The sequence below is a fragment of the Oreochromis aureus genome, linkage group 10 (genome assembly GCF_013358895.1).
Source record: "Oreochromis aureus strain Israel breed Guangdong linkage group 10, ZZ_aureus, whole genome shotgun sequence".
Taxonomy (NCBI): Eukaryota; Metazoa; Chordata; class Actinopteri; order Cichliformes; family Cichlidae; genus Oreochromis; species Oreochromis aureus.
In genome coordinates this window covers 32087532-32139032 of record NC_052951.1, presented here as the reverse complement: position 1 = coordinate 32139032, position 51501 = coordinate 32087532, and the positions used below count along the sequence as shown (strand labels likewise).

Below are 51501 nucleotides of genomic sequence, written 5' to 3'. Positions count from 1 at the left end.
ACCTTCCCAAAGGAAAAAGTACTATAGCTTACTAGGGTATATTAGACTTAACAGTTACTATATACAGTAATGGACTTCTATATATTTTACATCAGATTAAAACTTTGGGTGTAAGATTCAGATAATTATTTATTAAAAACTAGACATTTTAAATGAGAATAAGAAAGAAAAGTATGTCTTTGTACCCCTTTTCCCCGCTCATGCCCTATCGGGCCCCTGGCTAAACTTTGCTAGATCCGCCCCTGCACAGTTACCAGCCGTCAGCTACGTGAAAAGGATCCTGGTGTAGAAAGTAATATTAAATACATTCTAACAACAGCTTATCAAGCTTAAACGTGCTGCTGTTGTTCAGCCGCTGGTTTCCTCTTTCTGGTGCAAAGTGGGCCAAAAACAAAGAAGAGAGACGGACTCATGGCAGAAAAGCCGATCAGCTGATCATTAAGCAGTTTCATGAAGTAGCGGCAGGAGAGGGAGGGAGAGAGAGGCAGTCTCTCCATATATCGGTTGTTAAGCTTAACGCAGGAATGCTTTACAAATATTCAGAGATGAACTTACACACTTGCTTTACTTCTCTCTGGGATAACTTCTTCGGAGATGAAATGCTGGTTTGGTAGCCAGGGTACAAATACACACAGCCACTCTATCACATGACGCACACTGTTCCGACATGCTAAGGTTATGAGCCGAGTTACGCGGTGTCGCAAGTTTTGTGAGGTTTTTTTTTTTTTTATATTTAATGGATCGGATTACATTTTTAATTTCTCACCGATATCCGATCCAGTAATTTAGGTCAGTATCGGACCGATACTGATACGTAATATCGGATCGGTCCATCTCTAGTAATAACCAGAGGTCACAGTAGACTGGAACTACCCCAGTATTACTGTGTAATAACCAGAGGTCACAGTAGACTGGAACTACCCCAGTATGACCGTTTCATAACCAGGGGTTACAATGGACAGGAACTACCCCAGTATTACTGTGTAATAACCAGGGGTCACAGTAGACTGGAACTACCCCAGTATTACTGTGTAATAACCAGGGGTCACAGTAGACTGGAACTACCCCAGTATTACTGTGTAATAACCAGAGGTCACAGTAGACTGGAACTACCCCAGTATTACCGTGTAATAACCAGGGGTCACAGTAGACTGGAACTACCCCAGTATTACTGTGTAATAACCAGAGGTCACAGTAGACTGGAACTACCCCAGTATGACCGTTTCATAACCAGGGGTTACAATGGACAGGAACTACCCCAGTATTACTGTGTAATAACCAGAGGTCACAGTAGACTGGAACTACCCCAGTATTACCGTGTAATAACCAGGGGTCACAGTAGACTGGAACTACCCCAGTATTACCGTGTAATAACCAGGGGTCACAGTAGACTGGAACTACCCCAGTATTACCGTATAATAACCAGGGGTCACAGTAGACTGGAACTACCCCAGTATTACCGTGTAATAACCAGGGGTCACAGTAGACTGGAACTACCCCAGTATTACCGTGTAATAACCAGAGGTCACAGTAGACTGGAACTACCCCAGTATTACCGTGTAATAACCAGAGGTCACAGTAGACAGGAACTACCCCAGTATTACCGTGTAATAACCAGGGGTCACAGTAGACTGGAACTACCCCAGTATTACTGTGTAATAACCAGAGGTCACAGTAGACTGGAACTACCCCAGTATTACTGTGTAATAACCAGAGGTCACAGTAGACTGGAACTACCCCAGTATGACCGTTTCATAACCAGGGGTTACAATGGACAGGAACTACCCCAGTATTACTGTGTAATAACCAGAGGTCACAGTAGACTGGAACTACCCCAGTATTACCGTGTAATAACCAGGGGTCACAGTAGACTGGAACTACCCCAGTATTACTGTGTAATAACCAGAGGTCACAGTAGACTGGAACTACCCCAGTATTACTGTGTAATAACCAGAGGTCACAGTAGACTGGAACTACCCCAGTATGACCGTTTCATAACCAGGGGTTACAATGGACAGGAACTACCCCAGTATTACTGTGTAATAACCAGGGGTCACAGTAGACTGGAACTACCCCAGTATTACCGTGTAATAACCAGGGGTCACAGTAGACTGGAACTACCCCAGTATTACCGTGTAATAACCAGGGGTCACAGTAGACTGGAACTACCCCAGTATTACTGTGTAATAACTAGAGATGGCACGATACCACTTTTTTATGTCCGATACCGATACCGATATCATAAATTTGGATATCTGCCGATACCGATATGAATCCGATATAGTGTTTTTTAATCAATAAAACTGTTTTTTAATATCTTGCTGCATTTTGTATAAGTTCATCCTCAAGTTTAAATAAACAACAACACTAAAGCTATTCTGTTATACCTGTATGTAAAAAAAATACACTGCAGCCAAAATATTTCATAGTTCAGCAACACTGATCAATCTAATAAACTTAAACCTACTCCATCCTCCCTATTCTGGTATTTTAAAAAGTACTTAGCAGAAATATTAAGCAACCTAACTAATAGGGTTGCAAACTCCCAGCAAAAATAAATAGGGAACCACCCCCCACCCTCCACCTCATGATGCTTAATCGACGTAACCAACTTTAATTTGATGCAGGGTGAAAAAAAATGCACAGAATTAAATTATTTTTCAAGAATAATTAAATAGATTCAACATCTTTCTTCTACAGAATTGCAGACTGCACAGATGGTACCTTCCCAAAGGAAAAAGTACTATAGCTTACTAGGGTATATTAGACTTAACAGTTACTATATACAGTAATGGACTTCTATATATTTTACATCAGATTAAAACTTTGGGTGTAAGATTCAGATAATTATTTATTAAAAACTAGACATTTTAAATGAGAATAAGAAAGAAAAGTATGTCTTTGTACCCCCTTTTCCCCGTTCATGCCCTATCGGGCCCCCTGGCTAAACTTTGCTAGATCCGCCCCTGCACAGTTACCAGCCGTCAGCTACGTAGAAAAGGATCCTGGTGTAGAAAGTAATATTAAATACATTCTAACAACAGCTTATCAAGGTTAAACGTGCTGCTGTTGTTCAGCCGCTGGTTTCCTCTTTCTGGTGCAAAGTGGGCCAAAAACAAAGAAGAGAGACGGACTCATGGCAGAAAAGCCGATCAGCTGATCATTAAGCAGTTTCATGAAGTAGCGGCAGGAGAGGGAGGGAGAGAGAGAGGCAGTCTCTCCATATATCGGTTGTTAAGCTTAACGCAGGAATGCTTTACAAATATTCAGAGATGAACTTACACACTTGCTTTACTTCTCTCTGGGATAACTTCTTCGGAGATGAAATGCTGGTTTGGTAGCCAGGGTACAAATACACACAGCCACTCTATCACATGACGCACACTGTTCCGACATGCTAAGGTTATGAGCCGAGTTACGCGGTGTCGCAAGTTTTGTGAGGTTTTTTTTTTTATATATTTAATGGATCGGATTACATTTTTAATTTCTCACCGATATCCGATCCAGTAATTTAGGTCAGTATCGGACCGATACTGATACGTAATATCGGATCGGTCCATCTCTAGTAATAACCAGAGGTCACAGTAGACTGGAACTACCCCAGTATTACTGTGTAATAACCAGAGGTCACAGTAGACTGGAACTACCCCAGTATGACCGTTTCATAACCAGGGGTTACAATGGACAGGAACTACCCCAGTATTACTGTGTCATAACCAGAGGTCACAGTAGACTGGAACTACCCCAGTATTACCGTGTAATAACCAGGGGTCACAGTAGACTGGAACTACCCCAGTATTACTGTGTAATAACCAGAGGTCACAGTAGACTGGAACTACCCCAGTATTACTGTGTAATAACCAGGGGTCACAGTAGACTGGAACTACCCCAGTATGACCGTGTAATAACCAGGGGTCACAGTAGACTGGAACTACCCCAGTATTACCGTGTAATAACCAGGGGTCACAGTAGACTGGAACTACCCCAGTATTACCGTGTAATAACCAGGGGTCACAGTAGACTGGAACTACCCCAGTATTACCGTATAATAACCAGGGGTCACAGTAGACTGGAACTACCCCAGTATTACCGTATAATAACCAGGGGTCACAGTAGACTGGAACTACCCCAGTATTACCGTGTAATAACCAGGGGTCACAGTAGACTGGAACTACCCCAGTATTACCGTATAATAACCAGAGGTCACAGTAGACTGGAACTACCCCAGTATTACCGTGTAATAACCAGAGGTCACAGTAGACAGGAACTACCCCAGTATTACCGTGTAATAACCAGGGGTCACAGTAGACAGGAACTACCCCAGTATTACTGTGTAATAACCAGGGGTTACAATGGGCAGAACTATACTACACACAATACTGCAGAGTGACTTTGGCTCAGTAATAAGAAGGTAATGATATGTCATGCCCGCTTACACCTCAAACACATCCCTTATTCCTGTGTTGCATTCATGGTGTAGACATGAAAGTTAGAACTTTGCACCACTATGCTATACAGTATCGCTGCCAGGGTTTGATTCCTCGATGGGGAGTGAGAGCTGGCTGCTGTTGTCTTTAGTTTTGTCAGGTGGCTGTGCCTCAGGAGGGGGAGGAAGGTTGGTGGTTTGATATTGGGCAGTTTTAGTTTGATGCCAAAGTATCCTTGGGCAAGATGGTCTAAATTGGTCCTGATGCATTCATTAGTATGTGAATGTTAGACAGAAAGCTCTAAAACATACAAACAAATCCTGCTCCTCACATACCATCAGGCCCCATCCTATCTTAATGACCCCAAAAACTTATGTAGCTCTGGTGATTTCAGATTCAGATCAAACTGGTTCTGCTCGGGTTGTCATGCATTGTTTCTGGGAAGCTAAATGTACAGTTGCTATATTTATGCCCAGGGTGACACTCACTTAGATGAAGAGAGAAACATGGGACACTGTTTTTAAAGTTAAGGCCTTTTGCTCTGATTTGTAATCTCCTAATTTATGTTAGTATAAAAGAAAATCAGATATTAGACGTATGATGGACATGTTGATGAAGTTGTTTTTTTCATGTTGTTGAAAATGTTTTGTGCTATTCAAAGATTGCAGGTTAACTTTCTGATGGGAGCTTCACAGCTTTGTTTTACATAAACAGAACATTTTTGGGGGGCGATTTTGTCCTGCCATAGGCCATGTCTTGAAAAACTAATAATTTCTCTTTAGAAACTTGTGATTTTGTGCCAGGCTTGTGGAGACCAGAAGTATTCTGGTGCCAACTATAGATGACATCTCCCCGACACCTTTTGCAGTCATGCTGTTCCATATCATCACACCTTCACCTCCGTGTTTCAGCGTCAGGTCTATGAATCCACTGCGGTCCCCCCCGGCAGACGTGCTGGACCTCCATCTGGAGCTCATCTGACCACAGAGACACTTTGACATATTCGTCAGGCTTTTTTCATGTTCTTCTGCAAACTTTAATCTTGCACTTTTATGCCAAACTGACAAAGCAAGGTCTTTTTTCCCCTTGGATGCTCTCTGCTGTATAAAGGTTATGTAATGTCCTTTGGGCTGTCTGAGCTGTCACTGAAGCTCCGATTTCCTTTAATACTCCCTGCATCAAGTCTGAAGCACTCTCTCAGAGACAGGGAGTACGTGGTGTCTCCTAAGAGTCAAATTAATGACATTATGTTGAGTTTTATAGCTCTGATTTCTGCTGCAGCTTCAACAATCCCTCTCCATCTCTAGAAATTTTCTGTCAGAGTTCAACTGAAATGCTTTTGTCGTGTGTCAACAGCACTGCTGGGGTTGAGTTTTGCTTTCAGACAGATTTTACGTGAGTGCGATTGAGTCTGCACTGTCTGTCCTCAGTATCCTTCGACAGCTTAACACAGCACTGAACTGAGGCCTGCCTCTGTGATGCATTAGTGAGAACATGCTGTAAACAGCCAGGTGTCATGTGTAACTTTAACAGACAGCTGCAGTAATTTGCTTTTTTTGCTCAAAGTTAAATGACTGGTGATGTTAATAAATGTTGTTTGTGAGGGCAGCTCATGAAGTGGTCACGACTATGACACTGAATCGTGTTTCCAGACACAAATTTTCTGCCTTTTGTGTCCCTGAACAGAAACGTTCGTCTCTTTTACACAGAATCTTGTAAATCACCGGTCTCGAACTCCAGTCCTCGAGGGCCAGGGTCTTCAAGTTTTTCCATCTGTTGCAACACACCTGAATCAAATTAGTAGGTCATTAGCAAGACTATAGAACTTGACTGCATTCTGAGGTGGCAACCCCTAACCCTAATCAAGTAAATTTAAGTAAATGTAAGTGTTTGGAAAAGTGTACTTCTAACAGTACTTTTATTGTACCATGTTCATTCAGTCATGAGCTGCTGTAACATGAACCAAATGGCTGAATTGCCACCTCAGCATGCAGTCTACTTCTATAGTATTGCTAATGATCTGCTAACTGTATTCAGGTGTGTTGCAGCACGCACACATGGAAAAGTTTCAGGACAGCGACCCCCGAGGACTGGAGTTCAAGACCCCTGTTGTAAATGCATGAATACTTTCCCCTTTAAAGACTACATACAGATGTAGGCATTAAAAACTGCTGTTAAGTTAAAGTAAGGCTCAAGCTGCGCAGGTGTTTGGTGATCACCTGGTAATCATTGATGGTTGCTGGAGGTTCACTGTTGTTCAATTCAATTTTATTTATCTAGCATCAAATTACAACAGCAGTCGCTTCAAGATGCTTTATATTTAAGGTAAAATTCAAGTAACTTATACATCTGCTGCCTGATGGTTGGTCGGATGGGAGAACTAAACACAAACAAACCTCCATAATTTCATTGTACATGTACCATGACAATAAAGGGCTATTCAGTTCTATATCCATGAATTAAACTCCCTCTTATATGAAGCTACACTATTGTTTAAAAGTCCTAATGGTGATCTCCTCCGTCCAGTGTTGGCCATCATGTGAAAGTGCTGTTTGTGTGTGAGGTAGTTATAGTAACGTTGTGAGAGAATAAGAGCAACACATATCTCCGTGTTAGGGAGGAAGGACCTCAGACCACTGTCATGGCTGATAAACAGACATCATGTCTGCATCCTGATCTTTGATATTAAGAGCCAAAGACAGAGCCATGAGTCCGGTCGCCTTACACATCGGAGCATTTTCATAAAAACGACTCAGAGGAAGCTGCTGGCCTGGGTGTCGATGTTATCGTAGAGTTTAGATTTGAAACACCCAAAAGACATAACGAATGTGCCAACCTGGATTCTCCAGTCCTGTAACTTTCTGTTCTTTCACACTCTTGAGTCTGGAATTTTGTTTCTATACCACCAAAAGAAGAAGAAAAGGGGAAAACTGAAGACTCCTCATCTTCCAAATCTGGATGCACCTCCACCACCTCTCATTAAGATAATCTCACAAGTTGGTATTTTTATCTTCTTGGTCTCTTCTTTGATTTTGTTCCTTTTTGGGTTCTTCTGGATGTTTTGTCTGATCTTAACATGTTTAAAAACAAACAAACAAAACACTATATTAAACTTCAGCCACCAGTCCCAACCATTTCATCATTTATTCTGACATTTTTATTGAGACTCTTTACCTCAATGAAAGCCGGAGCTGGAAACGATTATAATTGCTTAAAAGCATCATTAACATTATTTTGTGGCAGCAGGGAATCAGAAGTGCTCAGAAAAGATGACATTTAAACAAATTGCTCCATTTGTCCCTCTCTGGCTGAGGCTCTTTAATCAAATGAGCCTTTGTGGTTTAATAAGCATCATTCATAATTGATATTCCTTCTTTGAAAAGAGGCTAAACCAACAAAGGATCAGGGATACACACCTGAACCAAAACACCTTACAGGGCCTCTGCAGGCAACTCTCTACAAACCTTACCTGCAGGCCTTTTTCAAATCAAAGTCAGGGTTCTGGTTTGTCTTATAATGCTAACGTTAGCTGGTGTCTGATGTTAGCTTGATAGAATTGCTGTTTTACCTTGAAACATCCTTATAGTGCCAAAATCTGTGCTCCCAGAATTGGTATTTTTGCAGTCCTATAACATTACCTGGATCAAGAAGCGTCCATCCATCTTCTTCCTGTTGTCCAGGTCAGGATCACCGGAGTGGTGGAGCCTACCCCGGCTGTCATGAGGTGAGAAGCGTCCCGGACAGATGAGCAGTCTGTTGCAGTCGTCGCTAAAAAAATAAAAGTCTACAATTCTAAAAATAGATTTGTAGAAAGATCTGTATTCACTTGTGAGTTTGGATTCTTGGTCGTTTGGCCTGATGGTCTATTTTTTTACATGACTTCCATTTTGTCGCTCTGTCACACTCGATTCTGCTGTCATCACTTTGGTCCAATCATTTTCCTGCCTTCTGTTAACCACCCGATCTCTGCTCACCTTGATGCTCAAACATCTTTACCTTTGGCGCAGCTGCAGGGAAGGCAGACACACCTGAGCGGCATGAGCAATCACGCCTCACCCGCTTAAAAGAAGAAAGAACTGGGTCCTGAATGTTGTTGTTGCTGATGTGTGAGGCTGCGAGCTGCAAAGCTGCAGCCGAGTATTGTTGAAAAACCAACCGTAAGAATAAAGTATGATGAAAAGCATGAAACCATGGTCGGGTCTGCTGTGGAGTTATTACACCTCCGTATCCTGATGAGTGAGAGGTCCACCAGTGTTTAGACTGCTTCCACTGTTAGCACCACTCTACTCTGTGGCTTCCTCAAAGTCTACAAAGAGTTTATTACTCAAACAGTTCACTAATCTACTGTTGATTACTCATTAGAAACTTTACAGCTGCTGCTTCACAGAAGGTTGTGACCGGCTGACACTGGGATTAGCGTTTTCCTGAATATGCGCTTTAGCCAAACGTACACGGGGGTTTCTACTTCTGTATTTAAGTGTTTTCAGTGTGCACACCGTACAGTGTATAGATGTTGACCTCAACATTTGGACCACAAAGTCATGTGTTTGTGTCACGTGTGGTACTAATAAATAAATACAATACAATACATACAGCTTTAAAACATGGAGCAGAAGTCTTTATATTTCATGAAAATTGGAAATGGGTGACTTGTGTGAAAATAAAATGCATAATAAATGTATTAGACCACCATCCAGTGTAAGGTCGGTGCCAAAGCAGCTCTAAATTAACAGTACTGGTAATTACCAAAGTGGGTGTTTTAAATTTCTATTATGTTTAATCGACCAGTGAGTGCAAACTCCTTAATGAAAACCATACTTTTAATTTTTAAATAGAATTATTTTAGATATCCACACATTTTCTAATTTCATTTTCGAGAAAAAGCTGAAAAAACTGTGAAGCACATTATTAGTTTTTGATTAAGAAATTACAGTTATTTACTTGCATTCCTGAAAAGTAGCTTTAGTGGTTCAATCTTATACTTGTGCTCAAATTTGGGTATACAAAAGGTGAATTCAGTTTGTTATGTGGCTAATAAATAACAGCGTAAAAAAATATTTTAAAAGTTTAAAAACTTTTTTTTTTTTTTATGAAAGCTGGTCTAATAAATGTGTTAAGCACTCCACTGGCTGTAGCCTTGAACCATGACACACCTCCACCTGTGTTACAGCTGGCTTCATCTCTCTCCTGACCTGCTCGGTACATGTTGACGAAGATTTGAGCCAAAAATGTCTCATTTGGATTCATCGCTCGTATCATCAGACCTGCTGCCACTCATTCCTGTCCACTCTTCTGTAGTTTGGCAAACCTCAGCCTGTCCTCCCAGTTTCCCTTCCACTGAAACCATTCCTGACGAGGCTTCAGTGACCAGTACACGGATCAGCTGAAGGTCCAGATGTATCACTCAGGTCTTGCATCCTCTGATTGTTAAAGACGTGACTTTCAGATACCAATAATCTGCTGAAGATTTTTGACTTTTACAGGTTCCTTGATTTTTGATGATGAATCTGTTCTTTGGGAACAGAAATCCTGTTGTATGCTTGAAACTTTAATCTGACTAAACTTTACTGATCAAACGGCCGCAGTTCTACAATCTCAGATCTTTGACCTTCAGACTTCCAGCTGCTGGACTTCAGGTCCAAACACATACAAATACAGTAGTTCAATCAGCACTAAACGGTACATCTAGATCTTCTGACAGCTGTTAGGTCGGTCAGTTTTCATTAAATGTGTGATTACTGGCAGGAAGTAGTGTTTGTGCCCTGGAGCTGTTAAAATTGTTAGCCAACAGCACCAACTGACAACTTAATGGCAGAGTAATTATGTTTAGTCTTAACAGGCTTTTATTTTACATTTGCCAGCGATACAAACTTCATATTAGCAGCACGTCTACAAACAGCACGAATGTTTTGAGCCTAAACGACTCTTTGAATTTTCACTAAACATCAGCGGCGAGCTGCGTTTCCTGAGGCTTTGATATATAAAAAGCCACCAATGACACACTGTGAAACTTCACCTACCACCAAATCTGTCACAGCCAAAGGCTCCTCTGTGAGTCTTTTAAGTAGCAGCTCTTGGTAATTTTACACATAGTAGTTGAAGAATCAGAGAACATCTGACTTTTTTTAATCACAAATATTTCATAGAAACTCATCTCTGCTGCACAAGGCTGAGGTGAGGAGATGAAACAGACTCGCTGTGAGCTCGTAAAGAAAAGAGAAGATGTGAGGCTGAGATGATGGATTTGTCATTACAGCAGATTTCATTTCCACATCTCTCACTTCGTCTGACACCCCAAGAAATAAGAATATTCGGATGAGGACACGTGTTCAGCCGGGATGTCGAGGTAGAAGAGAAGGGTGGAGAAAGGAAGAAGGAATATTATTAAACAGAAAAGGAGTTTCACAGGCTCTGAGGGAGCAGCACAGGGAGATCTTTGAGTTTTGATGGAGATGCATGGAAAAGGTCAGAGTCCTCTGTGTGAATACAAAACACATTTTTCAACTGATTTCATTTATTAAAGGGAAAAACCAAACCTACCTGCCCTGTGTGGAAAAAGTAAAACCTAATAACTGATCGGAGTCAAGCATTTGTAATGACTTTCACTGTGGAGGACCTTTTCTGCAGGATTGTTTGAATTCGGACACATCGAGGATTTTTGAGCATAAACGGTGTGTTTAAGGTCACGACAAAGCATCTCGGTCGGATTTAAGTCCCGACTTTGACTCGACCAAACCGACTCGGCCATCTGAAGGGATGTTTTTCCATCCCTTCAGATGGATGTGCTGGTGTGCTTTGGATCATCGTCCTGCTGCCAAACCTGAGTGCTCTTGTCCTATTATTGTCCTGCAAGATTTTCTGGTAGAGAGCAGAATTCATGTTTCCATCAGTTAAGTGAGTCGTCCAGAAGCAGCAAAACACCTCAGACCATCATGACCTCCATGTTTCACTCTTGGTGTGATGATCTTTTTATGAAATGCTGTTAGTTTGATTCCAGATGTAATGCGACTCAAACCTTCTGAAAAGTTCAGCATCTGTCTCGTCGCTCGTCAGAGTATTTTCCTAAAACTCTCGGGAATCATCAAGTTGTAATTTGACAAATGTGAGACGAGCCATCGTGATGGTTTTCTCCCTGAACTCTTTGTTTTTGTCGACTCAGTAGGAGGGACACATGGGTTTGAAGTGGGGGTGGGATTACATCAGGAATCTGAGCCCCTTGTTTGCAGGGGTGATGGACAGGTGAGGGGTCACTGTCCGGACAACATCATGATCTGCAGTGAGAGTGGGGAGCAGGTGGAGGGCAGCCTGGAGAGGTGGCGGTATGCTTCCGAGAGAATGTAAATCAGTAGAAGTAAGACAGAACACAGGTGTGAGAGTTTGACAGGTGCAACAGTGAAGATACGAGGAGCAGAGGTGGGACCAGTTTAAATACCTCAGGGTAAACTTCAGGTAAAGACTCTTGTATAAAGCTTTTTCTGTTCTGTGATATTATTACAGTTTAATTTGGTTACACTGTTACACTCATTGTACCTACTAGTGAGTCTCCCGAGTTTTCTTTGAGGTTTTTTCTTCCTTTCCTCCATTTTCTCACTTTCAGCTGTACCTTGGTTCCCTCATGTGTCCATTTAGCCCTCAGGGTGTATACATTTGTAGTCCCATCCCTCTCAGTCTGTTTTCCAGTTGTGGATTTTATTTGGTCAGCCTCTGACCTGGAGAAAAGGTTCACTTCTGTTTGTTTAAGCCCTGCCTCAGTAATCCTTTCATCTGCACCATATTAACCTGTTGTTCACTTTGTTCCACCTGACTATTACCTGCAATCATAAATATCAGGCAGGAAATGTGAAGAAATTCACTGTGAACGTTTATGTTTTGGATTTTTTCACAAAGCACAGGAAGACGCGTCACAGATGAAGATGTTTTTATTTCACAAGGCATTTGTCACAAAGTTTAAAAGAATGATTGGAAGTTTGTACATGGAAAAATCTTTTCTTTTTCATATCAGAGACCCAGCTGACGTCAGCCGGTGACCATCAAAAGGGCTGTGCCAGCAGTTTGCGGTAAAGACGACACTGAAAACAACAAAACAGCAAAACGAATCCAAGCGTGCTCGTCTCTGTGGCTTTCTTGTACTCTGCACAGTGGAATCCAAACAACTCTGAAGGTAAACTGACCTTCAGCATTTCGACTGTAATATCACGGACGTGCTGGCCGAAGGTCACCGTGTGCTCTTTTGTAAGCGTTAATGCTCACAGTCCTCGAGGTGGAGGCAAGCTGTGAACAGTCTTCCTAAAAATCAGCACGGATAAAAGAAGAGAGGTCGTCGTGGGCTACAGACGGTTTCCCGGAGCCATGGCAACAGCAGCCTCGTACAATAGGTTGTTCGAGTGCAGTGAGAGGAGGAGAGATCGCGGATGAATGAAAGTGCACCATGAGAGAGGGTAGTTAGGGGTGGAAATGAAGGCGATAGTAAGTCTGCATGAAAGGTAGTGCAGCCGCTGTGCTTACTGCTCGTTTTGATTCTCGTCCTCTGCCTCCTTTCCTTTCCTCCTGGTGTTGACTCAATTAGCTCCAATGTGACAGCAGAATACCTCTGACTTGACAACAGTGCTTTGAAACAGTGTGTAATACACCTACACAGCTGAAAGCCTCAGTCCTGGCAGAGTTAAGTGGCAGCTTTTGCCCACAGAGCTACAAGGGGGAACATAACTCCTAACGCCTCTCCAGCCCTAAAACCCTCTTTGGGCAATTAAATCTCTACTTGTAGCAGCGTTATGATACCAAATGTCCAGCTTTTTAGTTGTTTATCCTTCTGACAGAATTCGGGCCTAAACAGCAGTGCTCCGGCCCAGCAAGGGGAAGGCTGTTGGCATGCCACAGCTGGGCTCCAACCCCCTGAGTCCATGGACCCCCTGAAGCCCTTGCAACCCTCCTTGGAACCCCTGAATCCCTCCTTGAAGTCCCTGTATTCCACCTCTGAGTCCGTCATTATGAGTCCTTGGCTCTCTGCGGGGCATGGTAGCGATCGCGGCTGTAGCCTGAAGGGATCGGGTTGCAGGTGGGGTGAGGTTATTGTGGTTCAGATCCATGTTGGACAGGAGGTGACCCAAAGAGTCCCAGCGCTGAGACGAAGGCAGGCGTATCAGGGAGGAGTAGCCTCGGTTGGGGAACACGGTAGCCGCAGGAGGCTTGCTGGTCTCGGATGTGAACACCGGGGCGCGATCGTGAGGTTCCCTTAAAGACGACGGGGCGGCTCGGAGAGGGGCGGGCTTCAGGTACGTCCCCCCCCGCGGGTCGGCCAAGACCTCGCAGTAAGGTGGAGGAGGATCATCCATCAGAACTGCTTCCTCGTAACAAGGCGGCTTCCCAAACACATCAGTGTCTGCAAGAACGAGAAAATGGGAGTTAGCATTATGGACCGATAAGCTATAAACTGCAATTCCCCTAATGGCCACTGGAGGCAGTTTCCAAAAATGAGTCAATCCCTATAGACTCCCATTTTAAAATGTCCAACCTCAAGCCAGAGCTGTTTAAATATATCAACAGTAAAGTTACAATTATTTTATTCAGCAACGTTTTGGATTATTTAACATGATTCTTAATCTAAGAATTACTTAATCAAAGCTCTGTTCAGCTCCATTCCTCTTGGCTGGAGCTGAACTAAACAGCAGGTAATGGAGTATTAGTATTAGTAGTAGTCTTTGTTGTCCAACTGAATCATTTAATCAAAACCCAGAGGCTACGTCAGTCTATGATCATAACAGTCCAGATTTTTCAGCATTAAGCATTAAGTTAGCACCTTGAGGGACTGTTGTTGTAATTCGGCAGAGTATAAATAAAATTTTATGTTAAAAAAAAAAAAAAAAAAAAAAAAAAAAGTAGCTTCTGGGATGCCAAACGACGACGTGGTATTTTGAACATGCATTCTATTTAATGGCCACCAGAGGGCGCCTCTTGCTTTACAACAAGGGGAAACAGCCCTTGGCTTTGACGCTTTTCCGATCAGTTTATCGGCTCAGTCACTCATTTCAACTCATACTGAATAAAACATGCTCATTGGCTAACACCATGCCAATCACAGTTCATTATCTCAGAGCCACAGTTAGAGCCCCCCCTCCCCCCAACACTCATCGCATTCTTTGATAACCGATGTTTAACATCACTGTGGCTGTGTCCATGTTTTATGCTCTTTTTATACAGAAGCAAGACTGCATCAAAGATCACAGTGGGCACGAATGGAGAAGCTCTAGTGGAGGTGGGTTGAAAAGTGGCTTGCAGTGCAATAGCACCTGTCGTAAAAGGGAATCAGCTGCCTGAACTAACACTGTGTTCAAACTGAAGTAAAAGGAGGAAACTTTTAGATCACAGCTATTAATTAACACCATTGTGATGAGCTCAGTTATTTTGTGTTGTGTGTTTGTGTTGTCATCCCAAAGTAAAGTCTGTAGGACCAGGAAGCAAAACACTAATGAGCTTCTTCCCTGAAGCAGACCGGGGGGAAACCTCAGCTTTCACTGCAACACAGCATCCATTTATCATAATACATGCCTGATGCAGTGTGATACACTGGAATAAAGCCAATGTGCAGCGCACACACACACTTCATTTTCAGGTCACAACCCAAACAGCTTGTAATTACTGCACGCCCGCTGTGATACCTGTGACTGTGCTCGACCGCAGGAACAAAAGCCATCACAGGACTTCTGCTCCGAGTTTGTGCTTCCTCTCTGTCATCCTTCTTGTTTTACCAAATCTCTTTCTGTGTCTCTTACATCACTCACTCCTATTTCAGGCCCGCTTGTTCTCCAGCTTTCCGCCTCCCTCTCAAGACTTCATCAGTTCGAGCGGAGAAACTGCATTGCAGCACGTTGTGCAACAAGACAAACACAAGCCGATGGTTCACAGAGAAAGAAGAGGTGACGATTCTCCAGCCTGGTGTCAATGGTCTGAAGTTTGTATACATTAAGATTTAAAACCACTCTCTCTTTGATAAATCACAGTGCACTCAGATATTCCCCCAATGCAACAAAATGCCAAAAAACTCACAACAAACCAGTCACAAAACACAAACGTCAGAGATGAGGAAAGCAGCAATGATTCATCCGTCTGAGATTTCAATTTACTATTTACTACAGAGGAAATACTGCGTGTCGCTTATGTACACTTGGCAGTGCTGAGTGAGGGAAACATGGAGCCATTTCAGTTCATCTGTGGAAAACTGAGTTAAAGTTTCTCATTCAGCCCAGAGCGAGCTCGGAGTAGAGCCTATTCAGCATGGGCGGCCCTGATGTAGACCCAGAAGTCGCTGGAAAGATTATATATCACCAACACAGAGGCGCATTTGTCAGATGCCTCCTGTTTTGCCGTTACATCATGCGAGGTGTCCTTCAGTGTTCCTGCAGTTTCAGATGTGCAACGTCTGAGATCCTTCCCAGACACCTGCTCACATCCTGGGCCTGACCTCAGTAAATCACACCTGAAACCTTGGCTGATTGTGACCTACACCCGTTTTCACAAGTAGAGGATCAGTAGGGGGTCCATGACCCTCTCGGAGACACTCCCATAGAGCTTGGGACTCTCCACCAGTTGCTCTTAGAACTGAAGAAGCTTCTTGGATGAAACATCTATAACAAACATAAACAAGTCCATACGCTTCTGTTTCCGTGCTCTTAGACTACGATGACCTGGATGACTTGAAACCTTCACAGACGATGTGCAGCGTCCTGAAAAAGAGGTTGGAGGCCGGCGGCTGTACAGATTCCTGGATTAACAGTCAGGAAATTACATTTCAATACATCAAAGTTATCTGCAAGTCGAGCAGATTGAAAAGAAAAAAATAAGTGTAAACAGAGTAAGCCAACGTGCAATCACTCAGAAAAACAGCAGCGCAGTGGTCATTAAGTCCAACTGATGTGAAAAGTTCGTGCTTCCAACACAATGTTTTGTTGTTTTACAGTTTAAACAAACTAAGGGGAGTTACTTGTTCCTAGAGCGTCACTTTGACCATTACAGGCATCAAAACTGATTCTGGTTCCTGCACTGAATATATTTATTTAAGGTTTAAAAGTCCGCAAACTGAAGTAATCACGAGGCTGTACTTTGAAACATGTCTGACACTCATCTGAGGCTGCAGAGATCTAATCACTGAGGATGAGAAGCTCCCCGTGGAGATGATTGTAATTTAGTGAAATTGTCTGAAATACCTTAATTTGCTATTCTCTTCCTGATTTCCTTTCTTGCAGGATGCACTCTGATTATGCTTCACAACAGGAAAGCGAGCTTTTAGATGAAGTTGAGAACGTTTCTGTCAGTTATGCAGCAACAGGTTGGTTTTTTTCCATTGTTCTCTCTCCTAATTGGCTCGCTCACACCTGCTACTAATTGCACTGATGGACTCGTCTGTTTTACATTTGCAAGAATCTCAAATCTCTGCAGTGAAATGTTGACATGCATGTTCAGCAGAAGCACCTGCGCAGGTTTCTGAGCTGCTGTGCTGCTTTCAGGGAGCGCTGGGACATTAATCACGGTCAACACTCAGCTGAATTCGTGCTGAATGGATTTTAGCTGACGTGTGAGATAAGTGAAGGGAGCAGCTGTGTCTGCAGTGCGGCTGAAACAACAGAAAACAAAGTGCTGAACTGTTGTGGCTTTTAAGCGGTGTGTCTGCTACCTGACACAGATTACTTTGACATTTTCTGACATTTGAGAAAGAAAGCAACTGGAGGTGGTTGTGCTGCAGAGAGCACAGCAAAGGGTAAGATTCAGGAAAACCTGACCGGCAGCCGATGAGAGCAGAGTTTATATTTCAGTGTATCGTCAGGAATAATTTAACCCTCAGGCTGCAAACACACATCAGTCGAACTGCAGATTTCTGGAGCTGAAAGACATTTTTATATCCAGGCTGATGAATGTGCCCAGATCGTGATCAATATCTGTCGAATGTTGCACAAGCTGCCGTCCTCCTTTTTCAAACACCGAAGACAACTCGGCTCTTCAGACTGCTGCACGAGCTCTGTTTAAAGCAACTGTGCGACTTCTTTAGCCAAGCAATCAACTATATTTATATACACACACTCATACAGGTTTTATGTTTCTAAAATGACTGATGGGATCTCTCCTCAGTTTCTGTAGAGCTGTGAAAAGACTGGCTCTAAGGATATTCAAGGACAGTTTGCCTGCAGCTCAGCCTGTTTAGTCATGTAGACATGATCAAGATGAGTTGAAGTTCAAACGGAAACATCAAAATCAAAAAAGGTGATTTAATTGACTTTGTCAGACGAGCTGGTCTGAGTCTGTAAGGTTTTTTAGAGAATGGCGGCAGTTCTTCAGGTGAAAATACATTGTTGATGGCAGGGGTCAGAGAAGAATGGCAAGATTGCAACAGTAACTTTGACAATCACTGGTTCATCCAACATTCAGATGGCATTGTCAGAATTTGGTGTAAACATGAAAGCATGGAGGTATCCTGACTTGTATCAGCTGTTTAGGCTGCTGCTGGTGTAACGGTGTGGGGGGGATTTCCTTCACACATTTTCGACCCCTCAGTGCTGAGCATCGTTTAAGCACCACAGCTTAGCTGACCACGTCCATCTTCTGATGGGTGCTTCAGCTAGGATAACACACAGTGTTGTTTAAATCATCTCATATTAGAGCAACAGAGGGGGAAAAATAATAAACTTTTCAGGGGTGAATTTGAAGTTCATGAAGTTAAAAAGATATTTTCTGTGAAACTGACTCAATCTTTAAGCCAGTGACAAATCATGACATGAAAAGTGACTAAAATAGGAATGATTAATTGTTTTGTTTTTTTTGTCACAATCTAACAGCCAGGGGTCAAAACACATCCAATTATTTTTCCACAAGACGTGACAAGAAATGCTGCCATAAATACACTAATCAGAGAAAGGAAGAGAGGAGGAGGCAGAGCCAGAAAAAGCTGACGAAGGCTCTGAGAGAACCGCTTCAGCTGGAAAAAGTCCTCCAACATCTTCCATCCATGTGTGAAGCAGCGCCTCCATGAGTGTTTTACTGCGATTACTGACGAGTGTACCGCTAATTTGGGTTTGTAGGTGTCACCCCGAGAGGTAAAAGCAGCTGTATGCAAGATAATGATGGATGGCGGTAAGAACATATTATCCATTAACACTTTTTCACAGGTATGCTGTAGTGCCTGAAAAATGACCCACGCCCACACCCATCAGCAGCAGCAACCCACATACCAACCAACAGCCTGTTTACAGCCACCACAGCAAACAGCAGCGCTGGAAACCTTCAGCTGTTTGGTGAACTGTTGCCATGAAACGGGCCTTACTGATCAATGCAAATGTGTTTGTTTATACCTGGCCAGAGTCCATCAAACATGGCTCACAGATACCTGCAAGATCAGGTTACTATTGTTTCTCAGCTCTGCACTAACTCCCCTATCAACACGTCAGCTGTAAACAGGACCAGCAGCTGTCAGGACGGCTTTAAATACCCAGCAAACGCTCAGCAGGGACGTCAGCAGAAACACGCGGGCTGATGTTTCCACCGGAGGGTCGGACGGGTCCGAAGCTGAAACCACTCACAGGATTAAGCTAATGGGAACCACGGTCGCATCCATTAGATAAAACTTGACCCAGTTTAGCTGCTGTGCCTAAACCATCAAAGCTAACAATAAGAACCTTCGACTGCAGGCCAGCCGTGCCCAAGTTTGAATGTGAAACTCTTCCTGTGATCATTAAGGAGAGGATTAAAATTATCTCTCTTAATAGTTTCATTTCTGATCATTTCTGGTTTATTTTAACGGAAAAACCTTTTTGATTTTTGCAACTAATCCTGTAAATTCATGAGAGTTTAACAAAAATTATCATTTGGTTCATTCAATTCAATTCAACTCAACTCAACTCAGTTTTATTTATACAGCACCAAATCACAACAACAGTCACCTCAGTGCACTTTTTATTGTAAGGTAGACCCTACAATAATACATACAGAGAAAAACCCAACAATCATATGACCCCCTATGAGCAAGCACTTTGGTGACAGTGAGAAAGAAAAACTCCCTTTTAACAGGAAGAAACCTCCGGCAGAACCAGGCTCAGGGAGGGGCGGGGCCATCTGCTGCGACCGGTTGGGGTGGGAGAAGGAAGACGTCCCATCATGCTGTAAGTTTATCAGGATTAAGCCTGATGAAAGTCTGAAGGACAACTTTTATCATTTGAAATACTGCTAATTAATTTTATGCACAGAATAACCCAATAAAACAAATATATTGATTTATCTACATCATTACTATGATGACAACCACAGAAAGCTTAACTGTCGCCATCAATGAATGAACTGACAAATTTACAAGACCAAAACTAGAACTTGCTAAATTTATGAACCAAAACTTAAAAGGAAAATAACATTTTCAAAAGGGGAAAAAAAAATGAATTTTAGATGAAAAAAAAAAAAACCTAGCAAATTTAAAAAAAAATCTGGAGAAAATGTAAGAAGAAAAAAAAACTAGTAAATGTGAAAATCCTAGGTGATTTTCAGAAAATTTGACCTCTGACCTTGAAGCTATTGGGATTCGAAGTCATCTGAGATTTTTAGTAGATGCACCTATGGTATCAATTTAAAAATCCTGCATGACCTTGTTCTTCAGTTATCATATTCACAAACTGCTCACACCGCCCGCCCGCCTGGGTGACAACAGAACCCCATCAGCCTTTTACGGGTGATGGGAAACAACAAACCTTTAAAAGGGGGAAAAAAAGAAAAAGCAAAATTTATGATGGGGAAAAAACAACAACAACAACAACAACAACAACAACAACAACAACAAAAAGGTACTCTAAAATTTATAGTCAAATACTGCAAAATTTACAAGGAAATATGTGATAAATTTAAGAAGAAAAACCACAAAGTTATGATGGAAAAATTTAAAGGGATAATATAGTAAATTCATAAAGGATCATCCAGCTAAATTGAAGGATGAATAAACGCAATCTTAAAGGGAAAACAAATTGGTAAATTTGCAAGACAAACACTGGGGGAGTTAAAAGAACTTAGAAGATCTAAAAATCCAAGATGAAAGTGCTTATTTTATGAGGGAAAACTGAAATCCAAGAGGAGAAACAGTGCATTTAAAAGGAAAACGCTGGAGATTGAGAGGAAACCTGCCAAATGCAAGAGGAAAAAGGCCAAATTTTTATTAACAAAACTGAAAGTCAGGGAGTGATGTTTCTTTGAAGGCTGTTACTAGAAGATCATAAGCACCTCTTTCTGCTCGTATTTTAAATCCAGTAAATAAACTCTTAACTGGTTTTCATTATGAGTCTCCTCCACCTGGACAAACACAGATTAATAACAGCTAATATTAAGAAAACCATCTGTATCTGCCGCACGTTTTGCTGTGAAATAGTCTCATCTTCTGTGTTTTTAGCAGATACCCAGTAAAGCTATCAGCGGCTGCTTCACACAGTGCTGCAAATGGACCAAAACTGTTTGCTGAAAGAGGCTAAAAATGCTTCTTTCCACTTTGCTGTAAAACCTCCAGGTGTTTTTACCACCTCCTCTGCTGGTGAAGTGGACTGAAACAGCTCCTCTCAGGTCTCGGCTGCCGAGCACCTGCTTCGCTTTCAGCTCTGCTGCTGCCTGGATACTAAACCTCTTCATCAGTCTGCTTTGTGGCCGAGACTCCAGCAATCTTTTGTTTCATCCTGTACTGTCTGTCTCCGCTCATTAATCGTCTTTGAGAGCAGCTGATGCTCTTTTACCTCTTTCCCTTTAACTCCTTTAATTCCTCTTCTTTTTTAGATCTGTACAGATATTTAAAAGCTTGTTCGTTTTGTTCCTCCGTCATAAAACAAGCTGCTCCTTACGCGCATTGTTTTCACTCTATAGATCATTTAGATTTTCCTGCTTCACATTTTTATATTTGTTTAGAAAAAAAACCCAAGAACTGAAATGGGAGTATTCTCACACAACTATGACACCAAAATGTCAACAAAAATATTTAATTTGAAAAATATTCAATTTAACTGGAAGTTAAATTCACATCTCAGAGAGAAAACCTGGGAAGCAGTCACGGGGAGAAGAGGAAAATCCATTCAAACTGATTTAAACACTTAGTTTCAGCCATTTTTTTTTCCATCTCTTGGATCTGCATGATGTCACAGAGTGAATAGTCCTTGTATGGTTATATCAGGCACAGAAGCCACACCCTTCTGCTGTTAAAAATTTCTGCTTACGAGGGACAGCCAATCAGAAAGAGTTTGGCTTTAAAAAGGGAGGGGAGGAGCTAAAGTGGCTTGTTTCAAACAGGAAAGCCTCAGGCTACACAGAGAGAGGCGTTTTTTTGTTTTTAAAGGATTTTTCCGAGGTTTTTTTTCCTTTCTTTTTTTAGAAAACATGTCAGTGTGAAAACAAAATTATCTGTCCACAGCACACCGATGCTATCTGTGATGTTTTAATCCCAATGTCGACTAAAAGGCCACAAGCAATAACACAATGAACAATCTGTCTTCAGCGTTAGATTTTGACATCAAAATCGTTTTTCTTGTCCGCATGTAAACGCAGAAACTGTTTTCTAACATCTTTACCTGCACAGGAGTTTTTTTAAAGCTCAGTTTTCAGTGGAAACACCCGTGTACGTGTGGATGTAGCCTGCAGAGTATTACTTTGAGCTGCGAATCGTGAAATGCTCCTCAGGTACAGTGAGAGGATAGAAATATAAAGCTGTAAATGAGCAGGATAGCTCACATACTGCAAATTACATGTACTATGTGGGTTTATTAAGACCTGAGCAACATTTTTCCTCTTCAGAGTTTAATCCGTGCGTGGCAGTTTCATTAGGAACGGGGAGTTTCACAGTCTCAGTGATTACAGAGATTCTTTGCGAAGATGCACCTCTCGGCCTCTGAGTGTCTCCTCCTTCTAATCACTCTTATTTTATTGTTACTTACTCCATCACCGCACGGCCTCCGCGGCTGTTGCCTACGCCTCAGTGGCAGCTGTCACCACGACACCATGCGGGGGAACGCTGGCCAGCATGGAGGGAGGGAGGTGGAAGCTCCTGTACTTTGCTTCTCTGTTTGCATTGTATAAGTTTTCTCTTTCTCTTTCCTGTTGTGCTGAGTTCAAACCACGAGGCGCAAGTATGAAAAAACGGCTTGTAAATACAGATCAAACACGGCGTGACAGGTTTGGTTATTTGCTCAGCAGCAGAGAGGAGTTCTGCTTCAGAAAGTGAATCAAGTTTACAGTAGAGACTAATAAATGCAGGAGGAGGTATTATGAATGCTGACTGCAGCTCTGCTCTCTGTGGAAACTCTTATAAGCAGTACTGGATCTGAAGAGCTTGAAGCTGTATTTTTCAGGTTACTCCTGTGAGGATGTGTCTGATGGTTGACAGGAAATGTCCAAATCACGAACACGGTACATCGTCACGAGCCTTGCTGGTCATAAAGCTGGGGCAGTATTACTGCTGAAATTTGAACTTCTCATGCTTAGCTCACTATAACTACCTTTTCCATACTGCACATGGAAACAATACAGCAGGAAAAAAAATTGTAAACATATCTAATATCAACTGAAGTCAAACTGTAAGAGTGCTGCAGTTTCTTGTAATACATAATAAGCACCTTCTGCCACAAGATTAGGACCTAAATACAATTAGAGGATGGTATAAGGCAAAGTGTCTTTAGGAAATGAGGGTAGGGAGAAGGATACAGCCAGGCCTACATGAGTATTTTGGTAAACACCACTTTTTGTGTTTCGGCCTTTTAACCACACAGAAACAGGCTCTTCTGCACACAGTCCTCATTTATAAAGTGCTTTACAAACTCGTACATTACAGCTAACAGCTGGATTTTCTCCTTTGAGTGCAGCTAGCCAAACAGCAAACAGCCACTTGGTGCTAAAGAGACAGACAGTGGAAGTGGACAGTATATCCTCAGTTTCTTAGCATAAAACTCATTGTTACAGCCAGGAGCAGCACTAAAGTGATCCACTAAAACTGATTTTTAATTTTAGTGTCGTTATTTTCCTCTGAGTTATTGATTCTGTCCCTAGTTAGCTAATGTAAGTCAATTAGCTGCAACCAACCAACCAACCACATGACGTCACGTTCCATACTGAGAGAAGATGGCGCTAAACATGTTTTTACAACTTTAACTTTGAGCACTGATTTCTTAAATCCAGCTTCACAGACAGAGTTAGTTGTCAGTTTTTGAGAGCAGGGCTCAGAGGTGTAAATTAGCCTTTAGGTGTGTAGCATTTCATGTCCCATTAATCTATTGTACAAATAAATTTTTGTGCTGTTAGCGTTAATCTCGTTGCACAGGGTCAATGCGTTAGCCTTAGCGCCATCCAGCCCCACGCACGGGGCGATCTGCGTTAACTCGCTAATGGAGATTTGCCGCGTTAATGCGGTTATGGCGTTAACGCGATTTTAACGAGATTAACGCTAACAGCACTAAATATTTCTCTAAACTTTATTTCAATGATGTACAATTAAAATTAGAGGCAGTGAACAATAACTTGACTATAAATGAACTAACATATCATCACAGATCAATCGTATCCGGTTTCTTCCAGGTATGTAGTTAGTTGTGTGCACTTATTATGCAGGGAAATGGGACAGGTTTAGCTGAGGCCAAAGCTGTAGACACAGGAAAACCCAAATGTTTTGTTTCGTGTTGAATTAGTTCTCATAAATGTGAAGCAAGTTTCTGCTGCAAGTCTCAGTCGCACTGACAGCTTGGCAAGATCCAGAGTTCATAAAGCTGTGACAGTGTGCGTGGAGAAGTCGGAAGACTGAATTATATCCATGAACTCTATTTTTAACGGCTAATTAAATACTAGGATTTCACCAAACAAAACTGGAGCAGACTCCATATTATTTGTTAGATACCTCTGAAAACTACAGAAAAGACCAACATCACAAACACAGTCAGGAGGCTCAGCCGAGCAGACAGCTGTCAGAGACAAACCTCTGTTTGTGGATGTAAATTAAGGAATTTTAACACGGAGGTTTTATGGAGATCAACTCACTTTTGGAATCCGCTTTAAGTGGCCATTAGAGGAACTGCAGTTTTTGAAACCTGAGGTTGCGTCTTAGCTCGTGAGCAATTTGTCACCTGTGAAATAAAATGATTACCTGGCATGCTGACCCAGGTCGCTTGAGGCAATGGATGGGGAACGGGTAGCGGAAGAGGAGGCGACAGAGTCTGAGGAGGGCTGAACTGTGGCGGGTCTCTGGGCAGCTGTGGAGGTTGTTGCGGTGGTGGTGGTGGTGGAGCAGGAGGAGCAGCAGGTGGGTATCCGGCGGGGTGGCAGCTGAGCGGCTCCATCTCTACAGTTCGCAGACACTGCTCCCTCAGCCTCTCCTCGCGCCGGCGCTTCAGCCGGCGCTGCAGGAAGCTGCAGAAACAGCAGAGCATGATGACGAGGGCCCAGACCAACCAGAAGCCAGCGAAACAGGCCAGGAAGGTGTAGGTGCCCTGCGACATCACCATGGCGGTGACTGGATGCGCAGCGAGTTCCCCCCAAGACAGGAAGAGAGGATTTCAGATGGGCGAGTTCAGCGGTCGTCTAGAAACTCAGCAAGGTCACTTTCGTTGAGAAAGACGGAGGATAGTGACTTAAACACGGGTCGAGTCAGAATCCTTCACCAAACATCGAGATGGCTTCAAGTTTCTTGTTTAAATGTTAAAGAAAAGTGCGTCAAGACCCTTCAAGCTCCTGCCTGAAGAATTTAAAACTCATGGGAGGAAAAAAGATAAAAAAGAAAAATCCAGTAAAACTGAAGCTTTTCTGGAACACAGCAGTCACATGGCTCCATATTTAGCCGCGCTCGTTACGCTTATAAAAGGCTGGCAGGTGATAAAAGCTTTGACAATAAGACGTATAATCGCACACATTAGTGTCCTAATTACATAAGATCCACTGAGAGATAAAATAAATCACAGAGAAATTTACAGAAGAAAGCAGGTGGAAAATTTAGATTTTTGTTCTGCATCAGCACCAAAATCATTAAGAAAAAAGTATAAATAAATCTTTGTGCTTTGAAAAAATAAAAATACTCAACATAAACATCAGTGATCAAAACCGTCTTCGTCTCTGTTTGTGAGTCTCCTCCATCCGTCCAGATGTTTCAGATGATAACCCTCTGCTGCCTGAAATACGCCTCATTTAGATGGAAATCTGTGTGGATCCCACACAGTTATTCCAAATGACTACAGATGAACTCCCCGGTGTTTCCACTGCAGCAAACCTCCATTTAAATTCTCCGAAAGGCTCCAGCAGCCTGCTTTCAATAATCCACCCTCTCAGGAAGCTTCTGCTTCGTTCCCGCTGGAGGATAAAGTTGTAACGGTTCCGTCATTGTCAGATTTTTGCAGCTGATTCTAGAACTAAACCAAACGGAGAACGTCTTCCGAACCAAGCCGACATCCGGTCAGAAGCACCAAAAAGAAACACGGCAGTGCCTTTGTTCACGTGAAGTCAAACAGCTGGTCCCTTCGGGGCCGGGGTCCCTCAGATTTCTTCCCCTTCAGATCACAGCTGGACTCCTCGGCCTCACGCTGCCCTGCAAACACACACGGGAGGCCTGCATCAGGACAAAATCAGGCAATATTTTCAACACAGAACCGAGAGCAGGAAAAACAGCACTGAGGCTGGGCCGTTATAAATGTCAGCCGTTCATGCAGGATATAACACCGACATCAGGGGGGCCAAGTATCAGTTTCACACGTCAGAGAAGAAAAGACATTCACACAGTGGTGAGATACGCAGAACGAGACAGAATCACTGGGAACGAGTCGAATAAACACTTCAAATAGAGGATCAATTTATTACTTCAGTGTAAATCAGAAGACCATAACAGACATAAGCACCTCAGCGATAAACATGAAAACAAATGTTTAAATTCTGGTGACTTTCTACATGAGTATTTAAAAAACAACATCACAAACGTAATATTAACACAAAAGTTAATCTGGATTTGGCACACAGTGTCATATCTGGGGAATAACACTGAGGTTGGGTCAAAATGTGATATAGTTTTTGGCTTTAACAGCTGTGACACCCTCACCTGTTTGATTTCTTTCACAGACCCGTCACGTGCCCTGTATGAGAAGCTGCATGTAAGGAAGTGTTTCTGCAGGCCTCCAAATCTGCTGCCAGAGATCAATCATCCAGATATTTTAGGAAATTCAAGCATCCATGTTAAACTGAGCTCCACACCTGAGTCTATACAGAGCCAGAGTACCAGAAATTTACCCTAAAACATCCAATAATAGGATAATTCGGTGTTAAAACGGCCCCTCAATAAAGAAGGACTGTAGGGACCTGAAAGTCTTCCCTCTACATTTTTCCAGGATTGTCTCTGATGGTCGATGGGAGGCATTTGACTTGGAAATATAACTTAAAAATAATGAGTTTAAACCCTTTCATATAAATATATAAACATATTACTGCAACTGAGTGATTGGGGTTTCTGTGGATGCACTTTTCTCGGTACACGATTTGTTTTTTTAGAAACTATAATTTTAACAGTTTATGATCTGTAATGGCTCACATTAAAAACCTTATTTTTTCTGTGAAAGCTCCAGCACATCGATCCCACGCTCATTCCTGCAGCTGCTGAAGGGTGCAAACTGAAATCATTATGATTTTCCCCTCACTGCGATGACAGGAACAAGCAAACATGTCGTTCCCAACAATGATGCCGACACTCCTTTGGACATTTTGTTCCTTCAGATTTCACACTTGGCGAACAGAAGATCCTGCAGGGCTTCATGTCAACGACCCCAAACAGACAGACCGACGTTAGACTGCAGACCTCCATCTGGAGAGATCTGACTCTGCACAACTTTAGTCTCAAGAATCGTGCTGACACAGTTTTATACTGAAAAGTGTGATGGTGCTAGGAGAGTACTGCAAGATGGTAGAAATGTAAAAAGTTTTACTGTGTTAACATTTTTCAGTAGCGTTACATCAAAAAGGCAAAGGGTCTTTATGAAATGAGGGTAGGATGAAGTCATATGTGGGTATTTTGGTAACTGGTGCTTTTTTAAGACTGCCTTTTTTATTCCCCCTTCCTGATTCATGCTCCCTGCTTCTTGTGGAGGATTTGCCAAGTTTTTAGTTTTACTTACTTTTAGGTTTCTTGTGGGGGTTTTGTGTCTGCTCACTTCCTGTTTTAGATCAGTAATTGCTTTTCTGCATCTTGTGTCTTCTCTCTGATTCTGTTCCCACCTGAGTCTCCGAGTAACCAAGTTCTCTCTTTTGTAATTGTTAATTACATCTTAATCCCCTCCACCTGTGCCCTATTCCCGTTTCTAATTCTACAAGGACCTGACAGGTCTTTCTGTTACCTTTGTTCGATTGTCATTGAATATTTGTTTAAAGCGTTTTCTTGGATATTTTCAGGGTTAGCTGATGCAAAAATCAAAAAGTTCTCGAAGGATCTTCTCATTTATAATAATTTCGCTGTAAGGCGGAGTTCTGAGTGATTATCTCTGATGACCCTCTGCAATAAGAATTTAGTTTTGTTTTTAGTTATCTTTGTAGATTTTTCCAAAATGGTCCATTTGATCTTTATCATTCATTCCGTTCGCTGGTTCAACAAAACCTAAAACCCACATCATGACTGTGGTTATCAACGTTCTTTAACCCCAGCTCCCATTTCACTCCAACACAAAGTTGATCAACTGAGCCATGCCTACTCCAATCAGTTACATTATCAGAGGAATGGGTGACAGGAGCATGAAAAGAATGGAAAATATACCAAAAACTGCTGCTGTAGAAAGTTGTCTGTCTGGTGATTTGATCACAACATCAGGGCAGCTTTCGCTCAGCCAATTGTCTACCAATTGAAAGTCTTATAGTAGAAAGTGCTTTGAATGCTCAAATAGAGTAGAAAGCAGCACACAAGTACCACTCCATCTACCATTGTGCTGCTCTTTATTTTTAACATAACAGCTGCACATTAGAGCACTAAAACTGTCCCACAGCCTAATAAAGGAGCCATAGAAATCACTTTGTCCACGTTATTTGTTGTGCATTTAACTTCATTGATTCTCAGGTAACACCTCAGTAATCTGTGTTCCAGCAGCTCCAACTGTGTGAAACAGGCTTGGCAGCAATTTAGGAGCAAGTTACTTCTTTATGTTTTTAAAGAAAAAAATCGATGCCAACTGTAAACAATTATCTCCACATGTGCGCCGCAGTTGTTAGTAACAGGATAAATTTTAATTTTCTACAGTTAATTTCAAATTTCTGGGATAAGTCTGTAACTTACATTCTTTCCATTATAGTATTACAAAATTTTGTAGTTTTACTCTTGACATCATCTAGTTAGAAGCTAAAGTAAATTTTTTAACACGAGAGTCTATGTCTTGATGCACGCTCATCATTCAGGTGTTTATCTGGACGTTGCATTTACAGTAGCAGTAACGTTGAAGCTCAGCTGACTGCAGCTTTCCCCAACCTTATAAACACTACATTTGCATAATGACTAAAACCAGCAACACTGTCTAACAATGGACCGCGAGTATTGATCAGGGGCCATGAGTAGCATTCACAGAGAGTTGAGGAGTGGCTGCAATCACAGCATTGTAAGATGGTGAGGCTTCCTGCTCAGTTCAGAGATGGTCTTTCTCTTTAACTGGCCTCCTTGACTCGCCCCCCCAAACCAGCGTTCTTCCCTGTTCAGCACGTCTACATCCTTATCTGTAATACAGTGCACACTGGCCTGCAGGTGTAAACAGACTGCAGAGTCCTGGCCTGACAAGGTGGTTTTTCTATGTTGTGCCATCTACCTTTGGGCAGACCAATATTTGGCATGGGGGGGTTGAAAGCCACAGATGTAATGTTGCAAAAAAATGCATCTCAGCTGTTTGATACTCCCGACATGAGGGATCAGGAGAGGTTTTCACTTAGGCAGCAGTTTGCCCGTCTCTCCGGGATTGCCTGGAGCTTTCTTTAGGTGCCCTCCCAGCTTTGACAAATGTCCAGCTGAGATAACTACATGTACTCTGGGTCTTTTTGATATGATGATCTGCTTCCCCGGACGCTGTGTCTCTGTGTTGTAGCATCCTGATAACACCCAATTTGTGCTTCACTGAAGGAAGCGAGTCAAACCTTGAATACGTTCCATTTATGCTGGTTTACACATTACTGATGGAAATGTCACAGTCTAAGAAAGCCGGCCTGTCATTTCTCATTTCCTCCCTGATCAACTTTAAGTGTTCGATCAAATGACCAGTATCAACTTTCTGGGATAGGAGTCCATGGGGACTGACTCACTTTTGTTTGGACATTCAAGGAACTGCAGATTTTGGCACTTAGCTTGTTTTTCTTTCTTTTTTTAAACAACTTTAAATGTCTCTTATGTCTTATGTCGCTCAACGTGTTTTATTGTTGTGTTTTTGTGGTTGTTGTACTTGAGAAAGACAACAGAAAAGAATTATGCAGCCATAAAGCGATTCTCAGAGACTTCTTCTTTCTCTCCAGTCAGAACGACTCCTGTGGGAATTCCTCTCACTTTGAAATACACTCAGCAGCCGGGATTACCTCATGAGTCTAGCTAAAGTGAGAAACATTTTCGACAATTAAAAAACATTTCTGACTTTGTCATGCTGCAAGAAATTTTTTTTTTAAATGAGCTAAATGTTGAGGGCTGTGTTTTCTTCTCTGAATCGGACACTTGTGCTAGATTACCGTTTTATTTAAGCCGTGTTTCTTTCCCTCCTTCCTACAGCACCTTTGGGAGTCACACCCTTGTGTCTGTTGCAATTTAATACTGTTCAGTAGCGGTGATTCATCAGCTGAGGGCTCGGTGAGGTCGCACAGCCACTGATATTTCAATCTGCTGTGAGCGCTGATATGGAAGAAAGGCTTTGTTTACTCCCCACGCTTCCTGCCTGTCCGACACAGTCATCAAAGAGAAGCGATACACACTTGGACCTCCACCTCTACACCTACAACAATACACATAACACTCGCTCTATTTTTATCTGCTCTTCCTTTTGTCTTTTAATGGCTCTCACTCGAACCACAATCTGAGATGAAGCTGATCTCTGGGAGCTGAGAGGCAATAGTAAAAGCAGGAGAGGATGCAACACAATTAAACCTCTTTAAAAAGAGATGTTTCGAGATAATACGTTCTAATTGTGCTTTTATCTGCAAAGCTGTTACAACCTCGACGAGACAACTTGAGTTCACCGTCAGAGCCAAGCAAATCAAAGTGCTTCACGGAGCGAGGGAAAAGAAAGCAGGTCATTGGTTATTTCATTTTCCATCACCGTTGAGGTTTGGTAACCGCACATGCACGGCCCTTCTGTAGTCCAATTTAAGTAGAGCCTGATGGATATGTGATTTAAAAGACTGATCTCGACATTTGGGGATTTAGAAATTCGCTATATTGTCTCTTTTTTTTCCTCAGACGCATGAAACAAACACTTGTTATTTGTAGTTATTTCTGAGTAGTTACCCAAATGACAATAATACTGTTTTATTGTTTCAACCAGTTGTAGATTTCTCATTTACGCTTTGCCCGACTGCTCAGGTCAGCTGTTTGCTCTTGTAGCGCCCAAACATATGATGTTAACAGAGAAGTGGGAGAGCGCACCGCTAGTTAATAAACTACACAATATCAACGCTCACAGTGGTAAAAGGGTGTTTCTCATATCTGCACTTTTTACATTTCCATTAAACAGCTGTTATAAATGCTGATGCTTTACTGCGACAAATAGCTAATATTGGTCAATATATCAGCCCCAGCTCTAACTTTAAGTCATATTCTGAAAATTAAACATTTCAAGAATAACACTAAAAAAAAAATATCAGTGGTTTTAACCACAGTTTTAAAATGATACATTTATTATTCCTCGTAAATAAAATAATTTTACAAATAAATTTTATCTTAATTTGTGTGTAAGACCTTGGGCAGATTTATTAATTCATTATATCAGCTAATGGCAAAGTCACGTCTTAATAATCACACTTTCCCACTGATAAACACTTCAGTTATATTCTCTCATTATATCAGAGTTTATTCACTGTCTACAACAATGTTAGATCCACTTCAAAGAAAATTCACTAATACTAACAGCAGCTAACAGAGGTTGGAACAGAGGCTAACAGCATTGAACAGGGCTGAGTTTCACTGACTCATTGACTCGTATCGGACTTTCACGAGGTTTGACAGCCTTCTCTAAAATAAATAGGAGTTGACACCTGGCTGACGTAAACAGCGGACTAACAGCCTACATTCACTATAGGTAAACTGGGGCCATAGTTGTTTGTCCTACATGAGCCACAGTAGGATGATACACTTGAATTGGGGAGTAAGTAAACAGAACAATGTTTCCACACCAAGCACATGTGGTAACTGATCTCAGAGCCAGCAGCAGCATGTCAAGCATGCTAATGTCCCATCAAAGACCACAGGTTTATCCATAATGTGCATGTCCAAACAACCAGCTGCGAGCTTCTCAGACTGACAAACTCTAGCAGTTGTTAACAGGAGACGGACACTCCCTGTCCCCAATCAGTGGCCCAGCAATCAAGTGGCATTAATTCTGCTTCCAGAGACAATAACAAACTGTGGCTTCAAGATGGCCGTCATATAACAATACATTCAAACAGACATTAGAGAAGCTTTATGACTTCAGATAAAAGGAGGCAGACCGCATTAGGTATGTTTTAACTGATATCTCTTTTTTTTAGATTTCACTGCCTACCCTGACAAAACACTAATGAAAAATAGTTATGAAACATGGATGCTGTAACTAAATGTTTGCACTTCCTTTAAGGTCACAAGCAGCTCTGAGTTCTTTGCAGTCTATCAAAACCAGCTATGTAAACTTTAAGAAGGGTTTAAAAGTGCAAACTCATATTTGTACTTATGATAATAGTAAGCAATCTGTTTGAGAATAGTCAAAACCAAAAAAAGCTCCTGTTGTCCTTTTCAGCAGCTGAAGGCTGACACTTTTCAGGAGTTTGGAAGATTTTCTAGCTTCTGGAGCTGGAAACCTTTCCTGGAAAACTGCATGTTGAGGCAGCTGAGGTATGTGAGAATCCCCCATCAGTTTAAACCACTTTAGCTACTTCATAGCTGGAAACATTTTAAACCACTTAGAGCGCACATCCTCCAACATGAACAACACAAAACAAGTTCTTCATCATCTGCAGCAGTTTTGTATACAATGGTCCTTACTAGACCTGACTGTCATCATCATTTCACTCCACAAGCCGCAATGACACATTTCTGCATTACAGTGCCTGTTTTTATTTTAATTTGTTACCATTTATATAGCACAACAGTCACCTGAAAGTGCTTTATATTGTAAAGTAAAGACCCTACAATTATACAGAGACAACCTGAACAATAAGACAGTCCTCTATGAGCAAACCTTTGGCAACAGTGGGAAGGAAAAACTCCCTTTTAACAGGAAGAAACCTCTAGCAAAACCAGTCTCTGGGAGGGGCGGGGCCATCTGCCTCAACCGGATGGGGCTGAATCGAGGGAGATAAGTATTTGTCCTTAAGTATTTGTCCTAACAATGAGACAACACTGCCACCAACAGGTCAGACTTTAAATTACCAAATATTGAGCAATTTTTTTTAAATCGGAAAGACAAAAATTAGGGCGTCAAGTGTGCTGTCATCGCCACTTGTTCATCTATTTTCCAAAACTGCCTAAAACCTACCCAGGTGAAAATCATAAAACATGTTGGAGAGCTGGAGCAAGGACAAAAGTAAAGATCCGCTACATTTGAATCTGACCGCTGTCACAAAAAGAAAAAAATTCCAAAGTCCATCAATGTGAAGAAATAGGTCACCAGCAAATCTGGCTATTGCTTGGTATTTATTAATGTGTGTTGCAAGCAACTCTTAGTTCCTGGAGTCATAAAATGCATGAAGGCATTCAAAATATAAGCACAGAAAGACTGAAACCTTCACAAGTTCAATTTTATGCTCTAAAAGCAACGTCTACACTAAATTTGGTAAAATTTCATATCTGGTCTAGTTTTAAAAATGAAAGTGATCATGTGTGATTACAAATAAAAGAAAAAAACCCTTCAGGTATCCTGTTAACATGGAAAATTCCTCCCAGGATGTACTTCCAGCTTTGGGTTGATCTCTGTCTCTGTCAGGATTCAGAGTTTCTGCTTCAGTAGGTCGCGGTGTCTCCTCTCAAAGCAACACATCTGTCGTCACTTTTCACTCAAAAATCCCTCATGATCACCGGATCCACATGCTGAGGGTGTCGGATAAAATCTTAAGACCTTTTCCTGGAAACGAGCTGTTTTTCCTGCTGGTGTCCTTTAAAAGTCTGCAGCACTCACATTTCTCAAAGGTCACTGAGAAAATGTGGCTGAAAGGACAAATGAAATCATGACTATGAGGTGAACATTTTCTGCTTTTCATGTCTGTTTTAGAGGGACATTTACTGTCTGTTTTTTTTGCCCTAAGTTTTTTCCTACAATTTGTGTAAGCAAGTAAACAGTTAGTGCTGTTTCGTGCCCTACAGATCACCACTGTCAAATCTGAATATCTCAGCAGGGTTAAAGGGCACTTATCTGCTCTTCCTTATTTCCTGTCATACAGAAACTGTAGGATTTCAAAAAAAAGAAAAAAAAAAAGAAGAGGTCAGTCGATCCACAAGTAACCCCTGTGAGCCAAACGCACAGACCGCTCACTGACCTGCTCTTGGATCTGTATCATGTCATCGAGACGGGCTATCCCTAATTATGGTCACTTTAGGCACAGAAGCCCCACCCACTTGCTTTTAAAACCTTCTGTTTATGAAGAACAGCAAATAAGGAGAAAGTTGTATTTAAGGGGGAGGAGCTAAAACAGCTTGTTTCAGACAGAGGAAGAACTGAGGGACCAAGAATGATTATTTTGAGCTTTTAACCATAATAAGCTATTCTAGGAGAGCCCAACAATAAAACCAGAATAAGTCCACTTAAACAAAAAAGCCTAAACAACTTAAACATAAAAAGGTTTGTTGTCGTTTCTTTGGGATCATAAACCAGCTGATTCACTGCTAAGGACCAGCCTGAGGATAAAGGTCTGAGTCACGACTGAGGCTGCAGAGCAGTTTCACCTGCAGATGCTTCACATGCTCACTGAATACAAAACAATCAGACGTCACATACTAAACACAACAATGGGGCACTTTACGTCCCTCCTCTGCAGCATTTCTCCACAGGTGTGTCCAATCAGGCCTAATGTTGCAGGTCCTTATAAAGGCTCATCTCGCCCTCGTCTCGGCCTCAGCAGCAGGTTCCTGAGCTCCTCGGTCTGATAAGAAGGTCTTTGCCGTGTTCTGTTCGACGCCTTCTTGTTGTTTGTTGTGCAGAGGGTGTGCACGTTGAACCAATTTAAAGGAGCGCTGGTTTGAAGCCCCTCAGCTCTGCTTTGATCCCGTCTCGCCGGTTTTGTGTCCATAATGAAGCAAACGGCACATACCGATGAGTGTCAGCTCGATGCATTTATACTTCAAAAGGTCTGCCTCAAAACGACGTGAAACACATTAGTAAAGGTGCAAGTTTCCATTCGGCTCATTTTATCCAGAGGCAGCAGAAGGACAACAACACAAGGTCGAGACTTTATCGTGTTAGAGAGGAAGCTTGTTGGGAGGAATGAGGAGTAATGACTCTCTGCAGTCAGTGAATGCAATCAAGTCCAGAAATGAGGACTTGCCTCTTACAATAATGCAACCTTTCAAAAACAAACTCATCTCAATACCATCAAATTTAGAAACATCCTGTGTCAGAGTAAAAATTAGTCCAAACATTTATACCTCTAAGCTGAGCTGTTGTAGTTAATTATCAGCCTGAAAAGCCTCAAGTTGATCCAAAACGCTGCAGCAGAGTACTGATGAGGCCTAACTAGCTTCTCTTTAATTAAATCCTGAATTTAATTCTAAATCCTTCTCCTGACATACAAAGTCTGGAACAATCAGCCCATCTCTGTCTTAAAGACCTCACAGTAGCTTATTCCCCTAATACATCACTGCTTTCTCTGGTTTATTTTTGATTTCTGGAGTTTCTAAAAGAAGGATGGGAGGCAGAGCCTTCAGCTTCAGGCCGTTCTGTGGAACCAGCTCCCAGTCTGGGTTCAGCAGACAGAGATACCCTCACTACTGTTCACATTAGGATTAAAGCTTTCCTTTTAGGTCGGGCTGGATCAGGTGACCCTGAACCCTGCTGCTATTGGCTCAGGGTGCTGGTTGTTTAGTTTGTGGGGGGTTTTCCTGTCTCCCTGACTCCACCCCCGATGGCTCCCTGATCATGCTTCTATTATTGTCCTCTTCCTGTTAAAAGGGACTTCTTCCTCCCCAGAGTCTCCAAGGGCTTCCTCAGAGTGGATCACCTGATTGTTGGAGTTTTCTCTCTGATACTGACTGTTGCGTTGATCCGTCACTACATGAATTAAACTGAACTGAACTAAACTTCAGAGTAAAGCCAACACTAAAGCAGAGTTTGTTTATGATCGTTGCTACCCTCAAACTGTGAGCGAGCAGTGCTGGTGTCTCAGTCACACCTGTTACCTCTGGCTATAAAAACAAAAACTGTGGCAAAGTCCATATTTATATACAGTCTGTGTTGCTGAGACCAAGAGAAGAGTCAATGAAAGTCATTTACAGTGCTGTAATAATATCATGTCTATCATGACTGTCCAGAGTTCAGAATATGGAGAAAAACTACAACAAACCTGGTCAGTAAAGATAAACACCGAGTCCACTTAGCTGCTGAAATGTTCAACCCTTTATTATTTCTCAATAAACTGAGGAAAACTAAATGCATAACAACTTACAAATCTCATTCTTCTTCTTCATTCAACTGTTCGTCCATCAGTTGCTGCTCAAGCTTCACTGTAAGCTCTCTGCACTGGAACTTGTTCCCCAGTAATGGACACACATGACGTCAGTCTGGGCCAGTTATGGCACAGTTACAGCACCCGGATGGGGTCTGTGGATGTAGCCCAGGTGTCACAACACACCTGAAGTTTGGCCAAATAAATCTTCACAATCGTTTATTCATCTGCCTATATATCACTGCACCCACGTGACCTCTAAGGCCCCTAAACTGGACCTTCCTCTCAAATAGAGGACACGTTTTACGGCAGCAGGTGTAGGTGTGTCACTAAATCACTGCACCTGCTTCTTCTGGGCCACTTTCAGCGTTTATGACTCGCTTTGCGCACTCCAAAGTGTTCAGTGGGCCAGATGTGATCCAGCTGTCACCCCTGACATCGAGGCCGTGTTAGGTGGAGCTGTGGCTGAACCGAAGCAGTCAACATTCAGAGCTACCTGTGCGTCAGGTGCAACCATGTGTCGCTAAAGAGGCTCAAGGAGGGCGCAGCTGGCGCTAAAAGTGCGCGGGAAAGTGTTTGTTTTGTGTTTAGTGACTCTGCGTTAAGCGGAGTCGTGTCTGTGAAATCATCCTCAAAACACGCTGATCGGTTTCCACATTGCGCAACAGCTCAGACGCACTGCTCCTCTCCAAAGGTCTCTCCTTTAATTCCCCAGCAGCAGGACGGACGCTGGAGCAGCTCCGAGGAGCACCGACGCCAAAAACACGGGAGTGTCTGCGCACAGACAAGCCAGGATAACGTGACAGCGCAGGTAACAACTCCACGTTATCGAAAAAACAAACAAACTCACCTTTAATTCCTGCGCTGGTTCCGACGGGCTCCGCTCACTGTGCCATTCAACTTAGAGTCCACAATTTAAAAACCAAAAAGGTAAACACAGTTTCTCCTCGGTAAAGATGGGAGCTCCTCCGCTCCTCTCTCCTCTGCCTCCTCCCGGCAGCGCTGCGCGTCGTGTTTTGGACGTCAGGCTGATAAAAAAGAGGTTTATCGGTTCACCTTGACAGCCTGGCTCCTCCCTCCTCCTCTCTCTCCCTCTGTCTCTCCTTCACTCAGTCCCTCCCCTCCTCTCCATCAGCGGAGCAGCAGCAGGAGTGTTTCGTGACTCTCGGGCCAGCTGTCTGTCTGTCTGTCTGTCTGCTTGAATGATGAGAATACAAATCAAGCTGCCGGTGGCGGGGTTTTTCCAAGGACGCACGAACTGGCAAAGGAAGACAGAAGGAGGAAAGGAAGGAAGGAAGGCAGAGAGGTGTAAAGCATTAGAGTGATGTTTCCATGTCAGACAGTTTAAACTGGGTGGATTTTACTGCTGTGGGGTTTTCTCAGACTCATGCAGGAGAGTCCGAAAAAGACTGCACCTGAGATCCAGCTGTGTCAAGGAGGAGTGGGAGCAAACAAAACACAAGCTGCTTAAAATAAGTTCAAGTTCCTCACAGCATGCCACAGAGCCGGACCGATATATCAGCAGATCTATGCAACATATATCTGCATTTATAAGAGCTCATAACTCTACATTAAAAGTAAACATGTGAAAGAGAAACACCCTTCAACCAGTGTGAGGGTTGTTGTTGCATAGTTTGTCCACCAGAGAGCGCTGTCTTACGAACAGGTGTTTGCTGCCCCAAATATGAAAACCAGCTGATCCGGGCAAAGTCTGAGGCTACGTCCACACGTACACGGGTATTTTTGAAAACAGAGATTTTCCATTTTCGTTTTAAAAAATAATCCCGTCCACACGTAAATGCAGAAATGAAGGAAAACGCTGCTAGGAACATGCCAAAGCAACAGGTGGCAATATATTCCTAACCGTGTAGAAATGTTGGCCAATCAGAAGTCTAGAAGCCTCGGTGGGAAATAGTAAACAAAGATGGGGCATAGAAGCAGAACCGAGTGGTATGTGTGGAGGGACAGTAACTGTGTGTGTATATGTAAGCATTTAAACACTGCAGAGAGTACAATTAACAGTAACAGTATTGTAGAAATTCATTTCACCGAAACAATAATGTGGCGCACAGTGTGACGTCAAAAAAGGCGCACACCTTTGACGCTGCGTTTTCTCCGTTTTCCTCGTCCACACGTAAATGCAAAAACGGAGTTTTCGAAAATATCCACCCTGGCAGGTGTTTTTAAAACTCTCCGTTTTCAGTGACCGAAAACGCCGTTTATGTGTGGACGAAAGGTGCAAACGCATAGAAAAATCTGCGTTTTCAAAAATACCCGGGTACATGTGGATGTAGCCCGACAAACCATATTTCTCTCATGCTGGCTTATGAGAGACATATTATACAGCGACTGGAGGAGACTGCTGTTGTTGTTGCTATATCAGTAAAACTGAATTTAAACTGAACTGAGTCAGGCAGCGCGTGAGCCACAACTTATTTTGACATTAAATCTACATTACTTTTAAACTGCACTGTCATGTTATCTGAGTGAGAAGTTGTAAATAACTGCACATAACAAATGTTAAAGAAATCTGTTTATGTTTCATGTGTATGAAAGAAAAAATATCGGCTGATATATCGGATAGCTAAATCACCAAATACCAGTATTGGTATGTCGAGGCTCATCAGTGCACGATGAACCACAGGCTTTGAATAAAAGATGAATTAAAATAAGACGTCAGGTGTCCTACCTGTGCATTTCCAGCCATTTCATCGTCTTTATTCTAGCCAGTGGTAGCTAACACTATTGTCCTTTCTCATTTGTTAGCTACGTCACTTAGCATGAGGTAATAAGGTCAGTTAATCCATCCAAACTACTAGGGGCTGATCCTAACTTAGCTAATGATCTCATTTACATCACAAACTAACCTCTCCAGATTAAAGCAGCGTATAACTAGCATGCTAACCATAGCTTCCTTGCTAATATTATTGCTAACAATATGGGAAATGTAGTCCCCAGTGTTTCTGAGGTTTGCCTTTTTAAATCAGTCTCCTGTGAGCTGAGCAGTAACTTAAATGAACTCAGTTGTGGTTTCCAGCTTTTAATATTTAACACGATGCTACAAACCAGTGAGTTCGTATCAGGTGACTGTTAAACACACCTGGACCTCCTGGACATTAAATATTTACACTGTCATTAGTGGTAAACTTACCTGTAAGGCATCAGTGTGCTGTCCGAGTCCATATATAAAAGGCTCCAGCTAACATAATGGCTGAAGGCTCTGCATCAGTGGTCAGATTTCAGGGGCTGAGCTCAGACTACCTGCAGCTCATTTGACTTTCAAACTTCTTCATTACACTAGATTCAAATCACATCTAGCATGCTGCATCTCTAGTTAAAAATTTCCAGCTTCTGAGAAAGTGTTTTGTGCCAGTTTTTCCTGCTGAACAATAAGTTTTCCTTATTTCCTGTCATGCATCTCCTGTTCCAGTGGTGGCTGTTCATCTTAAATATGGACAAAGTTTCTAATAATGAGTTTAGCTCGTGCACAAGTAATCCCTGTGAGCTAAAGGCCAGGCCTTAAAACACCCAGGTTTACACACTGTTGTCTATCATTGGTCCTATGTGATGTCAGAGAGGGGATATACCCAACTGCTGCACCAAGAGGCCCAAATAATTATTCATAGCAGTCTTTTCAGTCTCGTTATATTGATGCTTTTGTTGGATTTTAGTGAAATTTCATGCCTTTATTTTTCCTCCTTTATAAATTATGTCCCCACCAGAGATGAAAGGCAAATACTGGGGCCCCAGACCAGTGTGGGCCCCCGAGGGCTGATCCCGGGAGGAGAAACAAATCGCCTTGGAGATCTGTTATGAAGCTTTGACTAAGTTACTCTGAGGTGTGTTGGTGTAAATTATGTAAATTATGTGCAGTGTGAATTTTATTACGTGCTAGACTCCAGGAACGTCCGTTTAATCCTCTACAGTGGAACTATTATGTTATCAAAAAGTATCTTGGACTATATTCCTTTATTACATTTTGTCAGAATCATTACTTTCTGGCACCAGTAGCAACGTGAAGGATAAGCCCCCCCCCCTACACACACACACACACACACACACACACACACACACACACACACACACACACACACACACACACACACACACACACACACATGCTGATCAGTTCAAACTTACACTTTTAATTGATTCTACTAGATGTGCACCCAGCATCCCCTGCAGGGAGGGGCCCCCTGTTCATTTTTGCCCAGCATCCCTGCAGACGCTAGAATCTCCACTGCTTCCCACCACAGATGTGAGCAGAGGTCTTATTGGGCGCACTGCAGTGACGCTTTAAGGTTTGTCCATCTTAAAGAGCTGAATCAAATTAAAGAGTCCTCCTCCCTCCATTGTTTGTGTTCCACCTGTGCCTCCTGACTACACCTCCTTCTTCAAACCTCCTCTCCCCTGCAGATACATTACAGTGGTGTCACTGGTGTTGTGACCTTTCAGTATTGTGTACAGAGACTGATTTCTGGGTTACAGGCAATAAAAAAGCCTTTGGTTTTCCTCTTAACGATTTGAGTTTAGCTTCTTTTTATTTTGGGTTGAAGTGAGTAAAGTTTCCTTGCATAGACTTTTCAAAGGAGGTGCTGAGAAGTCCTTTATGTACGAAAGTAAGGACGGAGGTGGATTAAAGATGAGGAGAGTTGCACAACAAGTTAAAGGCAGTGACTTTCAAGAAACCTTCAAACCCTTCACAGGCCTTCTGTTGGAGAAGAAAGGAAAAAGAAGCGTCTTTGAGGTGATTGATCTTTGAAATGTGTAAACACCAGAAGAAATGCACGCAGCTCCTACGTTCCTGCTTCCACATGCTCAGATATTTGAGGCTTTGTGCAGCCTAAACAGCCCCTCATATCGGTTTTTGCTCCTGTTTAGGTGTCCTGCCTTTACTGTGTGTAAACTTTTTGTCTAGTCTCACTTCTGCAGCGTTAATGGTTGTCATGGTCCTGCCTCTGGAGTTTTATTTCCCTGATTGTTTTGTCCCCATGTGTTTCCAGTCCTTCATTCTTTGTGGATGTATTAGTTAAAACATCCCATAATGGCTCCGGTCTGTTGTGTTGTCCCTGAACTCCTGGATGAGTTTAGACTCACTAGGAACCAGGAAAGGAAGGAATCATCTGCTCTGAGACGGGATTCAGTGACTGCTCCTGAGCAGGTCAGAGGTGATAAACAACAATAGTGTTAAATAAAGATTTTAACGTGAGGTTTTAGCAGAATATCTTGCAAATTTTAAACCATCTTGTTAGCAGTTAATCAACCGTGTCACTGATTAGTCGATTAATCAGAGGAAATGATTAGGTTTGATTGTAGGCTTGCTTATTGCATGCCAGGAGCAGCTTCATTTCTTTCTTTTACTTCCTGTCAAAGTGGAGCTGAAACACAAAGCAGCTGATTGGTTCATAAAAGTACAAATCATCCAATCAGAATCAAGAGTCCTACAATCAGCGCCAAACTGCAGGCGTGACACACACACACACATACACACACACACACACACACACACACACACACACACACACACACACACACACACACACAGATAAAAACACAGCCTTTGATGAGTAACTTTCCTCCAGCTGGTCCCTTCAAGAGGCTTTTCAGATGAACACTGAGTCTGTTGTCTTCATCGCTTCCTTCGTCATAAAGATCAAGCTGTTCATCTCATACACACACACAGACACACACAGACACACACACACTGACCCTCTCATAGCAGAAATCCTCAGTCTTTTCTGGGAACAGAGCATTTCTGATCCAGTTAAAGTCTTTGCAGAGGTGTCGCACGTCTTTTCCAGCTGCTGTTAGCGGGAGACGATCAGTGTGCTTTGTTTCACTGTTTTCTTACAAACACACGTATCTGTAAGACAGTCTGTGTGTGCGTGGGAGTGCGTTTTGAAGCACATTTCAGTTTGCTTTTGTTTCCTGCCATCAGCACTCGGAGTAGTAGGAGGTTTTTTATTGTTATTGTTGTCATTTTTTCTGTTTCTAAACCAAACCGATGCCTGATGCCATGTAGTTCAACGACCTGTCGCTCCAGTGGACAAAGAGCCTGAAGGCCACACTCTCAGACACAAAGGAACTAAAAAAGGCTGTCATAGAAACCTGTTAATGTCCACCAAGAAACCAGTGACCTGTTTAGAGTTAGGCTCAGACCTACCTGTTTATGGGGTATATTTTCAACTATATGGCACATCAGCTACATGTTAGGCAGCTGATCTGTAACGGCCTCTTCTTTCTGAAACTCTGAGAAAATACTGGAGTTTTAATCACCAAGCAGTGATGGTCTTTACCAAACAGCAGGCTGTGTTATTGGTCAGATAGCCAATTAAAAATGCTCCAGTAGCACAAAAGGCCTAGCAGATGCTACACCTGCTTGGGTTGGCGCAGCAGTCAGTCCAAGCGGCCATGCTCAGTTATCCAGGCGAGTCATGAAAAAGTTCCCCTCACTCAGTAGTTAAAAAGTGTAGCTGTAAGAACGTATTAATGCCTTAAAGTTGGCCACTTTCACACAGAGACTCACTCACTTCTGAAGCCAGCCTCTAGTGGATATTAAAGGAACTGCAGCTTTTTACGTACTTCACTTCCACTTGGTTATTTGCTGACTATACTGCTTAAAACATGGTGTTCCACAGGGCGCTGTTCTTGGACCCTCACCACTTTTAATGCTGCTTGTTTAGGCACTTCCATGTTTCGGTCTCTCCCCTCTTGCTGTAACTCACAGTTACAAAGGTAAAACATCTCCACATGTTTGTGTAGATTCTCAGTCATCCAGGTCACGTAGTCTTAGGAGCTTTAAAGAAAGCGACTGGACTTCAAGTTTGTTGAGGACGGTTCATCTTTCAGCCGAGAAGCTTCAACAGCTCTAAAACATTTTAGAACAGAAGAAGTGAAAACGCCTTCTTCTTAAAATTTACGATTGTTCTGCTCTTCTACACATTTGCAAGATTAGCAAGACTACAAAATTAAAATGCTGTAGAGCACTGGTGTTAAACATAAGGCCTAGAGCAGGGGTCGGCAACCCGCGGCTCCGGAGCCGCATGCGGCTCTTTAGTCCTTGTACTGCGGCTCCGCGTGGTTTGGGAAAATAAATTAGAAGTATTTAGCTGAAGTGCATTTTATTTGTGTTTAGTTCTTAACTTGTAGTTCTATATTGGAAGATTGTTGTGATTTTGAAATATAAAAATAAAATTATATTTTATTATTTTTTTCATCGCTCAAAATAAGAGTCACACTCGGGGAAGCCGGTATACCCACCGAAACGCCGTGCATTTACTGAGACTTTCAACCCCAGGTAGTCCAATTATGGATCTTCGGATCCACATTATGTCGGCAGCTGTTCTCAACCGTGAACTATGTTAAAAACAAACACCGCTTTGCAGATGCTGTGCGCAGAGGTTCGGGACCAGAAGTCTCATTGTAAACATATCACGGCAGACCCGACGATGTTTGCATGAACACGCTTTTCAGCATCTCTTTATTGACCACTTTTCACACACGGTTGCTGTACGCATACAGCTGGTTGTAGTTTTTCAGCTCACAGCCCGACATACACCACCACCAGCAGAGAGAGCACAGACTTTAAGGCGGCGAGGCATGATTGCGGATGCCGCTCAGGTGCGTCTGACTCCCATTCAGCGGCACTGCAGACCACGCCCCGCCGCACGCATTAACAAGGTAAAATAGATATTTAGGCAGAATTTTGCAAATATCTATTTTTTTTTTAGCGGCATAGTGCTTTTTTCCCCAATTACTTTTTAAAAGGGTGGCGGCTCACAACAGTTTTTGTTTGCTACATGGATCATTTTAGTTCAGCTGGGTGTCTTTCCTTTTGTTATATTTCTTTAAGAGTTCAAAATGTGTTAATTACATAAATAAAATGTAATTTTCTCTGTAGCACTTCATGGATTTTTTGCTCTGTGGATTCTTTTAAAAAGCAGTTAAAAACTTTTCTGTTCAAACAAGCCTTTTGTTGATCTACATATTTTATATTCTTTACATTATTTACATTTGATCTTTTACATTGTGTATAAAGTCTATTGATTGTATTGTTTATTTTAATATTTGTGTACAGCGCTTTGTGACTGCCTGTCTGTGAAAAGCACTTAATAAATAAACTTTACTTACTTACTTTAGTTGTTCACACAAAGCACAAAGGTAAAAAAAACAAACAAACAATATATACAGTGTTATCTTCATTTTAGATTTCATAAAGTATTTGCGGCTCCCAGTGTTTTCTTTTGCGTGGAAACCGGGTCCAAGTGGCTCTTTGGGTGTTAAAGGTTGCAGACCCCTGGCCTAGAGCCTCAAATCAGCTCAGCAAAACTCCAGCAGGTCCACTGGGTGCCTTTGGAAAATGTGCAGGAGGGCACACATTTTGTCCTACTGACGAACACCTCCCTCATAGTCTCTATACTACACAGGAGTAATAAATAAACAATTACATATTTGTTTTTTACTAACGACAATATTATTTCGGTAGATTTTTTTGGGTGAATTAACAAAACTTTCTCCTTTATAATAACAGGACAGTTTAGGACTTCTGTAATTTTACACGTTTACATGTTAAGAGTCATGCTGACAGACTGTTTTCATTTACGACAGCAGCATTTCTTTATCATGTGCTGATGACATTGTGTTTCTTTTTCTTAAATAGGAATATCACAGGGATTGAATGTGCAGGTAAACTTACACTGAGAGAAAGGGGATTTTTAATGGTCTGGCTCCGGATATGACATGAGTGTGACATTCCTGCTGTAGAGGTTTCCTGGGCCCAGACTAATTCTTCAGGTGAGGTTTCTCAGTTGAATGAGCTGTCCAATGAGCACCATGACAACACTAATGATTAACCAGTCACTAATCCACTGGCAGAACTAAATCAAGCCTCCCGTGATGATATACAATTGGCCAACTGAAAGTTTGGATAGAGGCATGATACAATCTCACCACTGAATATGCTAAATTTGTATAGTTTTATTAGATTTAGTTAGTTTACAGTTCTGGTTACAAAGTATTTTATAGGACTGTGTAACCTCGTGGTTCCTCTTAAAGCTTTGGGTTGGGTAATGTGTGGAGGATCTGTTGCAAACACTAAGGTTTCATTATGCAAATCCTCATTTGGACAAACAACACTTTCTGTTTGGGGTATCAACACGTGGATTTCATCACCTACACAAGTCAAACTGAACCGTGTGAGGCTGTTTTTAGAGAGTCAGTCTTGGACTAATGAACAATCTGCTGCTCCATTGTACTGCGGTTTGTGCCGTCCTGTCCATATTTTGTTGTGTCGTGTGGTTTGCGTTTCTTAATGTAGTAAAGTCGTGAACTGCTCCTCATTTCTTTGTATTTCGCTTCCAAGGATCTAGAACTTCTGATCTTTTTTAAAAACTGGTCTTGAGCAATAGTTCTGGGGGCTTTCTGGGAGGATATATTGGTCTTTAGCAGGGGTGGGCAACTCCAGGCCTCGAGGGCCGGTGTCCTGCAGGTTTTAGATCTCACCCTGGGTCAACACACCTGAATCAAATGATTAGTTTGTTACCAGGCCTCTGGAGAACTTCAAGACATGTTGAGGAGGTAATTTAGCCATTTAAATCAGCTGTGTTGGATCACAGGACACCGGCCCTCGAGGCCTGGAGTTGGACACCGCTGGTCTTCAGTCACTGGTTAGGGAAAATCAGCCCCCTCCACTGGAAGTCAGATGGAGTGGAAAGAAATTCAACTCTTTGGATGAATCTTGAGAGAAAGTGATATCAAAGAGCACCTGATAAATAAAAAGAACAATGGGCTCGTCCACCTGTGGTTCTTCTCCCGTTACCTGACGGCTGGCGTCATGGCTTTGGTCATGGTTTTTCCTTTGTCATCACTCTAGTGACGAGCTTTGTGTCCATGTGTAGAGTTTTGTTAACAGTTTATGTCCCTGACTGTTCCTTGCTCGGGCTCACCATCATGTTTAATGGAGTCGTGTCTTCTTCTGTTTCTGTGTTTCGCTTTGGCTTTTACATTATTTCCTCTTTTTACTATGAAAGTAAGTTGTTTGTTGTTAGGCCTTGATTTTTCTCACCTGTGTTACTGTGAGCTCTTCTCCCTCTTTGTTCAATAATTAGTGTCTTTAGTGTATTAGCAGCCCTGTCTTCCTGCTGCCCTTTGTCAGAGCTAAGTTTTTATACTTTTTGTAGGCTTTCAGAGGTTAATACACCACACTCCTGCTCTCATGGCTTTTTATTCTCTGTTTTCTTTCTTGAAAGCAATAAAAACGCTGGTTGGAGGCCAAACTGCTGCTTGGTCTTTCCTATTTTCTCAGCAAGTAAATCCGATTGCTCTGCATCGAAGAATTAAGAGGCTCGCCTGCTGGGAAACAGAAATGTTTCAGGGGCACCACTCTCCTTCCAGTTCTCTGTTAGAAGTCTGTAACAAAAGCTCAGTTTTAATCTGTCTTTGGAGAAAATGATGTGGGCACATCAAACCTCGGAAATGCCCCTGGTAATATTTAATAAGTCTTAGTAAGAACGTTGTTTGCCTCCTAAACCTGAAAGTGATTTTTAACAAGCTGTGAATGAAAGTGTGTCGACTGTCATGAAATGCATTTCTGTGAGAATACAGGACGTCACAGCATTACAAGCTGCTTTACGGCATCCTCCGTTTTGATTTGGGGCATGACTCAAGCGCCACCGCAAACACGTTCTTTAACACACATCGAGGTTTCCGTTGGGATCTCTTGATATCTGGTCATCGTTTTGAAACAGGCACCAGGCCATCAGCACAAGGCTTCATAAATCAGCTTCTCTGTGAGGAAACTAAAGGACATGAACGCTGACTTATTTCAGTTAGAACCAAATCTGTGCTGAATTTGCAAAATGTACGTTTTTGTCTAGAAGCAGGTGTAAATGATTATTTTAGCTGCTCAGCTTCCTTCACTTCTGCAGTTTTCATTAACATTGTCCCCCTTCACTGGATGAACTCGTCAACGTGAAAGTCGTGTATATTAAAGCTCAATATTAAAGATATGAGTCACTGGATTAATAACGTCTGTTATGTGAGTTTGGAAAAAGTTTCCTTATGAAATGTCAGTTTTGAAAATCCCCTGGAGGTGATTTCATTAATGCCGCGGCTAAAAGATAATGAGCCTTGTTTCTCTCCGGGATGATTGCAGCCCAGAAGCTCTCCTGCATTCCCATGAGGCTTTGAGGCAGCTTGTTGGGGATGGCGGTGCATCATTAGTCCTGGTTCTGTATTTTCCATTTCATTGAGCTGTTTTAGTGTAAATTGTTACATTTCTGAGACAGTTTGTGATTCTATTTTTTTTAATTGAACTGTTATTTTTCATGAATAACCTTTATATCAATAAAGTGTTATTTTATTATAAATACTGCTACTAGGGAAGCATATTAAAAACATACTACTAATAATAAACTGGGGTTTATTATTATTTCTAATGTCGGTGTTGTTTTGTTATTTTGTTCTGTTGACGGTGTTTTTAAGAACAAATCAAACCCAACATAGATCATCAAGTATCGAGGTGTTCTCATGAACTCTGCTGTTCTGCTTTTAAGCTGCAGTTCTTATGATCCAGACTTTCATGATCACCGGCACCGCGATTACCACACAGTGGATGAATGAAAATGGAGGTCGAGATGATGTAAGAACCTGCTGTGAGGCTCAGATTTCAGTGCAGCTTTTGGGTTTTGCTGAATAGAAAAATTTAAACCGTTAATCACAGATATTGAATAAAGAGTTTCCCTTCAGAGAGCTTTAAGGTAAACACTACGGGTGCAACAATACATGTATCGGTATTTCGGTACCGCGTTCGACTACTCCGCCTAGGCTGCACTGTCGAGCACAGATCCACTGAGTGCAGCGCAAGCTAGGAGACAGAAGTTAAGCTCGTTGCAACATGGCAACTGCCTCAACGCTAGCCGAAATTGAACCTCCCCCACCCTCATTCAGATCTGGTGTTTGGAACTTTTGGTCTTCATGTGAAGCATGACCCTGATGGTAAGCGCGTCATGGACAAAAGTAAAACAGTATGTCGGATGTGCCACGCAATGCTTAATTACATTGGTCGGAACTAGTGCGTTAGCGCAGTTAGCTCGTTAACGTGTTGACGCCGTCCAGCCCCACGCACAGGGCGATCCGCGGTAACTCGTTAACGGAGATTTGCCGCGTTATGGCGTTAACGTCATTATTTGACAGCACTAGTGGGAACACAACGAATATGACTGCACATTTACGCCAACATCATCCTAGTGCAAAGACAAGTGGAAGCAGACAAAAACAACAAGCACACATGCTACAAACTTAACCCGAGTCATTTAGACAGCCGTCAGCACATGAGTCTCCTTATGGGGACCTGATATGTTTAATATGCTGCTGCGTGATTTGGTTTGAGCCCTCAGCAAACACCCGGTGGTCGTTTCCCTCTGGCTGAGAGGAGAAACAATGTAGTAACAGTTTGTTTTTAGCCCGGCTGAGGATCTAAAAATGGGCCGGGCTGTTTTCTGCGGCTCCCAGCAGGTGGATAGACGCTCTGAGTGGAAACTCCTTTAGTGGTTTTACAGCTGACGTGGTTTCCACCCACACTGAGCCGCTGAGTGTCAGAGAGGGAGGGGGAGGAGTGGGTTATATATGAGGGTGCAGGAAAGCAATTACAAACAGTTTGAGTCACCCTAATCACGTGCACGGTGGTTTCCCCTGACACACTAACAGTTATTCACTTATACTTTGTGTTTCCCTTCGTGTGTGTGTGCTGTCGATATGGTGGATTTTTATATTAAACATAACCAGAAAGCTTCAAAATACTGTAAACACTCAGCGTCACAGTTTTTCACTCTCGTGCACGATATGCTGAGAAAGACAGCGCTGAATTATGGTTTATGGTTTGTATGAAAAATAAAATGGATTGCTAATTCTAATCTGGCGATGCCTCAAGATTCATACAAAATTAAACCAGATCTAAAAGCATCCCCACAATAGGGCTTTGGAGTTGACGTCACGCCGCAATGCATTGTGGGAGCGCGGCACCATTTTCGGGGTCTACGAATCAAAACAAACACACTGTGTTGGAACGACGATTACAAGATGCTTAAAAGCAGCTCAAAAGAGAATGGACTGTATAGAGACCGATTGCATCCAGAGGCGAAGCGGCGGTACTTGCAGAAATAGCGTGCATTGGAAATGTGGACTCGTATGAAACACGGCCGTGGAGTAGAAACCCTGAAGACCAACCGCTACTGACATAGCCTGACATATTTTCGTACCTTATCTGTGGAGTCAGCGCGTACAAGTCGTCATTCAAACAAAGGTAAGTCAGCTCGAGTACTGCGTGTGAAATGCGTTTGATTTCCCTGCAAACATTCAGATTAGTGCAGCATAAATTCATTCATGAGGGGAAATTACAGTGAGAACATGTGGAGGCTGTTAGAGGGATAACATAGTGAGTTCAGTGCATTGATGTGACATTGTCCTGAAGGATTTAGTTATTCTTTATGGTTAAAGAAATTGCAATAATTTATTCATATTTATTATAAATAATTCTAATTATACATCTTGATTCAATATTTGTATCTTGTGTCACTAAAAATACATTTTATTTTAGTTTTATACATTGATTAATGACCTGCAGAATCTCCTTATCATATTAAGTGATTCATAATTGTCACTTTATGCTTTCTCCATCTCTAAAGTGATTACATCTTTGCATTACATACTTTAGGTTCATTTTCTGCAGGCAGGTTTCTGACAGAGAACAGGCAGATTTACCCTATAAAATGCAGTGTTTTATAGATGGACACATAAAGAAATGAAAAATTACATGTATGTGCTAACTTTCTAAACACTGTTACATTTATGATAAAGTAGATAAAACACATTTATGTCGGCCTTGGCTCATAGTTCTTGTCTTTAAATTAACTTTGTCTGTGTGTGTTTCAGGTGCTGCACTCTCAAAGACTGAATGAACCAGCATTGCAGCCATGGGTCACTGTGAGCATCACAGGGAAGGTTGAAGCCGCCCACTGCACTTGTATGGCCGGAGTCGTGGAGACCTGCACCCATGTCGCTGCTCTTCTGTTTAATGTAGAAGCAACAGTGCGGATCCGTGGCACAAGGACTGTTACAGATGAACCTGCATACTGGGTTTTGCCTGGTAATATGACCAAGATACAGTCAGTGGTTGGCCATAAGATAGACTTCTCCTCTTCAGCTGCCCAAAAAAAGGCTCTTGATCAAAACATAAACAGACCATCCGTAGTGAAAGGTAAAAGGAGCCGTCCTCAAAAAAGAAAAATCCCACCTGCTACTGTGGAGGAGTGTCACTGCTATTGGATACTTTGCTGGATGTATGTAGAATCCATGTCATTTATAGTTTATAAAAGACAAAATGTTTACATAAAATCATGACAGTGTTTACATGATATCACCCACTACTAATATTATTTACTGTATCTTTTGAAAAATAAATACCACTATTTATACAGCAAAAGACTTAAGAATATTTAAGAGGAGCAAGTTTCATTTTCCCTGGTTTTACTACCACACTGTTCAACAAACGCAGCAAACCTTCAGCGTCTTATCCAGAAGGGTCACCTCTTCACCCTCACATGGAAGAAGTAATCTGATTGGCATGGTGGTAAGTTTGAAGCAGGTCCCTTATGTAGCGCTGGAACCCAGTCACGATGTGTTTCATCCATTTCATAGGCTGGTTTGCTGCAATAATGCCAAATAATTAGAAACTCTAGAAATAGAAGGTAGTTCTGCAAAATCACTCAGTAGGATGTTTGTTCTAATTTGCTATGAGCTCAGAGTGCATCGAAAATAAAACTAATAGGCTATAAAGAGTGATATGAACATATTTAGAACTTACCGGAATGAAACTGTCTGGAGCACCAACAGATATTTGAAGATGGAAGAGAGCTGGATATCAGCTCGTCTCACAGCTGCTATCCAGGCTAGACACCTTCGTTTGGTAACATCCGATACACGAGCTGCCTCATGTTGCTTCCAGGTTGGGAAAGAATGAAAAGACAAACCCTTTTCAAGCTTATTCTCTTGCCGGTCGTGCGATCACACATTGCAGCCGACCACACAGCAAATACGAACCATGGCTGTTGTGTGTGCCTTCGCTCCGTTTTCACTTGCGCTAGACCCCGAAAATGGCGGATCGGGCCAAAATCCTTTCCACGCCCACCCCCGTGACATCACGCTCCAAAGCCCTATTTTATTCAAACAAAACTTGACATGTTAAGGTTTTCTATATTTAAAACTTTATGCCCAA

General features: G+C 42.2%; 1 protein-coding gene and 1 long non-coding RNA gene across 2 annotated transcripts; one reads left to right on the top strand and one right to left on the bottom strand.

Moving 5' to 3' along the window:
• Window positions 1-12328: 12328 nt before the first annotated feature.
• Window positions 12329-37263, bottom strand: LOC116328526 (proline-rich protein 7). Its single transcript, XM_031750340.2, has 3 exons — window positions 37081-37263; window positions 24553-25983; window positions 12329-13806 (listed from the first exon to the last, which is right to left on the bottom strand). Exons 2-3 carry the CDS (start codon window positions 24908-24910, stop codon window positions 13253-13255), a joined length of 912 nt encoding a protein of 303 aa, XP_031606200.2. The 5' UTR covers window positions 24911-25983; window positions 37081-37263; the 3' UTR covers window positions 12329-13252.
• LOC120442142 lies at window positions 17002-19106 on the top strand. Its single transcript, XR_005614508.1, has 3 exons — window positions 17002-17178; window positions 18251-18508; window positions 18581-19106. It is a non-coding gene; the product is annotated as an uncharacterized LOC120442142 (long non-coding RNA).
• Window positions 37264-51501: the final 14238 nt, after the last annotated feature.

Bases quoted from the DNA above. Each gene is read 5' to 3' on its own strand.
- LOC116328526 (XM_031750340.2), bottom strand. From the start codon at position 24,910: ATGGTGATGTCGCAGGGCACCTACACCTTCCTGGCCTGTTTCGCTGGC. The intron at 13,807-24,552 runs GTAATCATTTTA...TCGTTCTTGCAG, and splicing joins GACCTGGGTCAGCATGCCAG to ACACTGATGTGTTTGGGAAG.